At 50.7% G+C, this 72,089-nt stretch overlaps 1 pseudogene; it reads left to right on the top strand.

The window, feature by feature from the left end:
* The first annotated feature begins 52,976 nt into the window (after window positions 1-52,976).
* LOC123101583 (uncharacterized) lies at window positions 52,977-54,063 on the top strand (annotated as a pseudogene).
* Window positions 54,064-72,089: the final 18,026 nt, after the last annotated feature.

Genomic DNA, 72,089 nt, shown 5'->3' with positions numbered 1-72,089 from the left:
GATCACATCCGGAACTCCGAACAACCTTCGGTACATCAAAATGCATAAACTCATAATATAACTGTCATCGTAACCTTAAGCGTGCGGACCCTACGGGTTCGAGAACAATGTAGACATGACCGAGACACGTCTCCGGTCAATAACCAATAGCGGAACCTGGATGCTCATATTGGCTCCTACATATTCTACGAAGATCTTTTATCGGTCAGACCGCATAACAACATACGTTGTTCCCTTTGTCATCGGTATGTTACTTGCCCGAGATTCGATCGTCGGTATCCCATACCTAGTTCAATCTCGTTACCGGCAAGTCTCTTTACTCGTTCTGTAATACATCATCCCGCAACTAACTCATTAGTTGCAATGCCTGCAAGGCTTAAGTGATGTGCATTACCGAGAGGGCCCAGAGATACCTCTCCGACAATCGGAGTGACAAATCCTAATCTCGAAATACGCCAACCCAACATGTACCTTTGGAGACACCTGTAGAGCTCCTTTATAATCACCCAGTTACGTTGTGACGTTTGGTAGCACACAAAGTGTTCCTCTGGCAAACGGGAGTTGCATAATTTCATAGTCATAGGAACATGTATAAGTCATGAAGAAAGCAATAGCAACATACTAAACGATTAGGTGCTAAGCTAATGGAATGGGTCATGTCAATCAGATCATTCAACTAATGATGTGATCCCGTTAATCAAATAACAACTCTTTATCCATGGTTAGGAAACATAACCATCTTTGATTAACGAGCTAGTCAAGTAGAGGCATACTAGTGACACTCTGTTTGTCTATGTATTCACACATGTATTATGTTTCCGGTTAATACAATTCTAGCATGAATAATAAACTTTTACCATGATATAAGGAAATAAATAATAACTTTATTATTGCCTCTAGGGCATATTTCCTTCGATAAGGCCGAACTCGCGACGCCTAACACTCCCTAAGGTATTCGGTCTTTATGGTATAAACCGGGCCAAAATAGTGCCGCTTGTAAGAAGCCCCTTGTGTCCAGGTACGTGCGCTATTATGACGTGGCCACATGCCAAGACGTCAGCATCCTTCTCAATTGTGCTGAGAATTCGGTGGATATGTATCAACAAGAGACAGTAAAAAAGGTTTACGCAGGGTCTTAATCTAAAAAGAATCTTTGGAGCGGGTCCCTGCTGCACGTCTGCGCCTGTGTCTCCGTTGTGCCGTATTCTGGACGGGTGTAGCACGATGATTATCTGTAAAAGAGAGGAGCTTAGGTAAAAAAGCTGTCATGCAAAAGGATAGTTTTTTAAATAAACCATGTAGAATTCAAGGTGAGTAAGAATTGCCACTTGTCTGCGCACGTTGAGCCCCTTGTATTGTAATAGGGGACCTGCTAATTAGTTGGTGAGGCTATTTTAGTGTACAGCTGTTAAGGCAGCCGCACACTCTTCGGCGCGCAAAAATCGCTTAATATTTCCATTCACTGTAATGATGCCACATGGACCAGGCATCTTGAGTGTGAGGGAAGCGTAGTGTGGTATTGCATTAAAGCGAGCGAAAGCTTTGCGTCAGAGTAGTGCTTGATAGCCACTTTGGAACGGAGCGATGTGGAAGGTTAGATATTCGCTACGGAAGTTATCGGGGTAGCCGAATATAACATTTAGTAGCAGGGAGCCCGTGCAACGAGCCCCTGGGCCTGGCGTTACTCCTTTAAAGGTAATATTGCTATGGCTAATTTTTGTTGGGTCTATCCCCATTTCGCGGATTGTATCCTGGTATATCAGGTTTAGACTACTGCCACCGTCCATCAGGACTCGTGCGAGGCGGTATCCATCAATTATTGGGTATAATACCAGGGCAGCCCATCCTGCATGCCGGATACTTGCTGAGTAATCACGATGGTCGAAAGTGATCGGTTGAGACGACCAGTGGCAGGACTCCGCGGTGATAGGCCTTCAGGCGTATTTTTCTGGGAGTGCCGTTTTGTTTCTTCCATTGATCACGTGCAACACGTTTACTATTTTGACCTTTGGTGGAAATTTCTTTTGTTCACCAGCGTATCCCTTGAGAGGCTCATCCTCATCTTCGCTTGGTGTATCCTCCCCCTTGTGTACGGCGTTGAGCTTGCCGGACTGCTTGAAGACCCAACATTCTCTGTGGGTATGATTGGCTGGTTTGCTAGGGGTGCTATGGACCTGACATATTTGGTCCAGAATTTTATTCAGGCTGGACAGTTCGTCTCTGGCGCCTTTAGAGGGTGGCTTCTGACTTGGCCGAGAGCTTTTGAATCCGGTGTTTACTGTCGTGCTCTTCGTGCCGTCTCCTTTGTTCTGGCGTTTGTTATTGTTGTCGCGCCGTGATTTCCCGTTTCCATCTCTAACTTCGGATGTACTAGGGTCGCTGGTGCTGCATCGGGCTAGCCAGCTGTCCTCACCCGTGCAAAAGCGGGTCATGAGGCTTGTTAATGCTGCCATTGTTCTCGGCTTTTCTTGGCCGAGGTGTCTGGCGAGCCATTCGTCACGGACGCTATGTTTAAAGGCAGCCAATGCTTCGGCGTCCGGACAGTCGACAATTTGGTTCTTTTTAGTAAGAAACATGTTCCAAAGTTTTCGGGCTGATTCCCCGGGCTGTTGAGTTATATGGCTCAAATCATCCGCGTCCGGAGGCCGGACATAAGTTCCTTGGAAATTTGCCTGAAAAGCGTCTTCAAGCTCTTGCCAACTTCCAATGGAGTTTTCGGGGAGGCTTTTAAGCCAGTGGCGGGCTGGCCCTTTGAGCTTGAGGGGTAAGTACTTGATGGCGTGGAGATCATCTCCTCGAGCCATATGGATGTGGAGGATATAGTCCTCGATCCAGACCCCAGGGTTTGTTGTTCCGTCATATGCCTCTATGTTTACATGTTTGAATCCCTCTAGAAATTCATGATCCAACACCTCATCGGTGAAACATAGGGGCTGTGCGGCACCCCTGTATCTGGGTGTACCGCGTTGTTTAGATGTTATATCGTATGCTGGGGCGTGCTTGCGTGGTCCATAGATGGATCTGGTTGCGCTATCTTTTTGGTGCAAGCCCCCGCGTGAATCGCGTATTGTCTTGTGAGTAGCATTATTTGCCACTCTATGTTGGCCGTGAGGTCGTCTATCCGGCCAGGTGGTTGTTTTGATTTTTGGTTGTGAGGGGTCTGAGGCCTCCTCATCGAATTCAGGTAGCAACTTCCGCTTCGGGTAGCTCTTGGTGGGGCGATTGTCGCCGTACTTCGCTGCTGTGTTGAGTATTTTACTCCATCTGACTTGGAGTGTGTCCTGCGCAGCCTTGAGCCTTTGCTTATACTTTTTTAGGCTCCTCATGGTGGCAACAAGCCTTTGACAGGTATTCTGTTGCTCCGGGTGCTTGTTCGGCGTTGTGTCGTCCGGACTATTATCTTTGACGGAATTGGTTTGTTCGGTTTGATTTTTCGTATTGCCATGGTCCGGCAGTGATTTGCCCTGCTCCAATGCTGGGTCGGTGTGGTTGTTATTTATGGCGAGGCGGGATTTGGGGTGGCTCTTGCGCCGCCGCTTTGACTGCTTCTCGAGGGAACAAGCCTTCGGTGCGTCATTTCGTTCCTCGTCGTCATTTTCTTTTGGTGTGTCCACCATGTATACGTCATATGATGAAGTGGACGTCCGATGCACTGTGGGTGGTGGTTCATCTTCGCCTCCCGCATTGTTGTCCATACCGTCGATGTCTGTGGAGTCGAAGTCGAGCATGTCGGTTAAGTCCTCGACAGTGGCTACAAAGTGGGTGGTGGGTGGGCGTCGAAATTCTTCATCGTCCGCATCCCAATCCTGTTGGCCACAATCCGGCCAGGGCTCTCCTGACAAGGAGAGAGACCTTAGTGAATTCAGAATGTCGCCGAAGGGCGAGTGCTGAAAGATATCCGCGGCGGTGAATTCCATGATCGGCGCCCACTCGGATTCGATTGGCAGGGGCGCGGATGGTTCGGGGTCCGGAGGAGAGTCCGGCACTTTGGAGTCACGGGCTGCGCAGAGGATGATGTTGGTGTTCGGCTCGATCACCGTTGAGACTGCAGCCCCTGAGGTGGTGTCTAGCCACCCGTCCTTAATTAGCGCAGCTGGCTCCGAGCTAAGGGTCGGAGCTGGTGTGGGCGCGGCCTCTGGAGTACCGTCTGGTGGCAGAGCTACGTCATGCCCATCGAGACAGTGCGGCGCGCCCGGCTGTGGCTCGAATCCGTCGAAGATCAAGTCTCCGTGGATGTCGGCTGTGTTGTTCAAACTTCCAAATCTGACCTGATGGCCAGGGGCATAGCTTTCAATCTGCTCTAGATGGCCAAGCGAATTAGCCCGCAGTGCAAAGCCGCCAAATACGAAGATCTGTCCGGGGAGGAAAGTCTCACCCTGGACCACATTGCTACCGATGATAGTAGGAGCCACCAAGCCTAACGGCGGTGACACAGAGGAACTCTCAATGAAAGCACCAATGTCGGTGTCAAAACCGGCGGATCTCGGGTAGGGGGTCCCGAACTGTGCGTCTAGGCCGGATGGTAACAGGAGGTAAGGGACACGAAGTTTTACCCAGGTTCGGGCCCTCTTGATGGAGGTAAAACCCTACATCCTACTTGATTAATATTGAAGATATGGGTGTTACAAGAGTAGATCTACGACGAGATCAGAGAGGCTAAACCCTAGAAGCTAGCCTACGGTATGATTGTATGTTGTGATTGTTGTCCTACGGACTAAAACCCTCCGGTTTATATAGACACCGGAGAGGGTTAGGGTTACACAAGGTCAGTTACAAAGGAGGAGATATCCATATACGTATTGCCTAGCTTGCCTTCCACGCCAAGTAGAGTCCCATCCGGACACGAGACAAAGTCTTCAATCTTGTATCTTCATAGTCTAACAGTCCGGCCAATGGAGATAGTCCTGCTGTCCGGAGACCCCCTAATCCAGGACTCCCACAGGGAGGATTGCTCTCCACTCGGTAGGATTTTTCAAACTTAGGCGAGTACCAGACTGCAGCTAAGTCTCCGAGTGAGAGAACTTAGGCAAGTACTGGACTGCAGCTAAGCCCCCGAGTAGGAGGATTGCTCTCCACTCGGTAGGATTTTCTTTCGAACTTAGGCAAAACGGATTCGCTACTAAGCCCACCCACTGGGGAATTTCAGAAGTAAATAAGAAGAAAAACAATCGTATGAGAGGACTATAAGCTCTTGTCTTTGATAAACAAATTACAAAGGTGTTTCTTATTACATTTTATTCGAATGAGTGCTTAAGTATAAAAGGGGCGGAGCATCTCCGCGTTCCAAGCCCATGGCTCGTCTTTCTGATGCTCAACACTATAAAGATGGTATGCTCCGTTGTGGAGAATTTTGGTGATGATGAAGGGGCCTTCCCAAGTCGGGGCGAGCTTGTGTGGTTTCTATTGATCCACTCGAAGAACCAGGTCTCCTTCTTGAAAGGCTCGACCCCTCACATTTCTGGCGTGGAATTGACGCAAGTCTTGCTGATAAATGGTCGACCGGATCAAGGCCATCTCTCTTTCCTCCTCTAAGAGATCAACTGAATCTTGCCGGGCCTGCTCTACTTCCTCTTCGGAGAAGAGCTCGACTCGGGGTGCGTTGTGCAGCAGGTCACTTAGCAGAACAGCTTCGGCTCCATAGACTAAGAAGAAAGGAGTTCGTCTGGTTGACCGATTAGGAGTTGTCCTTAAACCCCACAGAACTGACGGAAGTTCATCAACCCAAGCACCTGCTGCGTGTTTGAGATCACGCATCAGTCGGGGTTTCAGTCCTTTGAGAATTAGGCCATTGGCTCTTTCTGCTTGTCCGTTCGACTGCGGGTGAGCGACTGAAGCATAGTCGACTCGTGTGCCTTGAGAAGCGCAGAAAGCTCTAAACTCATCAGAATCGAAGTTCGACCCGTTATCCGTGATGATGCTGTGTGGAACTCCATATCTGAATGTCAATTCTCTGATAAAACTGACAGCGGTGCTGGCCTCAAGGTTCTTGATAGGTTTAGCTTCGATCCATTTGGTAAACTTGTCGACTGCAATGAGCACATGAGTGAAGCCGCTCGTGCCAGTTCTCAATGGTCTAACCATATCCAGTCCCCAAACAACAAATGGCCAGATGAGGGGGATGGTCTTCAGGGCTGACGCTGGCTTGTGAGACATGTCGGAGTAAAACTGGCATCCTTCACATCTGTCGACTATATCTTTCGCCATTTCATTTGCTCGTGGCCAATAGAATCCAACTCGGTATGCTTTAGCCACGATGGCCCGAGAGGACACATGGTGACCACAGGTCCCCGAGTGGATGTCATTGAGGATCATTCGACCTTCTTTTGGTGTTATGCATTTCTGACCGACTCCAGTCACGCTTTCTCTGAACAGTTGCCCTCTTATCATAGTAAAGGCCTTGGATCAACGGACGATCTGTCGAGCCTCTTCCTCATCCTCTGGGAGTTCTTTCCTGAGGATGTACGCAATGTAGGGCACTGTCTAGTTGGGAGTAATGGCCAGAACCTCCATGATCAGGTCGACCACGGCTGGGACCTCGACTTCAGTCGGGTTTGTGGCGCTCTTAGGCTGCGGGGGCTCTTCAGTAAAAGGATCTTCCTAAACTGTCGGCGTGTGAATATGCTCCAAAAACACATTGTTGGGAATGGCTTACCTATTGGAACCTATCTTTGCCAAGTCATCAGCTGCTTGATTTTTCGGTCGAGGTATGTGATGGAGCTCTAACCCCTCGAACTTCTTTTCCAGCTTCCTCACCGTGTTGCAGTAACCAGTCATGGCTAGGCTTCTGACGTCCCACTCTTTCATCACTTGATTGACTACCAAATCTGAGTTGCCGTAGACCGTGAGGCGACGGACGCCGAGTGAGATGACCATGCGCAACCCATATAGGAGTGCTTCATATTCTGCTTCATTGTTGGAGGAATCAAAGTGAATCTAGAGGACATATCTGAGTCTGTCTCCTCGGGGGGATACCAGTACTACCCCAGCACCAGAACCATTCAGCATTTTGGATCCATCAAAGAACATGGTCCAGTGCTCCGAGTGAACTTGAGTCGGCAATTGCTGTTCGATCCACTCGGCAAGGAAATCTGCTATTGCTTGGGACTTGATAGCTTTCATTGCCTCAAACTTGATATCCAATGGAAGGAGTTCAATCACCCATTTTGCCACTTGACCAGTTGCATCTCTGTTGTGCAGAATCTCTGACAATGGAGCATCGCTGATGACTGTAACAGAGTGATCAGAGAAATAGTGTGTAACCTTCTTCGTGGTCATGTAAATCCCATAGACAAGCTTCTAATAGTGCGGATATCTTTGCTTTGACGGAGTCAGGACTTCAGAAATATAATAAACTGGGCGCTGAACTTTATAAGCTTCTCCTTCTTCTTCCCGCTCGACCGTAAGTACTGTACTGACGACTTGTCTAATGGCTTCTATATAAAGCAGTAGAGGCTCTTTGCCAATTGGATCAACAAGCACCGACTGGGTGGAAAGCAGGGCTTTTAGCTCTGCAAATGCTGCATCAGCTTCTGGGGTCCACTCGAACTTATCTCACTTCTTCATCAGTCGGTAAAGACGCAGCGCCTTTTCACTGTGGCGAGAAATGAATCGACTTAGGGCGGCCAAGCAACCAGTAGGCTTCTAGACATCATGCACACGCACAGGGCATTTCATTCGGAGTATAGCACCCACTTTCTCCGGGTTAGCATCGATTCCTCGTTTGGAAACGAGGAAACCGAGTAATTTTCTGCCCGGAACTCCAAATATGCACTTTGATGGATTGAGCTTGATATCATACCTTCTGAGGTTGGCAAAGGTTTCAGCAAGGTCAGTCAGTAGGTCGGAACCTTTACGTGACTTGACCACAATGGCATCCATGTACGCTTCCACATTCCGACTGATCTGAGTGAGCAGGCACTTCTGAATCATCCGCATGAATGTGGCTCCAGCGTTCTTCAAACCGAATGGCATTGTGACATAACAGAAGCACCCAAACGGGGTGATAAAAGCTGTCTTTATCTCGTCGGGTCCGTACAGACGGATCTGGTGGTACCCGGAGTAGGCGTCCAAAAAGGACAAACGCTCGCACCCTTCAGTCGAGTCGACTATCTGGTCGATGCGAGGGAGAGGAAAGTGATCTTTCGGGCAGGCCCGATTGATATGCTTGAAATCAATGCACATGTGAAGTGAGTCGTCCTTCTTTGGGACCATGCCAACATTGGCTAACCACTCGGAGTGGTAAATCTCTCAGATAAACTCAGCTGCCAAAAGCCTAGCCACCTCTTCACCGATTGCCTTTCTCTTCTGTACGGCAGACCATCGAAGATGTTCTTTGACTGGTTTCACTTTTGGGTCCCCTGGGAACACCTAGCATGTCATAAGGCTTCCATGCAAAGATGTCCCAGTTCTCACGGAGGAACTGGATGAGCGCTTCTTCCTATTTGGAGTCGAGTGTGGTTGAAATGTGAGTCGGAGCAGCATTGGGATCTGTCGAGTGAATGTGAATCGACTTTGTTTCCCCGGACGACTGGAATGCTGAATCTGTGGCTGGCTTCTTGGCTCGCAACAAATCACTCGGATCTACATTTTTTTGGTATTCTTGCAATTCTACCATGGCCATCTGAGCATTGGTAATCTTTGAGCCCTTCTGGAAGCACTCTTCTGCCTTCTTCCGATTACCAGAGATAGTGATCACCCCTTTGCGACCAGGCATCTTCAATTTGAGATACACGTAACATGGTCGAGCCATAAAACGTGCATAAGCTGGCCTGCCAAGAATGGCATGATAAGCACTCTGGAAATCAACAACTTCAAATGTCAACTTTTCTTTGCGGTAATTCTTGGAATCACCGAAAACTACGTCGAGAGCAATCTGGCCGAGTGATGCAGCCTTCTTGCCTGGAATGACCCATGGAAACTCATATTGCTCTCGCTGAGTCTGGACATCGGAATGCCCATTCCCTTTAACGCCTCTGCATACAGTATGTTCAGGCCACTGCCACCGTCCATTAGGACTTTTGTCAGTCGAGTGCCTTCGACCACCGGGTCGACCACCAGTGCTTGCCTCCCAGGGGTGGCTATCTGCGTTGGATGATCAGACTGGTCAAATGTAATGGCAGTCTTTGACCACTTCAAGTAACTGGGTGTCACCGGAGCGACCATGTTCACTTCTCTATTAATGACTTTCAATCGACTTTTGCTCTCAACGTCAGCAAAAATCATCAGAGTGGAATTCACGTGGGGATAACCATCATCATCCTCTTCCTCATCCTCAACCTTGTCTGCTTCCTTCTCCTTTTCCTTGGGTTGTTTCTCTCGGAATTGCTGGATTAGGAGCCGACACTACCGAGTGGTGTGCTTCGGGTAAATGAAATTACCCTCTTCATCTTTTTTGGTGTGAATGTGGCACGGCAGATCCAACACGTCATTTCCATCTTGATCTTTTACTTTCTTGGGGTTCCACAGCCCTTTGGGCTTCCCCTTGAACTTTCCTTGAACCACAGCCAAGGCTTCACCAGGAGCAGCTGGCTCGACCTTGCGCTTCTGTTTCCGACCGGATTTTCCTCCTCCGGCTTCATGGGCGACTGCTTTGTGCTTGCCACTCCGGAGTCGTTCTTCTTCTTCGCCATTGGCATACTTGGTGGCAATCTCCATCATCCGAGCCAGAGTCATATTTCCTGTCCGGCCGAATTTCATATTCAACTCCCGATACCTGACACCTTCCTTAAAGGCACAAATTGCCTGATGATCTGACACATCCTATACCGTGTGATGCAGGGTGATCCATCTCTGGATATAATACCTCAAAATTTCATTCGGTTTTTGGACACAACACTGTAATTCTGTCAAACCTGCCGGCCGTTTGCAAGTGCCCTCGAATGTTCTGACAAACACTCAGGCAAGATCTTCCCAAGTATAAATACTGCCAGGTGTCAACTGATTCAGCCATGCTCGAGCCGAGCCCTCCAACATCAGAGCAAGGTGTTTCCTGGCCACTTCATCATTGCCGCCACCAATCTGGACAGCCACTCGGTAGTCTTCGAGCCAAGTGTCAGGTTTGGACTCACCAGTGAACTTACTGACTCCAGTCGCCAACCTGAAGTTGGGGGGAATCACTGCAGCTCGGATAGCTCTGCTGAAGCACTCTGGACCTGAGACATGCGCTTTGTTGCTGGTTTGCGGACCTCTGTCATGGCCTTCTCGGTGAGCTCTGTTTCTGTCGACCAAACCTTGTACGAGAATAGATCTCACATCAAAGTCAGGCTCCCTAGGGTCGACTGGAATACCTCGCCCAACACTGTGAGGGCGTCTGTCTTCATGTTGCCGAGGCACATACGACCCACTCCTTGGGGAGGAGTGGGCACTCGACGACGATCATCACGATCGACTCGTTTATCATACTGCTCATGGTTCCTGTACTGATCTCGTCGATCTCCACGTCCCTCACGCCTCGGGGGCGATCTTGGGCTATGGGCCGACCGAACTGTGTTTGCAACCATGGACCTGCTATGGATCCTATCCTGCGACTGGGATACAACCGTATTCTGTTCTCCCGCCGCCCGGAGCAAGGCTCGGATCTGCACCAGACCTCGGCCCGCTTCTGACTGGGAGGGTTGGATCGACTCCGCTATCCAGGCGGCAGCTGCTAGATTCTGGATCGGGGTTCGGTATACCTGAGTCAAAGGAGGAAAAAGTTGGCGTCGATTGGATTCAGGAGCGCGCTGTCGAGCACGATCGTCGAGTGCGCGTTGGAGGTTCTCCAGTCGAGTGTGCTCAGCCAAGTTGGCCAAGCGCGTCTGCTCCAAGGCCTGGGCCTCAGGGGTTTCTCCAACTATAGGAGTATGCAGTGCATCCATGTTCCGGCGGCGAAGTTCCTCCCTCTGCTGCGAAGAGAGGGGTTCGGGGCGGTACTCTTCATGAACACGCGACGGATCGCCGTTCCCGTCGCCTCCGTCTTCACGGGTGAAGCCAGGAGGGCTGCACGGACCATTTACCATCAGAACTTCAGTCGCTGGGTCGCTGCTGTCGCACTCGGATGCGGTCTCTACGGAGCCAGTCGACAGATCGAACAGGCCATAGAGAGTTTCGTCGGGCTCGATCGCCGCGACTTGAGGGGTGGCCGACTAGCGGGCCACTGTTGGGGAACGTAGCAGAATTTTAAAATTTTCTACGCATCACCAAGATCAATCGATGGAGTCATCTAGCAACGAGGGAAAGGGGAGTGCATCTACATACCCTTGTAGATCGCGAGCGGAAGCGTTCAAGAGAACGGGGTTGATGGTGTCGTACTCGTTGTGATCCAAATCACCGATGACCAAGTGCCAAACGTACGGCACCTCCGCGTTCAACACATGTACGATTGGGAAAACGTCTCCTCCTTCTTGATCCAGCAAGGGGAAGGAGAGGTTGATGGAGATCCAGCAGCACGACGGGGTGGTGGTGGAAGCAGCGGTGATCTCGGCAGGGCTTCGCCAAGCTCCAACGAGAGAGAGAGAGGTGTTACGAGGGGAGAGGGACGCGCCAAGGGCTTGGGTACGGCTGCCCTCCCTCCCCCACTATATATAGGGCCCCAAGGGGGGGCGTCGGCCCTAGGAGATGGGATCTCCAAGGGGGGGCGGCCAAGGGGGACTTGCCCCCCAAGCCAAGTGGGGCGCCCCCCACCCCTAGGGTTTCCAACCCTAGGCGCAGGGGGGGCCCATGGGGGGCACACGAGCCCACTAGGGGCTGGTTCCCCTCCCACTTCAGCCCATGGGGCCCTCCGGGATAGGTGGGCCCACCCGGTGGACCCCCGGGACCCTTCCGGTGGTCCCGGTACAATACCGATTACCCCCGAAACTTTCCCGATGGCCGAAACTGGACTTCCTATATATAAATCTTCACCTCCGGACCATTTTGGAACTCCTCGTGACGTCCGGGATCTCATACGGGACTCCAAAAACTTTCGGGTTACCGCATACTAATATCTCTACAACCCTAGCATCACCAAACCTTAAGTGTGTAGACCCTACGGGTTCGGAAGACACGCAGACATGACCAAGACGACTCTCCGGTCAATAACCAACAGTGGGATCTAGATACCCATGTTGGCTCCCACATGTTCCACGATGATCTCATCGGATGAACCACGATGTCGAGGATTCAATCAATCCCGTATTCAATTCCCTTTGTCAATCGGTACGTTACTTGCCCGAGATTCGATAGTCGGTATCCCAATACCTCGTTCAATCTCGTTATCGGCAAGTCACTTTACTCGTACCGTAATGCATGATCCCGTGACCAAACACTTGGTCACATTGAGCTCATTGTGATGATGCATTACCGAGTGGGCCCAGAGATACCTCTCTGTCATATGGAGTGACAAATCCCAGTCTCGAGCCGTGTCAACCCAACAGATACTTTCGAGGATACCTGTAGTACACCTTTATAGTCACCCAGTTACGTTGTGACGTTTGGTACACCCAAAGCACTCCTACGGCATCCGGGAGTTACACGATCTCATGGTCTAAGGAAATGATACTTGACATTGGAAAAGCTCTAGCAAACGAACTACACGATCTTGTGCTATGCTTAGGATTGGGTCTTGTCTATCACATCATTCTCCTAATGATGTGATCCCGTTATCAATGACATCCAATGTCCATAGTCAGGAAACCATGACTATCTGTTGATCAACAAGCTAGTTAACTAGAGGCTCACTAGGGTAATGTTATGGTCTATGTATTCACACATGTATTATGATTTCCGGATAACACAATTATAGCATGAATAACAGAAAATTATCATGAACAAGGAAATATAATAATATTCATTTTATTATTGCCTCTAGGGCATATTTCCAACAGTCTCCCACTTGCACTAGAGTCAATAATCTAGTTACATTGTGATGAATCGAACACCCATAGAGCTCTGGTGTTGATCATGTTTCACTCGCGGAAGTGGTTTAGTCAACGGATCTGTGACATTCAGATCCGTATGTACTTTGCAAATATCTATGTCTCCATCTTGAACATTTTCACGAATGGAGTTAAAGCGACGCTTGATGTGCCTGGTCTTCTTGTGAAACCTGGGCTCCTTGGCAAGGGCAATAGCTCCAGTGTTGTCACAGAAGAGAGTGATCGGCCCCAACGCATTGGGTATGACTCCTAGGTCGGTGATGAACTCCTTCATCCAAATTGCTTCATGCACTGCCTCCGAGGCTGCCATGTACTTTGCTTCACATGTAGATCCACCACGACGCTTTGCTTGCAACTGCACCAGCTTACTACCCCACCATTCAAAATATACACGTTTCCGGTTTGTGACTTAGAGTCATCCAGATCTGTGTCGAAGCTAGCGTCGACGTAACCCTTTACGGCGAGCTCCTCGTCACCTCCATATATGAGAAACATATCCTTAGTCCTTTTCAGGTACTTCAGGATGTTCTTGACCGCTGTCCAGTGTTCCATGCCAGGGTTACTTTGGTACCTTCCTACCAAACTCACGGCAAGGTTTACATCAGGTCTGGTACACAGCATGGTATACGTGATAGACCCTATGGCTGAGGCATAGGGGACGACACTCATCTTTTCTCTATCTTCTGCCGTGGTCGGACATTGAGTTGAGCTCAATTTCACACCTTGCAACACAGGCAAGAACCTCTTCTTGGACTGATCCATATTGAACTTCTGCAATATCTTATCAAGGTATGTGCTTTGTGAAAGACCTATGAGGCGTCTCGATCTATCTCTATAGATCTTGATGCCTAATATGTAAGCAGCTTCTCCAAGGTCCTTCATTGAAAAACACTTATTCAAGTAGGCCTTAATACTGTCCAAAAGTTCTATATCATTTCCCATCAAAAGTATTTCATCCACATATAATATGAGAAATGCTACAGAGCTCCCACTCACTTTCTTGTAAACGCAGGCTTCTCCATAAGTCTGCATAAACCCAAACGTTTTGATCATTTCATTAAAGCGAATGTTCCAACTCCGAGATGCTTGCACCAGCCCATAGATGGAGCGCTGGAGCTTGCATGCCTTGTTAGCATTCTTAGGATCGACAAAACCTTCCGGCTGCATCATATGCAATTCTTCCTTAAGAAAGCCGTTAAGGAATGCCATTTTGACGTCCATTTGCCATATCTCATAATCATAGTATGCGACAATTGCTAACATGATTCAGACGGACTTCAGCTTCGCTACGGGTGAGAAGGTCTCATCGTAGTCAACCCCTTGAACTTGTCGATAACCCTTAGCGACAAGTCGAGCCTTATAGATGGTAACATTACCATCCGTGTCCGTCTTCTTCTTAAAGATCCATTTATTCTCTATCGCTCTCCGATCATCGGGCTAGTCTGTCAAAGTCCATACTTTGTTTTCATACATGGATCCTATCTCGGATTGCATGGCTTCAAGCCATTTGTTGGAATCTGGGCCCGCCATTGCTTCTTCATAGTTCGAAGGTTCACCGTTGTCTAACAACATGATTTCCAGGACAGGGTTGCCATACCATTCTGGTGTGGAACGTGTCCTTGTGGACCTTCGAAGTTCAGTAGCAACTTGATCCAAAGTACCTTGATCATCATCATTAACTTCCTCTCTAGTCGGTGCAGGCACCACAGGAACATCTTCCTGAGCTGCGCTACATTCCGGTTCAAGAGGCAGTACTTCATCGAGTTCTACTTTCCTCCCACTTACTTCTCTCGAGAGAAACTCTTTCTCCAGAAAGGACCTGTTCTTGGCAACAAAGATCTTGCCTTCGGATCTGAGGTAGAAGGTATACCCAATGGTTTCCTTAGGGTATCCTATGAAGACACATTTTTCCGACTTGGGTTCGAGCTTTTCAGGTTGAAGTTTCTTAACATAAGCATCGCATCCCCAAACTTTTAGAAACGACAGCTTAGGTTTCTTCCCAAACCATAATTCATACGGTGTCGTCTCAATGGATTTAGACGGTGCCCTATTTAAAGTGAATGTAGCTGTCTCTCGAGCGTATCCCCAAAAAGATAGCGGTAAATCAGTGAGTGACATCATAGATCACACCATATCCAATAGAGTGCGATTAGGACGTTCGGACACACCGTTACGCTGAGGTGTTCCAGGCGGCGTGAGTTGTGAAACGATTCCACATTTCCTTAAGTGTGTACCAAATTCGTGACCTAAATATTCTCCCCCACGATCTGATCGTAAGAATTTTATCTTTCGGTCATGTTGATTCTCTACCTCATTCTGAAATTCCTTGAACTTTTCAAAGGTCTCAGACTTGTGTTTCATCAAATAGACATACCCATATCTACTTAAATCATCAATGAGAGTGAGAACATAACGATAGCCACCGCGAGCCTCAACGCTCATTGGACCGCACACATCAGTATGTATAATTTCTAATAAGTTGGTTGTTCGCTCCATTGTTCCAGAGAACGGAGTCATGGTCATTTTACCCATGAGGCATGGTTCGCACATGTCAAATGATTCGAAATCAAGAGACTCCAAAATTCCATCTGTATGGAGCTTCTTCATGCGTTTGACACTGATGTGACCAAGGCGGTAGTGCCACAGATATGTGAGACTATCATTATCAACCTTACATCTTTTGGTATTCACACTATGAATATGTGTAACATCACGTTCGAGATTCATTAAGAATAAACCATTAACCAGCGGGGCATGACCATAAAACATATCTCTCATATAAATAGAACAACCATTATTCTCGGATTTAAATGAGTAGCCATCTCGTATTAAACGAGATCCAGATACAATGTTCATGCTCAAAGCTGGCACTAAATAACAATTATTGAGGTTTAAAACTAATCCCGTAGGTAAATGTAGAGGTAGCGTGCCGACGGCGATCACATCGACCTTGGAACCATTCCCGACGCGCATCATCACCTCGTCCTTCGCCAGTCTCCGCTTATTCCGCAGCTCCTGTTTTGAGTTACAAATATGAGCAACCGCACCGGTATCAAATACCCAGGATCTACTACGAGTACAGGTAAGGTACACATTAATTACATGTGTATCACATATACTTTTAGTGTTGCTGGCCTTCTTGTCTGCTAAGTATTTGGGGCAGTTCTGCTTCCAATGTCCCTTTCCCTTGCAATAAAAGCACTCAGTCTCAGGTTTGGGTCCATTATTTGACTTCTTCCCGGCAACTGGTTTACCGGGCGCGGCAATTCCCTTGTCGTCCTTCTTGAAGTTCTTCTTACCCTTGCATTTCTTGAAACTAGTGGTTTTATTGACCATCAACACTTGATGTTCCTTTTTGATTTCCACCTCCGCTGATTTCAGCATTGAAAATACTTTAGGAATAGTTTTCACCATCCCCTGCATATTGTAGTTCATCACAGAGCTCTTGTAGCTAGGTGGGAGTGACTGAAGGATTCTGTCAATGACCGCCTCGTCCGGGAGGTTAATGTCCAGCTGGGACAAGCGGTTGTGCAACCCAGACATTTTGAGTATGTGCTCACTGATAGAACTATTTTCCTCCATCTTACAACTGTAGAACTTGTCGGAGACTTCATATCTCTCGACCCGGGCATGAGCTTGGAAAACCATTTTCAGCTCTTCGAACATCTCATATGCTTTGTGTCGCTCAAAACGCTTTTGGAGCCCTGGTTCTAAGCTGTAAAGCATGCCGCACTGAACGAGGGAGTAATCATCAGCACGTCACTGCCAAGCATTCATAACGTCTTGTTTCTCTGGGATGGGTGCATCACCTAGCGGTGCTTCTAGGACATATGCTTTCCTGGCAGCTATGAGGATGATCCTCAGGTTCCGGACCCAGCCCGTATAGTTGCTGCCATCATCTTTTAGCTTGGTTTTCTCTAGGAACGCGTTGAAGTTGAGCGTTGGTCATTTGATCTACAAGACATTTTGCAAAGGTTTTTAGACTAAGTTCATGATAATTAAGTTCATCTAATCAAATTATTTAATGAACTCCCACTCAGATTAGACATCTCTCTAGTCATCTAAGTGATACATGATCTGACTCAACTAGACCGTGTCTGATCATCACGTGAGACGGACTAGTCATCATCGGTGAACATCTCCATGTTGATCGTATCTTCCATACGACTCATGTTCGACATTTCGGTCTCTTGTGTTCCGAGGCCATGTCTGTACATGCTAGGCTCGTCAAGTCAACCTAAGTGTTTTGCATGTGTAAATCTGGCTTACACCCGTTGTATGTGAATGTTAGAATCTATCACACCCGATCATCACGTGGTACTTCGAGACAACGAACTTTCGCAACGGCGCACAGTTAGGGGGAACACTTTCTTGAAATTATTGTGAGGGGTCATCTTATTTACTACCGTCGTTCTAAACAAATAAGAAGCAAAAACATGATAAACATCACATGCAATCAAATAGTGACATGATATGGCCAATATCATTTGCTTCTTTTGATCTCCATCTTCGGGGCGCCATGATCATCATCGTCACCGGCATGACACCATGATCTCCATCATCGTGTCTTCATGAAGTTGTCTCATCATCTATTACTTCTACTACTATGGCTAACGGTTTAGCAATAAAGTAAAGTAATTACATGACGTTTATATTGACACACAGGTCATAAATAAATTAAGACAACTCCTATGGCTCCTGCCGGTTGTCATACTCATCGACATCCAAGTCGTGATTCCTATTACAAGAACATGATCAATCTCATACATCACATATATCATTCATCACATCCTTTTGGCCATATCACATCACATGGCATATGCTACAAAAACAAGTTAGACGTCCTCTAATTGTTGTTGCATGTTTTTACGTGGCTGCTATAGGTTTCTAGCAAGAACGTTTCTTACCTACGTCAAAACCATGTGATATGCCAACTTCTATTTACCCTTCATAAGGACACTTTTCATCGAACCTGATCCGACTAAAGTGGGAGAGACAGACACCCGCTAGCCACCTTATGCAACTAGTGCATGTCAGTCGGTGGAACCAGTTTCACGTAAGCGTACATGTAAGGTCGTCCGGTCCGCTTCATCCCACGATGCCACCAAATCAAGATAAGACTAGTAACGACAAGTAAATTGACAAAATCAACGCCCACAACAACTTGTGTTCTACTCGTGCATAGAAACTACGCATAGACCTATCTCATGATGCCACTGTTGGGGAACGTAGCAGAATTTTAAAATTTTCTACGCATCACCAAGATCAATCTATGGAGTCATCTAGCAACGAGGGAAAGGGGAGTGCATCTACATACCCTTGTAGATCGCGAGCGGAAGCATTCAAGAGAACGGGGTTGATGGAGTCGTACTCGTCGTGATCTAAATCACCAATGACCAAGTGCCGAACGGACGGCACCTCCGCGTTCAACACACGTACGGTTGGGAAAACGTCTCCTCCTTCTTGATCCAGCAAGGGGAAGGAGAGGTTGATGGAGATCCAGCAGCACGACGGCGTGGTGGTGGAAGCAGCGGTGATCTCGGCAGGGCTTCGCCAAGCTCCAACGAGAGAGAGAGAGAGAGAGAGAGAGGAGAGGGAAGAGGAGGTGTTACGAGGGGAGAGGGAGGCGCCAAGGGCTTGGGTACGGCTGCCCTCCCTCCCCTACTATATATAGGGCCCCAAGGGGGGGAGGCGCCGGCCCTAGGAGATGGGATCTCCAAGGAGGGGCGGTGGCCAAGGGGGACTTGCCCCCCAAGCCAAGTGGGGCGCCCCCCACCCCTAGGGTTTCAAACCCTAGGCGCAGGGGGAGGCCCATGGGGGGCGCACCAGCCCACCAGGGGCTGGTTCCCCTCCCACTTTAGCCCATGGGGCCCTCCGGGGTAGGTGGACCCCCGGGACCCTTCTGGTGGTCCCGGGACAATACCGATTACCCCCGAAACTTTCCCAATGGCCGAAACTGGACTTCCTATATATAAATCTTCACCTCCGGACCATTCCGGAACTCCTCGTGACATCTGGGATCTCATCCGGGACTCCAAACAACTTTCGGGTTACCGCATACTAATATCTCTACAACCCTAGCGTCACCAAACCTTAAGTGTGTAGACCCTACGGGTTCGGGAGACACGCAGACATGACCGAGATGACTCTCTGGTCAATAACAAACAGCGGGATCTGGATACCCATGTTGGCTCCCACATGTTCCACGATGATCTCATCGGATGAACCACGATGTCGAGGATTCAATCAATTCCGTATTCAATTCCCTTTGTCAATCGGTACGTTACTTGCCCGAGATTCGATTGTCGGTATCCCAATACCTCGTTCAATCTCGTTATCAGCAAGTCACTTTACTCGTACCATAATGCATGATCCCGTGACCAAACACTTGGTCACATTGAGCTCCTTGTGATGATGCATTACCGAGTGGGCCCAGAGATACCTCTCCGTTATATGGAGTGACAAATCCCAGTCTCGATCCGTGTCAACCCAAAAGATACCTTCGGGGATACCTGTAGTACACCTTCATAGTCATCCAGTTACGTTGTGACGTTTGGTACACCCAAAGCACTCCTACGGCATCCGGGAGTTACATGATCTCATGGTCTAAGGAAATGATACTTGACATTGGAAAAGCTCTAGCAAACGAACTACACGATCTTGTGCTATGCTTAGGATTGGGTCTTGTCCATCACATCGTTCTCCTAATGATGTGATTCCGTTATCAATGACATCCAATGTCCATAGTCAGGAAACCATGACTATCTGTTGATCAACGAGCTAGTTAACTAGAGGCTCACTAGGGACATGTTATGGTCTATGTATTCACACATGTATTATGATTTCTGGATAACACAATTATAGCATGAATAACAGACAATTACCATGAACAAGGAAATATAATACTAATCATTTTATTATTGCCTCTAGGGCATATTTCCAACAGCCACCGCATGCCTCACCCACCGCTGAAGCCTCGACCGACCAGAGCATTTGCTCCGGCGGGCCGCAGGGAGGGGGAAAGCTGCTGGAGTTGACTGATACTGGGTTGATGGCTGCCGCGGGAGGACACTGCGGACGCACGCGTGAAAGTGCGTCGCCCCGCGGGCGGGGAGCGCGTCGACGTCGAGTGGAGCCTCCTGAAGCCAAGCGGAGTCGTCGGCGACAAACACGAGCGCGCCGAGACAGATCTCGCGGCCCTCAGCCAAACCTCCGCCTGAAACCATGATGAAGGGGATCAGAAAAATTGCAACTTCTCCAACAAGTCGCTAGGACACCTGCCCCACGGTGGGCGCCAACTGTTGTGGTTCTAAGCCTGACAGTAGAATAGGGGGGGTAGGAATGTAGAGGCAAGATCCTAGCTATGGAGGAGTTGTACACACGAGTTTTATGAGTTCAGGCCCTTCTCGGAGGAAGTAACAGCCCTACGTCTCGGAGCCCGGAGGCGGTCGACTGGATATATGCGTGTGAATTACAGAAAGTGCGAACCCTTGTCTTAGAGGAGGGGGTGGCTTATATAGAGTGCGCTAGGACCCCCTCTCCCCTCTGTTACACAGGGTTCAATGTTCATAAAGGGGGAGCGTTACTGGTAACGTCCGAAGTAAAGTGCTATCAATGTCCATAAATCTATGGTTTAAACCCCGACCGTTGCGGAGTGAAGGGCTTCTCATCTTCTGGTGGTCGAGTGCCTCCAAGGTGGTCGAGTGAACACATCTTCATAGTCGAGTGGATGATGGTTTCTCTTTGACTGCTTCTGATTCTTTGTAGAGATGTCCTTGGGGAGGGTATGTTGGACAGATCCATGACCCTACCCTAGGTACATAGCTTCATCAGGCACCTCAGGAACATTTTCTTGAGCTGCGCCACTCTTCGGTTCAAGAGGCAATACTTCATCAAGTTCTACTTTCCTCCAACTTACTTCTTTCGAGAGAAACTCTTTCTCTAGAAAGGATCCATTCTTGGCAACAAAGATCTTGCCTTCGGATCTGAGGTAGAAGGTATACCCAATAGTTTCTTTAGGGTATCCTATGAAGACACATTTTCCGATTTGGGTTCGAGCTTTTCAGGTTGAAGTTTCTTGACATAAGCATCGCATCCCCAAACTTTCAGAAACGACAGCTTAGGTTTCTTACCAAACCACAATTCATACGGTGTTGTCTCAACGGATTTTGATGGAGCCCTGTTTAAAGTGAATGTGGCAGTCTCTATAGCATAACCCCAAAATGACAGCGGTAGATCGGTAAGAGACATCATAGATCGTACCATATCCAATAGAGTGCGATTACGACATTCGGACACACCATTACGCTGGGGTGTTCCAGGCGGCGTGAGTTGTGAAACAATTCCGCATTTCCTTAAGTGTGTGCCAAATTCGTGACTCAAATATTCTCCCCCACGATCTGATCGTAAGAACTTGATTTTCCTGTCACGTTGATTCTCAACCTCACTCTGAAATTCCTTGAACTTTTCAAAGGTCTCAGACTTGTGTTTCATTAAGTAGACATACCCATATCTACTCAAGTCATCAGTGAGGGTGAGAACATAACGATAGCCACCGCGAGCCTCAACACTCATTGGACCGCACACATCAGTATGTATGATTTCCAATAAGTTGGTTGCTCGTTCCATTGTTCCGGAGAACGGAGTCTTGGTCATTTTTCCCATGAGGCATGGTTCACACGTGTCAAATGATTCATAATCAAGAGGCTCCAAAACTCCATCTGCATGGAGTTTCTTCATGCGTTTGACACCAATGTGACCAAGGCGGCAGTGCCACAAGTATGTGGGACTATCATTATCAACCTTACATCTTTTGGCATTCACACTATGCATATGTGTAACATCACGTTCGAGATTGAATAAGAATAAACCATTAACCAGCGGGGCATGACCATAAAACATGTCTCTCATATAAATAGAACAACCATTATTCTCAGATTTAAATGAGTAGCCATCTCACATTAAACGAGATCCAGATACAATGTTCATGCTCAAAGCTGGTACTAAATAACAATTATTGAGGTTTAAAACTAATCCCGTAGGTAAATGTAGAGGTAGCGTGCCGACGGCGATCACATCGACCTTGGAACCATTCCCGACGCGCATCATCACCTCGTCCTTCGCCAGTCTCCGTTTATTCCGTAGTTCCTGTTTTGAGTTATAAATATGAGCAACTGCACCGGTATCAAATACCCAGGAGCTACTACGAGCGCTGGTTAGGTACACATCAATAACATGTATATCACATATACCTTTGGCATTGCCGGCCTTCTTATCCGCTAAGTACTTGGGGCAGTTCCGCTTCCAGTGACCATTTCCCTTGCAATAAAAGCACTCAGTCTCAGGCTTGGGTCCATTCTTTGGCTTCTTCCCGGCAGCTTGCTTACCGGGCGCGGCAACTCCCTTGCCGTCCTTCTTGAAGTTCTTTTTACCCTTGCCTTTCTAGAACTTAGTGGTTTTATTCACCATCAACACTTCATGTTCCTTGTTGATTTCCACCTCCGCTGATTTCAGCATTGAATATACCTCAGGAATGGTCTTTTCCATCCCCTGCATATTGAAGTTCATCACAAAGCTCTTGTAGCTAGGTGGGAGCGACTGAAGGATTCTGTCAACGACCGCATCATCCGGGAGATTAACTCCCAGCTGAGACAAGCGGTTGTGCAACCCAGACATTTTGAGTATGTGCTCGCTGACGGAACTATTCTCCTCCATCTTACAACTGTAGAACTTGTCGGAGACTTCATATCTCTCGACCCGGGCATGAGCTTGGAAAACCATTTTCAGCTCTTGGAACATCTCATATGCTCCGTGTTGCTCAAAACGCTTTTGGAGCCCCGGTTCTAAGCTGTAAAGCATGCCGCACTGAACGAGGGAGTAATCATCACTGCACGTCTGTCAGGCGTTCATAACGTCTTGTTCTGCTCGGAAAATAGGTGCTTCACCTAGCGGTGCATCAAGGACATATGCTTTCCTGGCAGCTATGAGGATAATCCTCAGGTTACAGACCTAGTCCGTGTAGTTGCTGCCATCGTCTTTCATGGTTTTCTCTAGGAACGCATTGAAGTTGAGGGCAACATTAGCATGGGCCATTTGATCTACAAGACATATTGCAAAGATTTTTAGACTATGTTCATGATAATTAAGTTCATCTAATCAAATTATTTAACGAACTCCCACTCAGATAGACATCCCTCTAGTCATCTAAGTGATACATGATCTGAGTCAACTAGGCCGTGTCCGATCATCACGTGAGATGGACTAGTCATCATCGGTGAACATCTTCATGTTGATCGTATCTTCTATATGACTCATGTTCGACCTTTCGGTCTTCCGTGTTCCGAGGCCATGTCTGTACATGCTAGGCTCGTCAAGTCAACCTAAGTGTATTGCGTGTGTAAATCTGGCTTACACCCGTTGTATGCGAACGTTATAACCTATTACTCCCGATCATCACGTGGTGCTTTGGAACAACGAAACTTAGCAACAGTGCACGGTTAGGGGAACACTTTCTTGAAATTATTGCGAGGGGTCATCTTATTTATGCTACCGTCGTTCTAAGCAAATAAGATGTAAAACATGATAAACATCACATGCAATCAAATAGTGACATGATATGGCCAATATCATTTTGCTCCTTTTAATCTCCATCTTCGGGGCGCCATGATCATCATTGTCACCGGCATGACACCATGACCTCCATCATCATGATCTCCATCATTGTGTCTTCATGAAGTTGTCTCGCCAACTATTACTTCTACTACTATGGCTAACGGTTAGCAATAAAGTAAAGTAATTACATGACGTTTATGTTGACACGCAGGTCATAAATAAATTAAGACAACTCCTATGGCTCCTGTCGGTTGTCATGCTCATCGACATGCAAGTCGTGATTCCTATTATAAGAACATGATCAATCTCATACATCACATATATCATTCATCACATCCTTTTGGCCATATCACGTCACACGGCATATGCTGCAAGAACAAGTTAGACGTCCTCTAATTGTTGTTGCAAGTTTTTACGTGGTTGCTATAGGTTTCTAGCAAGAACGTTTCTTACCTACACCAAAACCACAACGTGATATGCCAATTTCTATTTACCCTTCATACGGACCCTTTTCATCGAATCCGATCCGACTAAAGTGGGAGAGATAGACACCCGCTAGCCACCTTATGCAACTAGTGCATGTCAATTGGTGGAACCAGTCTCACGTAAGCGTACGTGTAAGGTCGGTCCGGGCCGCTTCATCCCACGATGCCGCCGAATCAAGATAAGACTAGTAACGGCAAGTAAATTGACAAAATCGACGCCCACAACAACTTGTGTTCTACTCGTGCATAGAAACTACGCATAGACCTAGCTCATGATGCCACTGTTGGGGATCGTTGCAGAAATTAAAAAATTTCTACGCATCACCAAGATCAGTCTATGGAGTAACTAGCAACGAGAGGGGAGTGCATCTTCATACCCTTGAAGATCGCGAGCCGGAAGCGTCGCAAGAACGCGGTTGGAGGAGTCATACACGTAGCGATTCAGATCGCGGCCGAATCCGATCTAAGCACTGAACAACGGTGCCTCCGCGTTCAACACATGTGCAGCCCGGTGACGTCTCCCGCGCCTTGATCCAGCAAGGAGGAGGGAGAGGTTGAGGAAGAAGGCTCCAACAGCAGCACGACGGCGTGGTGGTGATGGAGTGGCAGTTCTCTGGCAGGGCTTCGCCAAGCTCACGCGGAGGAGGAGAGGTGTTGGGGAGGGGAGGGGCTGCGCCTTGGATGTGGTGTTGTAGCCCTCCCCTCGCCCCTCTATTTATAGGGAGAAGGGGGAAGGGGGCGGCCCCTCTAGATGAGATCTAGAGGAGGGCGGCGGCCAAGGGGGAGGGGGCTTGCCCCCCAAGCAAGGGGGGCGCCCCCCCCCCTTTAGGGTTGCCCCCAAACCCTAGGCGCATGGGCCCTAGGGGGAATGGCGCCCAGCCCACTAGGGGCTAATTCCCTTCCACCTACAGCCCATAAGGCCCTCTGGGGCAGGTGGACCCTCCCGGTGGACCCCCCGGAACCCCTCCGGTGGTCCCAGTACAATACCGGTATACCCCCGAATATTTCTGGTGACCGTATGATGACTTCCCATATATAAATCTTCACCTCCAGACTATTTCGGAACTCCTTGTGACATCTGGGATCTCATCCGGGACTCCGAACAACATTCGGTAATCACATACAAATCTTCCTAATAACCCTAGCGTCATCGAACCTTAAGTGTGTAGACCCTACGGGTTCGAGAACCATGCAAACATGACCGAGACAACTCTCCGGCCAATAACCAACAGCGGGATCTGGATACCCATGTTAGCTCCCACATGTTCCACGATGATCTCATCGGATGAACCATGATGTCGAGGATTCAAGCAATCCCGTATACAATTCCCTTTGTCAATCGGTACGTTACTTGCCTGAGATTCGATCGTCGGTATCGCAATACCTTGTTCAATCTCGTTACCGGCAAGTCACTTTACTCGTTGCGTAACACATCATCCCGTGACCAACCCTTAGTCACATTGAGCTCATTACGATGATGTCTTACCGAGTGGGCCTAGAGATACCTCTCCGTCATACGGAGTGACAAATCCCAGTCTCGATTCGTGCCAACCCAACAGACACTTTCAGAGATACCCGTAGTGCACCTTTATAGTCACCCAGTTACGTTGTGACGTTTGGCACAGCCAAAGTATTCCTACAGTATCCGGGAGTTGCACAATCTCATGGTCTAAGGAAAAGATACTTGACATTAGAAAAGATTTAGCAGACGAACTACACGATCTTGCGCTATGCTTAGGATTGGGTCTTGTCCATCACATCATTCTCCTAATGATGTGATCCCGTTATCAATGACATCCAATGTCCATGGTCAGGGAACCGTAACCATCTATTGATCAACGAGCTAGTCAACTAGAGGCTCATTAGGGACATGTTGTGGTCTATGTATTCACACATGTATTACGATTTCCGGATAACAAAATTATAGCATGAACAATAGACAATTATCATGAACAAGGAAATATAATAATAACCATTTTATTATTGCCTCTAGGGCATATTTCCAACAGACGGACCAAGGAGTGAGGGGCTACGTGACCAGTTAGGCTCCTGAGTCGCGATGCTCAGGAGTCCCCCTTGATGTGCAAACAACTTATAGGGAGAGTTCGCGAGGATAGACTGATGTTCTACGTCGGCAGGGCCCGGCCCCGCGCATACCTCAACCGCCATTGGGCCAACCGGAGACCAGGACGAACCAAGGAGTGAGGGGCTACGTGACCAGTTAGGCTCCTGAGTCGCGATGCTCAGGAGTCCCCCTTGACGCGCAAACAATTTCCATACATGCCCTCGCCAAGGCCTCGGGAGGGGCGCGCGACGCCCAAGTCCGGGGACCTGGTTGGGTGGCGTGTGCTTGGGTGTGGCCCAAGCACAGCCCCTGTGCCCAGCCCCCTCGCGCGGCTCTCCCGAGGGGAGGTGTTGCGGTGAGGCTGGACGCTGAGCTCTGGGCTCCCTGAGGTTGGTACGACCATGGGGCCGCCCTCAGTTGTTTATCACCAGCGCGGAGCATAGTGCTTCCGCTTGTGCACGGGCATAGCCGCTCCTCGGCAGTGTCGACGGCCAGCGCAGAGCATGGTTCTTCCACTTGTGTGTGGGATGGGGGGCCCTCTCTGGGAGGAGCCCCGAGGCGTGTACAGCCCCGCCCTGACATGTGGCTTGCGCGGCAGGGCTGCGAGGTGTATCTGGGCGCTCGTGAGCCAGCGCGGGACTCACGAGGCCCTACCTCAAGGCGGGTTGCGCCTGGTCTTGAGTCTTGGTGACTGTGTGTTCCCGCAAGGCGGTTAGGTGCAAGTACTCTATGTCCTCAAGTCCCGGCCCTCGAGCAAGCTCAGCCGCCGCTGGTATGCCAGGTCGCGATGTCGTGGTCAAGGCTAGGGGGTGAGGGCTGGAGAGCAAGTAAGAGCTTCTGAGTCGCGATGCTCAGGAGCCCCCCTTTTAACGCGCAAGCTAATTGCGCGGGGTGAATGTACCCGCGGCGGGTGGCAATCGAGCAGGCGATAACTGTAGGCGGGTTAAGCAGGGAAGGAAAATCAGCTTGGGTAAATGCAGGAAGATACATGCCACTGGGTCCGGCCCGAGCGGCTTGGGGATGATGCAGCCCAAGGGGCATCCCCATCAAGGTAAGCTAAAGACATGACCAAAAGGGATACATGCCGCAGGGACGGACCCAGACGGCCTGGGAATAATGCATCCCAAGGGGTGCTCCTAGCTTAAACGAGCTTGGAATATGTCACCTGGTTCTGTAGACGAAGCAGAGTTGGTGCAGCTGAAGGCGTGCATCGAAGAAATGACTCCTCATGAGCCACCAGAGCCCTGAGCCTCGGGAGGCTCTGGGGGCTCAGGAGGCTCCCTGAAGACCATCTCTGTTTCCTCCAGGATGGCGCGGTACCTGGCCTCTCGAGCCGCCAGGTCACGCCGCATGTTGCGCTGGTAGGCCGACGCCACGCTCGGCAAGCCGGGGGGCATGCGAACGTAGCTGTGTGGCGGGCCCTTGCAATGGCCCACATGCGAAGGACAGAAGCGCTTCTGAGACGCGGCCCTGTTGAGCCCTAGGATGTCGATGCAGACACGCAGCTCAGCACCCTCGCCTGGGTGGTGAGTTGCGCCCTGTGAGCGGTTGTCACCGCGCATGGCTCTTGCGTCTTGCAGTTCCTGTGTGGTCTTGGCGATGAACTCCTGAGTGGTGGGCACCCCTTGCCCTGTGTTCTCCTGAGGAAAACGTGTCGCGTAGCACGCCTCCAAGTCGTGCTCGAGCGCCTCCCTCGTGAGGTTGGCAAGGCCTGAGGCCCTCTAGAAGAGAGCCCCCGAGCCCTTCGTGAGGAGGGCGCTCGGCGCGCCTTCCTATGCGATGGAGGGCGGCGCCCCTGGGACGGACGCCGATCCTGATGAGGCTCCTGCCGCGAAGCCATCCTCCAGAGGTCCTGCGTGGCGCAGCTGCTTCTTTTTGGGGATGACCTCCGGAGGGCCCTCACTTCTGCTGTCAGGGTCGTCAATTGCTACAGCATGGAAGGCGCGTTCGAGGGAGCACACCGCATCCCTTTCTTCACATGGGACCGTGATGACCCCGCCGCTTCCAGGCATCTTGAGGACGTTGTAGCCGTGGTGGGTGACCGCCATGAACTTGGCCAGGGCCGGATACCCGAGGATGGCGTTGTACGGCAGGCGGATGTGCGCGATGTCAAAGTCGACGAGCTCGGTGCGGTAGTTGTCGCGCATGCCGAAGGTGACAGGCAGGCGGACCTGCCCTATTGGTGTGGTGGAGCCGTCGGTCACTCCTGAGAAAGGTTTGGTAGGCTGGAGCTGCTCATATGGCACTTGGAGGTTGTCGAATGTGTTGACGGACAAGACATTGAGCCCTGCACCGCCGTCGATGAGGGTCTTTGTAATCTGCACATTGCTGATGACTGGGGAACACAACATCGGGAGGACGCTGATGGTGGCCGCGCACTTGAGCTAATCTGCCGAGTTGAAAGTGATGGGGCACTGGGATCACTTGAGCGGGCGCGCGGCCTCAAGCTTGGGGAGCACCGCGTTCACCTCACGAGTGAACCGTTTGAAGATGCGCTGAGAGGCTGGGGCCTGGGCGCTGCCCAAGATGAAGGCGATTGCACGCGGCTCCTGAAAGCCCCTAGCCCCCTCGTCCTGATGATGATCGCCGTTCCTTCTTGGTGGCGGCAGCGGGGGAAGACCGGCGTTGCTTTGGGGGGGATCCTCACGAGGCTGATCCCTCCAGGCCCCCTCATGAGGATGGTCCTGCTAGCGGTCCTCACGAGGCCTGTCACGCCATTCCTGGCGCGGGCCACGGTCGTCCCAGCGTCCGCCTCCACATCCTCCTCCACGGTCGTAGCCCCGGTCGCTGCGCTCGGGGCGTCGACTATAGTGTCCTTCTCGTATGGCTCTGAGCTCTTGGCAGTCGCTGGTGTTGTGGGTGTTCAGGTTGTGGAAGGCGCAGAACAGTCGGCTATTCTTGGATGACTCGGGCTGATCTCTGCCCCGTTTGGTGTCGGGCTCCGCTGCTAGCACCGCTGCTTCCTTGTGCTTCACGTCCTTGGCCTTGGCTTTCTTCTCCTCTGTGCCCGCGGCTGGCAGCTAAAGGAGAGAGAGGCGCCCCTCCTTAGCTCTTGCGCACTTGGTCGCCAGGTTGAACAGTTCCTGAGATGTGCAGAGCTCCTCGTGGATACCGAGCTCTTCCTTCATCTTGACGTCACAGACACCGTCGGAGAACGCGGAGATGATGGCCTCATCCGTGACCTTGGGGATCTAGAGGCGGGTGTTGTTGAAGTGCTGGATGTATTTCTGGAGGGTCTCCCCTGCCTGTTGCTTGATGCGGCGCAGGTCGCCCGCGGCCGGCGGGCGGTCGCGAGTGCCCTGAAAGTTGGCGACGAAGCGGTCGCGCATCTCGTCTCAGGAGGAGATCGAGTCGTGCTGCAGATTCAGGAGTCAGGAGCGGGCCCCGTCCTTGAGAGCCATGGGAAACCAGTTTGCCATGACTTTCTCGTCGCCGTTGGCTGCTTCGATGCTCAGCTCGTAGAGCTGCAGGAACTCCGCGGGGTCGGCGGTGCCGTCGTAGCGAGCAGGCAGATCCGGCTTGAACTTGCCTGGCCAGGCGACGCTGCGCGGCTCAAGGGTGAAGGCACGGCAGCCGGCCGTGGTTATTGGGGCCCGCTTCGGAGGTGGATCTTGGTCTTGACGAGGTCCGCACGACGCTGCCACGAGCGGCGTGCGATCTTGATGAGGAGGCGCGGGAAGCGCGGGTGCAGCTCCTCGCGATCGAGGGATTTCTTGACAGCTTCTCTCTTCGCGCACGGGCGTCGGGCGTGGCGGATCACACCACGAGGCCGCGCGCCTTGGTGCCAAGGCACCGTCTTTGGGCTGGGGTGGTGGAGGCGCGCCTCGGGCCTCGTCGCCCATGACCGGCTGAGGGTGAGGCAGAGAGAGGGACGGCGCCGGGGAGCCCCCTGCGGCGCGGACGAGCTCGGCGAGGCGGTCGAGCCACTCCTCGTAGAGGTCATCGACTGGGCGGTAGCGCAGGAGTTCATTTGCGGCGAGGAGTGCGGCCCGTGCCTCCATGGGAGTGCGGCGCGCATGGGACGAAGAACAGGCCGGGGTCAGTGATGGAGTGGCGGTGCGGCCGTCCTGCCGTACCGAAGGATGCAGCGAAGACGCTTGCTGCTCGTTCCCCACCGGGTCGGTGGCAGCGTTGGCGGCGGGAGACGGAGAACGACGAGGTGGCCCGCTGATGGGGCCGTCTGAGCAACGCGGGCAATGAGGGCAGCCCGACGCTCAGCTCGAGCACGGCGAGCGTCCGCCATGGAGACGATGGAGCGACGGAGCAACAAACTAATCGAAGGGAAGCTACGGCGCACCCCTACCTGGCGCACCAAATGTCGGATGTGGGGTTCCAGCAAACCCTTAAGGTTCAAACACTGGGGTGCGCGCTAAGTCTTTTCCTCCCACCGATCTACGCCCTAACTCGCTAAGATCTCGCGGACGAACTCGACGAACTCGCAACACCGAAAGACACAAGATTTATACTGGTTCGGGCCACCGTTGTGGTGTAATACCCTACTCCAGTGTGGTGGTAGTGGATTGCCTCTTGGGCTGATGATGAACAATACAAGGGAAAGAACAACCTCCTCGTGTTGAGGTGTTCTTATGCTTGGCTAACTTATGTGGGTGAGTGCTGGATGAACTGCCCGATGCCCTACTGCGGTGGCTAGCTCTACTTATATATGTCCCGGTCCTCTCCCCAAATATTGAGTGGGAAGAGAGCCAACAACGGCGGGCAAATTTGAAGGAGGACAGCTAGTACAAGCCATCCTGACAAAGGTGGTCTCCGCCTGCAAAAGACTCTGGTGGTGACGCCGTCTTGAGAACCACGATGATCTCCGTCTTGCCGTCCTTCTGGTCTTGGTCTTGTTGCACCGATATGGCAGCCTTTGCCTGATGCCTCGGTACTCCTCGCCTGCGCTGGCCTCCTTAGCACCAAAGAGGAAATAAGGATGCTACGCGCGCTGGTGCTCGCCTGGCGCCCGCCTCGTGTCGATCGTCATGACTCATGTCACGAGAGTCTCGTGAGGTTTGCCTCGCCTTGATATCTCCGCTCCTCGTGAGCCTGCCTGTCGTGGAATTGTCACGGCAGATGTCCTTAGTGTCAGGACTTAGTCATGAGGCTAGCGCATCTATGTGGTAGCTTGAGAGGGGTTGAGTGGGACGAGAGACGCGAGGTTTTACCCAGGTTCGGCCCCTCACAGTGGAGGTAAAAGCCTACGTCCTGCTTCATTGATATTGATGATGATAATGATCACGGTTACAAGAGTGCTCTATCTTGAGAGCTATTGTCTAAACCTAACTTGTCCAACTCGTGGAACTTGTGAATCTTCTCCCTTTTGGGGAGCCCTGCCCCTCTTTATATATGTTGGAGGGGCGGGTTACATGTAGAGTCCTATTAGGATTAGGACTAGTCTATCTCTAATACAAACGGGATATAAGTCCAGGTCTTAACTCCTTGTAGGACAAATATTCCTCATGCCTTTCCTCTTAAACCGGCCCACCGTTAAACGTGAACCGGCCTTCTGGGCCTTGGGCCTTGTCATCCATCTGTCCTGCACGCCGGATCACCAGTGAGTCATAATGACCAGGTGGGTTGCTTGTAAACCGCCAGGTCAGGGCGGGTCGCCAGTAACTCGCCAAGTATCAGCGGGGTCTTCAGATAAACCGCCAAGTCCGGCCGGGTTAACTTCCGGCCGGTTTACACCGCGGGGTATATCCCCGACATTAGCCCCCAAGTTTAGCTTGGATTTATTCATGGTAAACTTATGCTGCAAAATAAACACAAGAACAAATTTGACAGGTTATGCTCCGGGTTAATAATTTTTGTAAACCGGCACCTGATCATCCTTAAGTCCTTGTTATTTCCTCCTTCTGGGAAGTCCGGGTTAACAGACCAGCTTCATAATCAATTTGCCGACATTGGCTTGTCACCGAGAAATATTGTGAAGAAATATGGGCCTGAAAATACTTATCTGATATTCAGCCGGTTTGAAGATGTAAAATTTGCCGGTTTAATATTACCAAAATGGCCGGTTTATAAATATTGATGGCGCCGGGTCATAATTGTTGTCGACACTGGGTCATGTAATTGATCTTCCTGATTTGCTCAAAACTAATAAAATGAAGATGTTCCTCCTTTATATGCATAATACCTGTAGCCCCCAAGTCTTAAGAGGAGAACATAATGATAACTTAAGACTTGCTCCAATAAGTGTTTCAACCTTGAAGAAATCCGTTTGTTCATCTCAATCATATAAACTGAATACTCCATATATGTAGCCCCCAAGTACCGGGTTGTCATGCTTGCAGCAACCTGGAACTTGCAATTGCTTATAAAAACTTCAATCGGTGTAGCCCCCAAGGGCCGGGTCATTATGCAATAATGAGCAGGGACTTTGTAAGTATAATCTTGTAAACTTTGAACAGCAAAGTGTAGCCCCCAAGGGCCGGCTTAGTAAGATAATACTGAACCGGGACTTGATATATATACTTTAATGAAAATAACATATTATAATGTAGCTTCCATTGTAGGGCTTGAACCCACGTCCACAAGGTTAAGAACTTTGTGCTTTACCAACTGAGCAATGGATTCTTCAATATTATGGACTAAAACTTGTGTACCTTGAATTGTTGATAGGAGCAATTGGTAGCCCCCAAGGGCCGGCTCATTATAATATGATGAGTCGGGTCTTCAATAAGACTAGTAAAATGACTTTGCATTAGCCCCCAAGTGTCATGGTGCATGCTTGCAGCGACATGAGACTTGCATGTAATCTCAATTTGAATAATGTAGCCCCAAAGTGCCGGGTTGTAAGCCTGCAGCGACTCGGAACTATTCCTTCCATTGTAGAATAAATCATATCCTTTGATAAAAGAGTAGACATTGCACTATAGCGACTTTGAAAACCTTAATAATAAAAATCCAGCCATGTTGGCTATTCAAGATAATATAATCCGGTATGAAAACCTTATTCATTCAACATCATAATGAAATTTCAGCCAAGTTTGGCTATTTGAATAATATAACCCAATGATTTATAAGCGCATGATTCCAATGGCGCAATCCAAATATATACTGGTGACTTGTTGTCCAAAGCCAGGCCGGTTTAACAAACCTGCTTCTGCATACAACAAGTTTAAAGTGTCCTGGCGGTTTACCGCCGGACGGGTCATAATACCCAATATATAACCCGGGTTTATAACCAAGGCTGCACTTAAGAATAATCAAATATGAAATATATCATACCTGTGACATTGAATCACATCGTTGGTTTTACCAACTTTTCGTAGTAAGGGTGATAACTCAAATCTTGAGTACTGATAACTCCTTCCATATTGTGCCGATTTATAATAAAACCGTGCCGGGTTGTGATAAACACCGTGTTACTCCATAAGAGGATGTTAACAACAAGGATCAAATCGGGCAAATAGTCTCCGGATTGACGTGAACTATGTTCCGTCAATTGATTGGTTAAAAAACTTTGTCGGTTTAAAAAACACAATGAAAAGCAAAAAAAACCTTCAAAGAAAAGTGTGAAGCAAAAGCAACGACAAAAACGTTTGCCAAAAAAGGTTTATTTAAGCTGATCAAATGGCGTTACCATGGCCAAACACGACCAAGCTCCCATTAGGTGTAACTATGGTTCTAGTCAGCCAGGTCCCCAAGTGATTCTATGGCATTTATGCTGACCAAATGGCGTGGTCATGGTTCGGGTTCGACCAAGCCCCCAAGTGATTCTGTGGCCTTAGGCCGACCAAGAGGCATGACTGGTTCAGACATGACCAAGTCCCCAAGTGATCTGGTGGCTCTCGCCTATCAAGAGGCATGGTATTGGTTCGGACACGACCAATCCTCCAAGTGATATAACACGATGCTTTTAGCAAAGCGAACTCAAGGGGTAAACTGGAGGCCGCTTTAGAGCAACTCCGTGTAACCTCACATGATGTAAAAGACCAGAGACCCCGCTTTATGAAGCAGAAGCCCCCATGTGATCAATAATATGTCAGGCCAGTAAGGCGGAATATCCATGTTTGAACCGCGCATCATGGCAGCAGGTCCTCTTCGGCAATTTTTAACTTTTTGCAAGAGATAAATTCTTCTTTGAACCGGGATCTTGAACCGGATATTGAGATCTTCAAAGCTTTGTGGGAGACATCTTTCCCTTGAACCGGATTTCAAACCAGAATCCTTATTTTTAGCCGGAAATTTTTTGACGGCCTTTAAACTCGAACTTGCGAGAAGTTAATTCCCTTTTGAACCGGACATTGTTAAACCGGATTTGAGTGCTTCAGAGCTTTGTAGGAGAATAGATTTTTCTTGAACCGGATTGTAAACCGGAGTCATTTATGATGACCCGGAACTTCTTCGAGCCGGGATTGTATAACTGTCATATACTTTTAAGCCAGAAATTTTCTGACGGTCTTTAAACTTTCATCAATATAACAGTAGCCTCCGGGACCGGGTTATCCTTCCCTCCATCGTCCTGGGGTTCTTAAATTTTCTGAAACTGGCAAGATTCGCTGAGTCATGTCATCGTAGCCCCCGAGTCTCAAAGGTGACTCGAGGAGTTGGCTTGAGACTCTCCATATTTGACCGTGATATAAACCGGCATAACTTGTATATCATTGGCGTTAATAGTACGATGTGAATCCATAGAAGGTTGAGGTGACTGCGGCGGGTTGTAAATGATCCCATATGAGCCGTGTCAGCAACTCGGCCAATGGTTCCTTCCAACTGGCAATTTGAAGTTAATCAAAACTGTAGTGGCGGCGATTTGTGCGCCCAATAACCAGCTCATGCAGACAGGTGCGGCCCGGTATGTTGATGTAGACCAGGCCGCAAGAAACGGACGACAAAGACGGCCGCAGCTTCAGAGACGGCACAGCCAGATGAGTCGGCCGCGGCGTAGTAAGTCGGCGCGGACGGGAAAGTCGGCCGCGGGAGTTGTAACCCGGCGCGGACGGAGAGCCGCCTGCGGGTATTGTGAACCGGCGCGGACGGGGAGTCGCCTGCGGGCATTGTAAGCCGGCATAGATGGAGAACCGGCCGCGTGTTGATATAAACCGGACCACACGCGGTTTGCGCGCGTCCGTTGAGCAGTGCTGAATGGTCAAAAGCCAGTATATAATGATGCCAGTGCGCGCTCCATATGCATGGTGTAACACCAATGTTGTGGCGAATAATTATCCTGCATATAAAAATATGCAAAACCAACGTAATTGTTCTTTTTACAAAAACAATATATGTCAAAAATAGACTTAGATAGATGTCACTTGATTTGTTCGGACGACGGATGATCCGTTTATCGCGACCGAGGCGGCTGAGGCAAACCAGCGACTCAACATAGTTCCGTCGACTCAGGCAGTCCGGCGACTTAATATACCCCCGGCGGCTCAAAGCGGCAAGGGCGGCTCAGACAGATGAACAAGCCGCGGCGTTGTAAACCGGCGCGGACGAGCGAGTCAATCTCAGTCATGGTAAGTCAGTGCAGACGCACGAATCAACCGCAGGTACGGACGGATGTAATCCGAACCACGGGGTAACGATTTGCACGTGTATTCGTCAAGCATCATGGCACGGACAAGCACTGGTGCAAAAGTGATGTTTACGCGCATCCCTTATGCGACTCCTTTTTGTAAGGTTTAATGGTCCTGTGGAAAAGGATAATAAACCAGAGTAGTTGTTCTTAAACAATTTAATATGTATTGATGAAATATAAAGAAAGGATAGCACCTGATATTATTTGTCAGATGAACGTGGATAATAGGGATCAAAAACATAATCTGATATCGCCCTAGCACCGTAACCCATGTTCCTTTACCCACTGCCGCGTTGATTTTCACGTGCAGATACGGCAGTGCAGATACGACAGTCGGTTTAAGATGAGGGGCAGCCGCAAGGGCGCACCAGCGGGTCAACGTCCAAGGCAAACCTGGCGGGTCAGGGCGCAGTTGCAGCTGCAGCGGAGGCAAAGACCGCGGCGGAGACTAACCCGAGTTCCTGTCTCCGGGTCGTACTAGTTGCTTTGACCAATCCTTTTTTTTGACTGGGTATATGATGATTGACTTTTCCATGGTTGCCCTTCACGTGTAGAACAGCGGCCACAGCCAATGGATTTTTCTTCTCAGGAACTTGGTCATATAGTTGCTTGTAATGACAGTAGTAAGACGGTATCTCAGTAGATCACGTGGTGTGGAGTAGCAACTTTAGCTTGGAACAGCAGCACGGACGGCCGATGACATCAACCCGTGATTGATTGTCTTGAGATGGAATCAGTTTGGACTAGCACTTCCCTCTCGTCTTGATGGTTCAACCTTGTCTTCCCATAAAAAAATAACAACAACGAAACGCTTTCGGCTTTGCCTGCCATCGCTGCTGCAGAATTTCCTTGGGACTTGTAGCGACACAGTCGAAATTGCTTTTGACTCGGACTCGATGGATCTCTGGTGCGTGCGGTGGTCGCATAACACGTAACCCTAAAAAATCGCTTGCTCATAATTTTGTGCTGATTCTTTATGAACTTCTCGATCCCTGGGAGAGATCTCTTCAAGAACTCAACACCACCGTGCGCGAGTCCCACGGTGGGCGCCAACTGTCGTGGAATTGTCACGGCAGATGTTCTTAGTGTCAGGACTTAGTCGTGAGGCCAGCGCATCTATGTGGTAGCTTGAGAGGGGTTGAGTGGGACGAGAGACGCGAGGTTTTACCCAGGTTCGGCCCCTCACGGTGAAGGTAAAAGCCTACGTCCTGCTTCATTGATATTGATGATGATAATGATCACAGTTACAAGAGTGCTCTATCTTGAGAGCTATTATCTAAACCTAACTTGTCCAACTCGTGAAACTTGTGAATCTTCTCCCTTTTGGTGAGCCCTGCCCCTCTTTATATATGTTGGAGGGGCGGGTTACATGTAGAGTCCTATTACGATTAGGACTAGTCTATCTCTAATACAAACCGGATATAAGTTCAGGTCTTAACTCCTTGTAGGACAAATATTCCTCATGCCTTTCCTTTTAAACCGGCCCACCGTTAAACGTGAACCGGCCTTCTGGGCCTTGGGCCTTGTCATCCATCTGTCCCGCACGCCGGATCACTAGTGAGTCATAATGATCAGGTGGGTTGCTTGTAAACCGCCAGGTCAGGGCGGGTCGCCAGTAACTCGCCAAGTATCAGCGGGGTCTTCAGATAAACCGCCAAGTCCGGCCGGGTTAACTTCCGGCCGGTTTACACCGCGGGGTATATCCCCGACACTGCCCGACTAGACCACTCCAGAGGAGGTCTCGTGTCATCCGCCTCACGAGGCTTGGCCCCTTACGAGGGTCTTGGATGCCTTGTTGATGAAGATGGACGTACGGCCTGCTAGCTTAGCCACGCTGCGGACCACAGGCAGGCAAGTCTGGAGACCCCCGTTCTCAAAACGCCGACAGTACCTCTGAAGTGTTTGTACTCCCTCTGTCCCAAAATAAGTGACTCAATTTTATACTAGCTTTAGTACAAAATTAGTACAAAGTTGAGTCACTTAGGACCGAGGGAGTACTTTTTAGTGAGAACACATCCATCATGTATGCATATCTTTGTCAAGCATGTTCAATTTGTGTCAATATTTTTCACTTTTTACCCTCTAGTTTTGTGACATTGTGACATCTTTTACCCCACTTAGTAATCTTTGCCAACATTTGACCTCTTAGTTGTGGCATTGTGACCGTTTTTATACCACTTACTAATTTTCACAAATACAGTAGAAAACTAGGTCAATTGGTTAGGGTGACATGGCAGCTAACTGGGCAAACAAACAAGCTCAGACACATACCCATTAAGGCATACCAGATTACGTCAAATTTCATCAAATTATGTTTAGATTATGTCAATTTTGCCAAACAGCTGAGGTAACCAAAATAACGGCGGGAGTTGACAAAAAAAGATTATATGAGATCTGATCTAACTCTTAATCAAGTTAGACCCACTCCATCTCAGGACCGATGAGCATCACCAATCTGAAAGCACTCACCCCCCTGACTACCCATTAGCGCAGAATCAAGCTCAATCCCAATTCCAAGCCTCTTGTTCATCTTCGCTCCGCCTGTTCTTCAACAGTATAACTCGGCTAAGATTTTTCTTCTTCTCATAGGATTTTTCTCCAGAATTAACCACCTAGTCAGCGCCACATCTGACACATAGGTTCTTCTTATCATGATGGGAAGATAATAAAAGGGGTAAAAGCAGCCACAAGTTCACAACTAAACACTAAAATGTGAAAATACTTTAATTGAGTAAAAGTTGTCAAAATGTCCTAACTAGGGGGTAAAAGATGTAATTTATGGGGATGAGATATGAAGCCCCAACATTACACCATGCTTGAATCTCAGTCATCCAAAGACTCACACAAAGAGAAAGTGCAGCTAGACCGATAGGTGATTCGTATTAATATATTCTCTTTATTGAAAAAAGGTCGATAGGTGATTGAATACTCGGTTATTCTACTCTTTCAACATTTGCAACGTAGTATGAAACAAATGATCAATGTTATCTTTAAGCATGTTGAATTTGTTCGGGAAGAAGGTTGGGAGCATAAAAAATAGTGAAAAAAACAAAGAACCATTAACCAAAATACACTTGGCACCACTATAGCAAAAGCATCAAAACGGGGGCCAACACGACACCAAAACACCATAAGCTCCCTGATGTCGACTGCGTCGGCCATGACAACCATATCAGGATAGAGGTAGAGTCTTAGAATCTTATTACAACTTTGTTCAATCAGCGAGACAAGGGTGGTTTCTGTTCTTCCCACTTCTTTTTAATTTCCTCTCACTGGTTTGAGATGATCCTGTCCTAATGTCATAACATGAGCCAAAGGCAAGTTCCATCGGCCCATTTGCTTGGCAACCAGCCCAACCATAAATGTTCTCGCGTAAGGGACAAGGCGGACCCGCAAAGTGTCTGTGTCCGTCCAGATTACGCATATGGCACGACCGCTGATTCATGGGACGAGTACCTACGGATGCCTGACAGCACATGCGAAGATGCCATGATTAGGTTGCAACTGCCGTGGTCGAGGTGTTCGGACCTTAGTACTTGAGAGAACCAATTGTGGCAGACATCGAGAGACTCTTGGCAATCTCAGAAGTAAGAGGGTGGCCAGATTTGATTGGGTCTCTTGACTGTATGCATTGGAAATGAAAAAACTGCCCGAAGACTTTACAAGGGCAATATCAGGGTCATCTTAAGAAGCCCATCATAATTCTTGAAGCAGTTGCATCACAAGATCTTTAGATTTGGCACGCTTTCTTTGACATGCCCGAGTTTCACAATGAAATCAATGTGCTGCAGCGATCATCGTTGTTTGCGAGGCTGACTGGAGAAAAAGCTCCTCCTTGCCACTATACTATCAACGGGCATGAGTACAACATGGGCTACTATCTGGTTGACAGTATTCTATCCTCCGTGGGCTACCTTTGTCAACACCATCTCTAACCCAGTTGGCCAGAAAAAGGCTCACTTTGCCCAAAGACAAGAATCAGCTAGAAAGGATGTCAAGAGGCCATTTGAAGTTTTGTAGGCCCGTTTTGCAGTTGTTCGTGGACCTGGCAAACAATGAAATCCGAAGACCTTGTGGGAGGTGATGACATATTGTGTGATCATGCACAACATGATCATCGATGATGAGGGTGACGATGCTACCACAGCTCTAGAATTTGAGAACATGGATGATCCTATCCAACTTTCATACCAGAATCCAGCCACATTTGAAGAGTTTATTCAAATGCATCAACAAATTCGGCATTGACCAACTCACGAGCAGCTGAAGGAAGATCTGATTGAGCATTAGTGGACGGTTAAAGGGGACAACAATGTTGGGATGTAATATTCGAATTTTTTAAAATTTGAACTAGTGCCGCACGCAGCTATTTGAATGTCCGCACTCTATGTATGTGACTATTTGGTCATGTGGACTTAAAAAAAGAGGGAGGCTGGATGTATGCTGCTACGGTTGGATGACGATCTCCTGCGTCCGTGTCCATGGACTGCCCCCTGTCCGCGGGAGGAAATTTGCGGGTTGCCATTGGACCCTAACAGCATACTCCTTGTTGCCTAAAAAACAGCATACTCCTTGAAGGAAGTATAGTACTCCTTCGGTAAACTAATATAAGAGCGTTTAGATTACTAAAGTAGTGATTTAAACGCTCTTATATTAGTTTACGGGGGGAGTATCATCTAAAAAAGAAAAATAAATGAAGGAGGTATAGTATCTCTAAGAAAAAAAAAATACTTTTTGGACACTTGCAAGTAAAGGTATGTAAAGGTACACTTCTTCTTTCTTATATAAAAAAACGCAAGATATTTTCTTAGCTCGCAATCGCAAACCAATCAAACTCTAGTCGCAAAGGAACCGGAGCCAATTGCTTCGGCGGGAAGGCGACGAGCACGGTAGACAATCCATCTTGGCCACCATCCGTCCGTTCGTCCATCCTGCTCCATGGAAAAAATTCTATGAGACCAGGTCTCACGGATTAGCATCCTGATGGATGACACGTGGCATTCGCAAATCACAAAGCATATGAGACCTGGTCTCATATAATTTATTTCCATGAACCATCAAGGCGGGTCTCACCTGATTTAGATGAGACCTGGTCTCATATAATTTTTTTTCATGAACCATGGTTATAAGCAAAAAAATCACGGAAAAGGAGGTAAAGCCTGTCGCGTACCACGTGCGATATTATTATTATATCTAACCAAGGAACCAAACACGCTGGCGGAACGGAAGCCCTCACACCCCCTTTATAAAAGACCTCCTCTTTCCATTCCATCAACCCTCCCAAATCTCAGCTCACGCCTAATCGCACGACTTAGTAGAGTATTAAACGCCGCCCGAGCCATCAATCTCTTTCGCTCGCATCGCGCCCGCCGTCTCCGGCCAGCCATCCGGAGGGGAACCGGAGGTGGCGGTAAAACGCAGGAGCTCGGCCGGCCATGGAAGCCACGCGGGACGGTGGCATCAGGGGCGCGCCGCGGGCGTTGTGGGGCGAGATGGAGACGGACTGCCTGGTGCACGTCTTCCGCCGGCTCGCGCTCGAGGACGTGGCCGCCGCGGCGCCGCTCGTGTGCCGCGGCTGGCGCCGCGCCGCGGCCGACCCGTCCCTGTGGCGCGCGCTCGACCTGCGCCACGACCACGTCGCGCGCTTCATGCCCTGGGGCCCCCTCGCCGCCGCCTTCGCGCGCCGCTACGGCGTCTCCCGCTTCGCCTTCGCGGGCTTCCTCACGCTCTGCCTCTCCCGCGCGGCGGGCTCCTTGTCCGACCTCGCGCTCCCGCCGCTCCTCTCCTCGCCGGCCGCCGAGCTCGACCGCGTCGCCGCAGGCTGCCCGAGGCTGCGCCGGCTCGCGCTCCCGCCGCTGCTCTCCGCCGCCGACGAGGCCCGCCTGCCGGAGCTCGTCCCGCGGTGGCCCCTCCTCCAGCGCCTGGAGCTCGAGTCCAAGCCGTCGTCCTTCCCGGCCGTCGCCGCGCAGCTCGCGCTGCACTGCCCGGACCTCTCCTCCCTCAAGACCTCCGGGGCCATCAAACCGGAGGACGCCGCGGCCATGCCGGCCTCGCTGCCCAGGCTCCGGTCGCTGTGCCTCGACTCGTCCTACCTGCCCAAGCAGGAGCTGCTCGCCATTCTCGCCGGCTGCACGCAGCTGGAGGAATTCAGCGCCAGGAACTGTGTCGGGTTCAACGAGAAGGACGAGGAGGTGGTCCGACGGGGCGCCAGGATCGAGCGGTTCGAGATCGGAGGGTCCAGGTTCGTCGACGTGCTTGACGACGAGATGATGGCCGACGACGAGTTCTGCGGCTCTTCCTACGTCGACGTCATGTGATCTCCTCTTTCAAGACCTCGTTGATGCAGTCTCATCTTGGTGTCGCGTAGCACAAATCTTGATGCGTATTTGAAACACTTGCTTTTTTTTTTGCCGGGCACTTGCCGTTTTATTTGAAGAGAATAATGACGTATTCGATTGCGATTTTGTGTGTGGACTGTCATGGGCGATGGGTCTTTTCTTTTTTGCGAATCATGAGCGATGGGTCTTCGCTCAGGAAGGAATTTACGTGTGTACATTTGTTTGTCTCGGTACGTAATAGATACTTCCTCCGTTCAAAAAAAATGTCCTAAGTTTTTTTTCTGAATTAAACGTATATAAACATATTTATTTGTTTACTCATTTCAGTCTTATATAATCCATGTCGAAATACTCAAAACATATTTATATTTGTGAACGGAGGGGGTATTTTTTGCATGGTAATACAAGTCTAATTAATAAAATAAAGATTTAATTACAAGCCACGTAAACACAGTCACTACAGGACTGAAAAGATAGGATAATCCTACGCAAAAAACAGAGCATGTCCCTCTCGACGAAGAAAAACGAGACAGATCACCTCTTCACCCGAACTCGACACGGCTCCATGGTTGATCAGCAGCTATACGGACCGACAAGGTAGTTTTCTTAAAACAAAATCATTGTTGTTGAAAGAATCAGACCGAGGCAACATGTCCCCGGACACACCATTGAACTTCAGAACTGACACCCATGCACGACTATGACGTCGAAGGAGGAACCGGAAATGCCAGCCTCCAACCACCAACCCAACACATGATGCACCTTCTTCCAGCTGTCACCCGCGTAGACAATTGTCTGCGTGTACTCCCGGGCGAAGAAACCTCGCTGCTCCATTGTGGCATCGGAGACAGTGCCGCAACAATGGGGACATAGCAGAAGGAGAGACCCGCCGCCGCCTCACCGACGCCATCCATGAACACTAACGTCGCCGATCTGAAGTATCAGCAAACACGCGATGCCATCAAGTCCGAGACGCCGCCATGAAGGACACCGCCAATGTGGGAGTGGAGTTGAGACAGATTTATTCATCCGTGCGCCACTCCCACCACCCAACGATGCACCACGACCTATAAAACCAAACCAACCGGGTCCTTCGACGGCACGAGGGGAAGGGGACCTGCCCTGGGGTAGAGGATCGCCTTCCTTGTCACCTTCACAAGGCAGCGGCTAGGTTAGGGAAAAACTGGTAATCAATGGATACGACCGGGGACGAGGTATTTTCTTGCGTTGCATTGCATCCCATAATTTGCATGGTGTACGCCACATGGAAGTGATTTCATGTGCAACTCCTTCTGATGGTGGTGGTGATCGTTTGATGGTCTGGAAATCACTACTATTTTTATTATGTTTAAGATACTTTGTATTTTCAATGAACTTTTTATAATGTATCATGTCTTTTCGCAAAAAAAAAATACAAGTGATTCGTCGAGCTGGATTGGTGCGTCTAAAAGTGGGATTAGGGTCCCAAACAACCTGCAAATCCAGCAAGCACCTGCATCATTCTCCAACTCCAGCCTTAAACATTTCACGGTTACGAGGACAAAGAAAGGAAAGCCTTTCGTATCCACTAGTGTGTGTCGCATTCGTATTGGTGGCCATGTTAATCAACTTTTGGTGTCGGCCTAAAAGAGAAACGCATTGCGTTTTTTTTCACTTCTGACCGGGCCAAAGAACATGTCTTAAATTGCTTCCAATGCCCACAAAAGGCAAAGATAATGTCCCCTCATGGGGTTTGCATCCGACTTCGACGCCATATATACTGGCATCCCTATCATATCGCTATGATTGCTGCTCCCACTTCCATTCTGTAACACGTTAATGAAGCCAATTAGATTACTCGGTCATTTCTTACGTCTTGGGTATAGTAAATTTTGTGATAAAATGATCAATTATAACCTTGCCGACCTATCTTAATATGAGATGGCGTGTGGTGGGGTGGAGGATTGCGTAGGTTCTCCATTTTTCATTTACTTAGCTTATTAGTTTTTTTGGTTTACTCCGCATATTAGCTTTAACTGAAGTCAATTTTTATAAAATTTGACCAAGTTTTTAGAAATAATTTAAACAATCACAACAAAAAACCTATATGATGTGAAAATATATTCAATGATAATCTAATGGCATTGATTTGGTGGTGTATGTATTGATATTCTTTTCTACAAATTTGATAAAAGTTCATAAAGCTTGACTTTACACAAAGCTAATATGCAGAGTAAATATGAACGGAGGGAGTATATCATGGGCAAATTGACGACAACTTGAGTTGATATTGGCTATGCTATAAAAGGTCATTTGCCGGCTTGAGGATTTCTGCTACATGTTAGACCAAGCCCGTCATTTCCTTTTAAAAACAAATTGTGTGTTCCTTGATAAAACTTTAGATATTTTCATGAGCAACTAGCCATAATCAAATCAAAATGGTTACAGAAGTTTGACCCTAAATTGCATCGCATAATTTGCATGGTGTTCACCAGATGCAAGTGATTCATTCAGCTGGATTGGCACGCTCATTATGTCACTGGTATTAGTCGTTCGATGATCCAGGAATCTCGATATGATTTTTATTATGTTTAAGGTGTTTGTATTTCTGATGAACTTTTATAATACATCCATATCTTCCTGCCAAAAAAAAAAGAAATGCAAGTGACCCATCGAGCTGGATTGGCGCGTCTAAAAGTGGAATTATGGTCCCAAACAGGCTTCAAATCCCACAAACACTCGCATCATTCTCTAACTCCAACCTTAAACATTTCACGTGTGCGAGAAGAAAGAAAGAAAGCCTTTCATATCCACTAGTGTGTGTCGCATTCGAATTGGTGGCCATGTTAATCAACTTTGGGTGTCGGCCTAGAAGACAAATGCATTGCGTTTTTTTCACTTCTGGCCGGGCTAAAGAACAAGTCTTAAATTGCTTCCAGTGCCCAGAAGGGAAAACTGAAATAATGTCCCCTCGTGGGGTTTGCATCCGAATTGGACGCCCAACTTATTGGGCATGTCATATCGGCATGATTGCTGCTCCCACTTCCATTTCTGTAACACGTTTAATGAAGCCAAATCAGATTACTCGGTCATTTGTTACGTCTTGGAGTAGTACAAGTTTTGTGATAAAATGACCAACTATGACCATGTCGACGTACCCTCTTACCAAAAGATAAGATGGCGTGTGGTGGGGGGATTTGTGTAGATTCTCCATTTCATCCCTCCACTTAGTTGTGCAACATCTTGGTTTTGCTATTCTTCACTAATCCTTCTTCCCATGTCAAATTAGGGTGAATAACCCAAAGGACTCGGAGTCTTTCTATCCCTGTAGAGATAGACTTCCTCTCATTTCCCCCCCTAACCCTAGGGGCTAGGGAAAACTCTTTCCTTCAGACTTCTCACCGGCAAGCGCGTGGATACTCTGCATGCCTCTCCGGCGGCCGGTGACGCGGAGGGGAATCCTAGTGCCTTCGCTCCGGTTACTTGTTTAGTTTAGGATTTTTAGTCCTCGTAGGTACGACGCTTGGACGGATGGCGACGCTTCTTCTTCGAGTTTGTCTTTTGGGTTTCGATCCTCCTAGAATCCGTCTGTCTAGAACGAATCTTCGATGTAGATTCCCGCCGTCTCCTTGGGGCGGTGATGTTAGAGTTTCTTGTTATGTGGCGAGATTTGGTGTCAGATGCTTCAGATTTGCAAGGGTTCAACAACAACGATTGCGCCTCCAGGGCATTGGTCCTTAGGGGCACAGGCATGAAGACTTCCCGACTGTCATCGACAAGGTCAAGTCAGCTCCAGTAGAGGAGTGGCAACAGCGGCGCGTCGGCGGCTCGTCCTGACGGCAATAGTGGGCGTTCAGTGGTCTCAGAATCATGATGTAATTTTTATTATATGTTTATATTATGATGCTTTGTAGTTTCCATGGACCTTTATAATAGATTTGATCATTTTCACAAAAGAAAACAGAGGACCGACACGCCAAACCACGAGGGGCAGGGGGGCTTCAGGTTCACGTGACTGTCGTGTGGGGTAAGTCCGTACAAGTGAATTATACTACCTTCCTCTGGTGATTTTAAGCTTAAATTTGACTAAAACTTTGATTAAAAATACAATAGTAATTTACATCTCACAGAAAGCAGATCATCGGCAAATTGACGACAACTTAAAATGATATCGGCTATGTTATCAAAGTTCATTTCCCGGCATATGTTAGACCATGAGCTCGAATCTCTATGTAACCTTAAAAAAAACTGTGTGTTCCTCAATAGAACTTCTAATATTTTCACAAACAACTAGACATAATCAAGTCAAAGTGGTTACGGAAGTTTGACCCACACAAACGACTTGAAGTCATGGATAATGTATTGTAGATGTTCAAACGTGCTTCGAGCTATGTTCCTCTCCAAGAACTTCATGAAAAATGCCAACCACATAGAAGACCTAAAACACTCTATGGAAAACAGTTTTGGCATGAAAACAAGAAGGAAAAAACCGATACAAACACCCATGTCACAACTTAACCGGTATGTTGCATCATGGGCCGTATATCTTCTACGCGACGCTCAATTAAGCAAGGGAAACCAGCGCCGACTTCAACTCACGATGCTTCGCGCTCGTCTTCCGTCAACTGGTAGCGTCCGTGGGAGATCCAACAACTGAAGTTCAAATTACCGTTTCTAAGCCACTGTTCTCCTCCCAACAATGCTACTTTTGACCGCATCATTTTCAACCTTTACTACTTTTGCCATACTTTAGCATTATATATATAAAACGAGTAATCCGATGCCGTAAGGCGTCGTTTTCTTTATCAGCGTTAAACCCTAGCCGCCAATGTTCTTGCCTGGTTCCAAACCATCCTCTTAAACTGAGTAGTAAATTGGAGCCCCTCTGCGGCCAAAGCGTAAACCTTCCTCTTCATACATATTTGTTGTCAAAAAAGAAATTGCGCAGATTATGAACCTGAGGAGGCTGAGCTTTATAAGCCAGCGCCCTCAGCCGGGGGTGCCCCCAGTTAGGCGCTGACAGTGCTGATTAGTACTCCCTCTTAAAAGTCCTATATTAGTTCAGGAAGATAATATGTATTACTCCCTCCGTTCGAAATTATTTGTCTTGGATATGGATGTATTTAAAACTAAAATACGTATAGATACATCCATTTTTGTGACAAGTAATTCCGAACAGAGAAAGTACTTGATTAGTATATACGCAGGTTTCGCTTTCAGATGTGGTGGCTGACGAGGAACGCCTGGGCAGGCGGATCCCACGCTGCTCCGCTGTCGCTGGGGAAGTGTCTTCTGGTACTCAAGTAGTAGTACATTTTAGCTCATGTTAGTTCAGAAATTAATGGCGTCACTGCTCACCTGCTAAAGTCAATCTAAGAGATCTCGTCCGAGATAACCTGCATCCAACCACATACGTCCGGGACAAATGTGATTGCCACCATGGAATTGGAATGGATGACGGCGAAAGCAAGTTGTAGTAATCTAGCAGTATGACCGACGTCGTCCACATTTTAACCTTTTCGGAGATGCTTTAACGCGGTCGCCGCATTGGGAAGCGGATCCTCTAACATCCTTAACGGATGTCACCAAGCTACAGTGACATGCGTGTGTAAAATGAAGAAGGGATGTCAGGGTTATTGTAGCAACTACTGTGCGGATTTACTGTAGCATGTATAAAAAATCAAAAGATAATTTATTGCATCATAATTTTGTTTGCACGTAATTCTTGTAAGTGTATACGGTAGATTTGTAATTTGCAAATTAAATATAATCATTTTAGGCTTAACCATATAGATGTGAAAAAGGGATGTCACGATTACTATAACTTACGTGGCATCCCTTGAAGATGTTAGAGGATCCGGTTTCGCCGCATTGGTGCGCGAGTGGTCCTGCCCTGCCTCAAACCAGGACTCTATAGGACTGCGCGGATGGGAGCGGCGCTCAAAGCTTATTCTTCTCTACAGTACCTGCACTACTATCCTGGTGATCTCCACGGAAGGAGAAACATCAGGTACACGTTCAGAACCGGCTTACGAGCTGGGTTTGGGTGCTGCATGGCATTATTAGCGTTGGAACGTTGTTCCCACCGCTCGCTACTGAGAGCATGGAAGTCTGAACACAGCAGCCCCCGACCCACCGAGAGAAGAGAAGGCTGGAAGGCTAGGCGTGGACCATGTATTGCATGCCGTGCGATGCGATGGGGCAAAGATAGATAGATACTCGCCTGACGGGTACGTGCACTACGGGTGGACGCCGTAGGCGCACGCCTCCCGCCATCTCATCCATCCACACAATGACGATGCATGCATGCCGCGCTCCTTCTTGGCGGGAGTGTTTTCCTCTCAAGAACCACCAAGGGCCAAGGGCCGTCACCTCACTTCTCCCAGAGCAGGAGCAGGAGTAAGAGTAGGAGTAGGGCGTGGCAAGCTATCCCAAAGCATGACGATGATGTATGGACGACGGGACAAGGAAATGTGGCGACTAGGACGGACGGCGCCCAGTCCAATCGCACCACCTCAGCTATGCTGTGATTTCCTTGGCTTTGCGCAAAGAGCTCCACATTCCAGTCTAGTCTCTAGTAGTGTACCACCAAACAGATGAGCCGCACGCTTGCGCCGTCTATCTTTAGGCTTTAGGAGGAACCATCATGCCCTAGCTTTTTTGGTTGTGCAGACCTCATCTCCCAGTCACAACATGATGGCGCCACCCACGGCCCCACCGAATGGTGTTTCACCATCGGCTTTAGTTTTAGGCGGCAAAAGGCGTGCGCAGGCTGCTATCACTCACATGATCGCAACCACTATACCCTTTCTGCAGAGCAAAGTACTCTTTCCGTTTCTAAATATTTATCTTTCTAGAGATTTCAAAAACTGATTACGTACGAAGTAAAATAAGTGAATCTACACTCTAAAATATGTTTATATATTACATATATATGTGATAGTCCATTTAAAATTTCTAAAAAGGCAAATATTTACGAACGGAGGTAGTAGTAAAAGACATTAGACACTGATCCTATCATCCGGCTTCCAATTACTTTAATTTTTACTACGTGTAAACAACATCAGAATCAGCATCATTCCTTTTTCTTTCTTCCCTTTTTCCCCAAATAAAGATTCCAGGCAATGTCATTGCTTGCTACGGTAATAATCCAGCTCAGCTGGCGTCACATTCATTTGAGAAAACTGAAATCTCGAGAGCAGAGCAACCAGCACCAACTTGTCTCAAAATCACCTGAAGTACTGAACCAGTGAATGGTCGATAAGCAGTACCACAAATGCTCGACACAAGTATATTTATGCACTTTATTGTAGTACTTATGTCGAGTTGGGTATATATAATATACACCACGGGAAAGGTTTCAAAACATGATGCGGTATCCAAGACGTACCGCCGCCAAATGATCGCACGAAGGCAGGCGGGCGGGCCCACGCGCCTTTTTGATTCAGCTGATGCCCCTAGCCTCCCCCCCTTCGGTGTGCTGGGTTCCGTTTGGGTTCGCCGGTTGTAATTTCGGCCCAATCCGATGAAAAACGAAGGTCTGAGGGCGCGGCTGGACTGTTTTTTCGGTGCCGGCGCTAAAAAAGACGTCCTGGGAGGCCTGTTGAGGAGGGGGGGGGGGTTGCTTAGGCCAACTCCATCGCGCGACCCCAAACGGACATCCGTTTTGTCCGGATTCTCTCCGTTTGGGTAGGGCAATGGGGTCGTGTCCGGGCATGTCCTGGGATGCGGTGGTCATGCGCCCAGCGCGCGGCCCCATCCCTTTGCCCCATCCTGTCCGTCAGGGCCAAAAATGCCTATATTCTCATCAAAACTAGTTTTACAACCCAAATATTTGTCTTAAAATTATAATAGTTTTACAACCAAATCGAAATTGTCTTGACCGAACATAAAATGGACCAATACATCTATTGGTTGCCAATGTGATCCCACACGTGCTCAGCCAAGTCATTTTGAAGATTCAAATGAGTGTGCCAATCACGCATCTCATGGTGGAATTGGGCAAACAGTTCAAATGTGGCCGGGTCTTGGTGCAGATGCTCAATATTTTCACCTCGATAATCAAATCCTTGGTCGAAGATACTCTCATCACGCTCCTTCTCGACGATCATGTTGTGCATGATCACACAAGCAGTCATCACCTCCCAAAGCTTCCTTTCATCCTATGACAGTGCAGGGTTTCGAACGATACCCCACCGGGATTGAAGCACACCAAAAGCACGTTCCACATCCTTTCTAACGCTGTCTTGCATTTGGGCAAATCTCTTTCTCTTCTCACCTTGGGGTTTCGAGATTGTTTTCACAAAAGTTAACCACTGAGGATATACATACCATCTGCTAGATAGTATCCCTTGTTGTACTGATGGCCGTTGATCTCAAAGTTGACAGGTGGGGAGTGGCCTTCTGCAAGCCTCGCGAAGAATGGAGAACGCCGCAGCACGTTGATATCATTGTGAGAACCTGCCATGCCGAAGAAAGAATGTCATATCCAAAGATCCTGCGATGCCACCGCTTCTAATATGACAGTGCACCCGTTGACATGCCCCTTGTACTGGCCCTGCCAAGCAAATGGACAGTTCTTCCACTCCCAGTGCATACAATCTATGCTGCCAAGCATGCCTGGAAAGCCTCTAGCTGCATTGGTCGTCAACAATCTCTCTGTATCAGCAGTAGTTGGCTGCCTCAAATACTCTGGGCCAAACACCTCGATTACAACCTGGCAAAACTTGTACATTGACATCAGACATGTTGTCTCACTCATACGCACATACTCATCCACCAGATCGCCTGGAATTCCATATGCAAGCGTGCAGATGGCATTTCTGGTAAGAGGATAATCCAAGCTTGCCAAGGGCATCCGTCTTGCACTCGAAGTATGGGTCATGAGCAACCACTCCCTCTCGGATACGATTGAACACATGCCTTGCCATTCGAAAACGGCGACGGATTTTATCCGGCTTGAAGAGCGGGGTGTTGGCAAAGTAATCGGCATAGAGCAGGACGTGGCCTCTCTCCCAGTTGCGGTACAGGTTGGGAGCACGGCCAGGGACTAACCCCCTGTACCAAGGAAGCTGTCGTTGAATGTGGTCGTGAACGACCAGTGCAGCCACCACAAGATCTTCATCATCCGACGACGAATCATCCGATGAACAAATGAAGTGATGAAAGAAAAACTCGTCTCCACTGTCCATACCTTTGTGGGCAAAATGCCGAACACCTTGCGGTCGTGGTGGCAAAGAGGCCACGATGATCACCTTGACGCAGCAGGGGTGGTTGCCGGCCGGCTACTGGCCGCTCTGGAGCTCTCATCGGAACCTGCCGAGGCCGCCGTCGGTCGTCTCCCCTCTACGGCCGGTAAAGACGGCGACGGCCAAAACTATGGCCAAAGCGCGGGCGTGGTGACGGCCATGTCGAGACGTGGTTTGGTAGGGACGGCCGGAGGCTGCGCGATGAGGAGGCGGCCGGAGAATAGCGGCGGCGCCGGTGGTGGGGTGGGGTGGGAGAGAGAGGGTGGGAGTGTTAGGAGTGGAGGGACTGCTAGTGTCCCCGACAGGCGGGCCACAGGAGAGACAAAGTCGTGCGTCCAGGCCGTCTGCGCGCGTCCGTTTCACCCCAAACCGAGCGCAAGTTTGGATCGGATCTGTGTCAAAAACTGACGGAATCTGGACATTTATCCGTTTAAGACCGCACGCTAGGCCGCGCTATTCTTCCGTTTTACCCAAAACGAACGCGCGCGGACAGGATGGGGTCGTGCGGTGGAGTTGGCCTTATCGACTGGTCCTGCCTTGCCTCAAACCGGGAATGCGGCTGCCCTGGGTGGGTGTGGTGCGGCCGGCGCTCAAAGTTTATTCTTGCGCACAGTAGCTGTGATGGGGGTCCGTGTTGGAGTTTTTCAGCTCCTCTGCCGCGCCCCTCTCCTCTGCCCGCGCCGCTGGTCGCTCCGGCCGTGGCGGCCACCAAAATCCCGGCCCTTATGGCTGCCAGCTGCGCTTCCTGCCCCCTCGCGCCGGCCCGTCGGAGCCCCTCCCCGCCCGCTGGGGTCGCGCTTCAATCTGGTGGACCATCCCAGCTCTCCTCCCCTCGATCTGCGGCCTCAACGGCAGCTGCGTCAGATCTGGCCTCGACGTCGTGAATCCTGCGGCGCGGCCAGCCTTCCGGGGCCGGGGTGCGGCTCGAACCGTCGGATCTGGGGGCCTCTCCCATTGGGGGCCAGGCGCGCCTTAAATCCGTTGTGGTTCGCCCCTCCTCGCCGGCCTCTCTTTCCTCTTCGGGCCAGGCCAGCATGGTGGGGGGGGGGGGATGGACGGAGGTCAAGTCCCGGAAGAAGGGGAGGGCCGGCTCCCGCTCGGCGGATCGAGGCGGGCGCGCTCCGATCCAGCGCTCGGATTGCCGCAGATCATTCAATGTGGACGCAGGGAGGGAGGCCTTTTTAAGCAAGTTCAAAGGTAAATGTTTCCGTTGCCTCAGTAAGCGTCACTGTCGTGTAGATTGCCGGGATCCCCTCCGCTGCATCATCTGCAAGCGGGCGGGCCATTTCGGCAAGGAGTGCCCACAAAACCCAAGAAACGGTGGCCCGGGAGGGGCTGCCCGTGCTCGCTTGGTTTTCCCGGCTGCGCCAAGGGCCCCGGTCCGCGACCGCGTCGTCTTCCCGCCAGCGCCACCCCCGCCCCGCCCTTCCGCCCCCATGGCAAGCCTCGCTCTTTGCGACCCAACCAGGAGGCCGCGGGAGAGCAACAAGATCATCATGGCCTCCCCGGCGTTGGAGATCGAGGAGCACGTGCTGCGCCAGCACGCGGTCACCCTCACCGTCGCGGACCGCTCGCACTCCACCACCCCCGCCGCGGTGGGCAGGGTCATCCTCGAGCAGCTCTCCACCCTCCCGCACCTGCTTCACGTCACCGCCCACCAGCAGAAGCATTCCTAGTCCACTTCTATCTCCCTGCGCACCGGGACAACGCCACGCACCGGGGCGTCATCAAGGTGGAGGGATGCAAGTACTTCATCAGGGCCTGGAATGAAGACGACCACGCCGCGCTGCTCAAGTTCCATCACCACATTCGCGTCATCGTCGAAGACCTGTCCATGCAGTTCTGGTCGCTACTGGGTGCGGAGGAGGCCCTCGGCGACGTCGGCCGCGTCGACCGGCTCGACTCGCGCACCTTGGAGAGAGGACACACCAAGACGTTCGCGTTCTGGCTCTGGGTGTGGGATGTTGCCCACATCCCCACCAAGCACGCGCTCTGGGTGCTCAAGCGGGGCGCGGGCCAGGCGGATGAGATCATCGGCCTCGCCCCCGCTGATCGCCGCATTCCCCCGCCGCTAGGCGTTCGGTGCTATGATCTCCTGATTCACGTAGACCTGTTGGAGGACTGGACCCCCCTCTTGCCGCGCTCTTCGCACTCCGGCCAGAGCGGCCTGTCATCCTTGGATGAAGATGAAGACCGCCCCTTCCCGCGCTTCGAGCCTGGCACATGGGTGGCGCACGTCGAAGATGGGCAGGGCAAGCCCCGCAGCAGGGCGCCGCGCGTCGGGGCTGCGGTCTGCGGCCCGGTGCTCGGTGGTGGTGCCCGTGACCGCGAGGAGGACGGAGGATGTGGCGGCGCTGGGGCATCTCGCTCCTGGAAGGATCGCCTACTTGGCGGTGGCTGCCACGCCAGGGGCTGCAGCGAAGACGTCGTCAGGGAAGCGCATCGGCACCGCAACAGATCCCCTGCCGGGCGTCGCCACGGGACGGACCGGCGTGGCCGTCATGCGGGCGGCAGGGCCACGGGTACTCAAGCCCTGCGCGCAACACCACCGCTCCCCCTGCGCTCTGCGTCTCCTCCGCCCCCAGTGGCGGAGGCGGACCCGGTGGCCCAGTTCTTCTCCTTCTCCGATGATGGGCGCGACCTGCCTCCACCCCCATGCACGGACTGCATGCAACTGGAGCTTGAGAGCGCCATGCAGGAAGCCCTGGTCACCCCGCTGGCCTTCGAAGACGGTGGCCGCTCCCCTCCCCCCCAAGCCCCAACCCCCCCCCCCCCCCCGAGCTGGAGAGCCCGGAGATGCTCCCATGCCTTCTGCCCTGCATCGCCTCCCCTGCTGCGGCGACGGTGGGTTTCCAGATGGAGGCGGTCACACACCAGGTGGGAGCCATGCGCATCGACAACGGGAAGGCGCAGGTGGATGAGCTGTTCGCCCTGGTGCCACCTGATGAAGCTATGTACCTAGGGTAGGGTCATGGACCTGTCCAAACTGCCCTACCCAAGGACATCTCTAGAAGAAATCACCTTTCAATCGACTTGGAAGTGTCCCACTCGACAGACTCGGAGACACTCGACCAAGAAGCGATCACTCGACCAAGACCAAATCACTCGACGGCCAGGAGACCTAAAGGCACTCCGCACGCTAACGGTCGGTTATTAAGTAGCTTTTATGATAAACATATCACTTTATTGAGGGCGTTACCAGTAACGCCCGACCTTAATGTATTTAAAACCCTGCATAACTGAGGGCCGGAGGGGTCCGGCGAACTCTATATAAGCCACCCCCTCCTCAGTGTAAAGGGTTCGCACCCCTGTAATTCATACACGCATAATCCAGTCGACCACCTCCGGGCTCCGAGACGTAGGGCTATTACTTCCTCCGAGAAGGGTCTGAACTCGTAAACCTCGCGTGCTTACAACTTCTCCATAGCTAAGATCTTGCCTCTCCATACCTACCCCCCTACATTACTGTCAGACTTAGAACCACGACAGTTGGCGCCCACCATGGGGCAAGTGTTTTAGCGATTTGTTGGAGGAGTTGCGATCTTTTCCGATCCGAATCATCATGGTTTCCGGCGGAGTTTTGGTGGAGGGCCGCGAGATCCGTCTCGGCGCGCTCACGTTCATCGTTGACGACTCCGCTTGGCTTCAGGAGGCTTCGCTCGACGTGGACGCGCTCCCTGTCCCCGGGGCGACGCACTTTCGCGTGTGCGTCCGCGGCATCCTTTTGTGGCAACCGTCGACCCACTATCGGTCGGCTCCTGTGCTGTCCTCCTTCCCTGTTTCCCACCGGCGCAAGCGCTCCGGTCGGTCGAAACTTTAGCGGTGGGTGAGACACGCGGTGGCACGCCAGTCGGCCACCCCTCAAGTCGCGGCGATCGAGCCCGACGAATCCCTCTACGGCCTGTTCAATCTGTCGACTGGCTCTATAGAGACCGCCTCCGAGTGCGACAATAGTGATCCGGCGGCGGAGGTTCTGATGGTCGATGGACCGCCCAGTCCTCCCGGTTTTCCCCGCACCGACGGAGGCGCGGGTGGAGGCGACCCGTCGCGTCTTCATGAGGAATATCTCCCCGAGACTCTCACGTCGTTGCAGAGAGAAGAACTTTGTCGCCAGAACATGAATGTGCTGCACAGTCCTATCGTCGGAGAAACCCCCGAGGCTCATGCCTTGGAGGACGCGCGCCTGGCAAACTTGGCCGAGCGCACTCGACTGGAGAACCTCCCGCGAGCACTCGATGAGCGTGCACAACAACGGATTCCCGAATCCAGTCGATGTCAGCTCTTCCCGCCCCCGCAGGTATATCGAACTCCGATTCAGAATTTAGCAGCTGCAGCCCGTATAGCAGAGTCGATTCAGCCTTCCCAGTCGGAGGCTGGCAGAGGCTTGCTGCAGATCAGAGCGTTACTCCGGGTAGCAGGAGACCAGAATTCTGCTGTTTCTCAGTCGCGAAACAGGATTCACAGCAGATCCGTTGCTGCAGACACAGTCCAATTGGCTCATAACCCAAGATCGCCCCCGAGGCGTGAGGTACGTGGGGACTGGCGTAATCAGTTCGGGAACCGTGAGCAATATGATCACCGATTCGATCGTGATGATCGACGTCGAGTGCCCACCCCTCCCTCAAGGAGCGGGTCGTATGCGCCTCGACAGCAGGATGACAGGCGTCCTCGTAGTGTTGGGCAAAGGATTCCAGTCGACTCCAGGGAGCCAAGCTTTGATGTGAGATCCATTCTCGTTCAAGGTTTGGTCGACAGGAACAGAGCTCACCGAGAAGGTCACGACAGAGATGTACCTACCATCAGCAGAGCACATGTTTCGGGGCCAGAGTGCTTTAGTAGAGCCATCAGGGCCGCTGTGATTCCTCCCAACTTCAGGTTGGCGACTGGAGTCAGCAAGTTCACTGGTGAGTCCAAGCCCGATACTTGGCTTGAAGACTACCGAGTAGCCGTCCAGATTGGCGGCGGCAATGATGAAGTGGCCATGAAGCACATGCCTCTCATGTTGGAGGGCTCGGCCAGAGCGTGGCTGAACCAGTTAGCACCCAACAACATTTACACTTGGGAAGATCTCGCCCGAGTGTTTGTCACCACATTTGAAGGAACATGCAAGCGACCGGCAGGGCTGACCGAACTGCGGTCTTGCGTGCAGAAGCCGAATGAAACTTTGAGGGATTACATCCAAAGATGGATCACGTTACATCACACGGTAGAGAATGTGCCTGACCACCAAGCAGTCTGTGCCTTCAAAGAAGGCGTCAAGTACAGAGAACTGGATCTAAAATTCAGTCGGACCGGAGATATGTCTCTGAATCGGATGATGGAGATTGCCACCAAGTACGCTAATGGTGAAGATGAGGATCGACTCAGGAGTGGCAAGCTCAAGTCAGTCGCTCAAGAAACCGGAGGAAATTCCAATCGGAAACAGAAGCGGAAAGCCGAGCCAGCTGCTCCTGGGGAAGCCTTGGCTGTAACCCAAGGAAAGTTTAAAGGGAAACCCAAAGGACCTTGGAACCCCAAGAAAGTTAAAGACCAGGACGGAAATGATGTGTTGGATATGCCATGTCTCATCCACACCAAGAAAGATGAAGAGGGTAATTTCATTTACCCAAAACATACCACTCGACAGTGCCGACTCTTGATCCAGCAGTTCCAGGGCAAGCATCCCAAAGATAAGGAAAAGGAGTCGGACAAAGTTGAGGACAAGGAAGATAGTGACAATGGATACCCTCAGGTCAATTCCACCCTGATGATTTTTGCTGATGTTGAAAGCAAAAGTCGACTGAAAGTTATCAACCGAGAGGTGAATATGGTTGCTCCGGCAACACCCGGTTATCTGAAGTGGTCTCAGACTGCCATAACATTCGACTGGTCCGATCACCCAACGCACATCGCCACCCCTGGGAGGCAAGCTTTGGTGGTTGAGGGAGTCCTGGATTAGGGGGTGTTCGGGTAGCCGGACTATACCTTTAGCCGGACTCCAGGACTATGAAGATACAAGATTGAAGACTTCGTCCCGTGTCCGGATGGGACTTTCCTTGGCGTGGAAGGCAAGCTTGGCGATGCGGATATTCAAGATCTCCAACCATTGTAACCGACTTTGTGTAACCCTAACCCTCTCCGGTGTCTATATAAACCGGAGGGTTTTAGTCCGTAGGACAACTTCATCATACAACAATCATACCATAGGCTAGCTTTTAGGGTTTAGCCTCCTTGATCTCGTGGTAGATCTACTCTTGTACTACCCATATCATCAATATTAATCAAGCAGGACGTAGGGTTTTACCTCCATCAAGAGGGCCCGAACCTGGGTAAAACATCGTGTTCCTTGCCTCCTGTTACCATCCGGCCTAGACGCACAGTTCGAGACCCCCTACCCGAGATCCGCCGGTTTTGACACCGACATTGGTGCTTTCATTGAGAGTTCCTCTGTGTCGCCGCTTTCAGGCCCGATGGCTCCTTCGATCATCAACAACAATGCAGTCTAGGGTGAGACTTTTCTCCCCGGACAAATCTTCGTCTTCGGCGGCTTCACACTCCGGGCCAATTCGCTTGGCCACCTTGAGCAGATCGAAAGCTACGCCCCTGGCCATCAGGTCAGGTTTGGAAGCCTAAACTACACGGCTGACATCCGCGGGGACTTGATCTTCTACGGATTCGAGCCACAGCCAAGCGTGCCGCACTATCTCGATGGGCACGATATAGCTCTATCGCCGAACAGCGCCTTGGAGGCCGCACACACATCGGTTCCGACCATTGATTCGGAGCCTAGTGCGTCGATCGAGGATCAGCGGTTGGATGCTGCCTCAGGGGCTGCGATCTCAGAGGCGATCGAGCCGAACTCCAGCCCCGCACTCCGCATGGCCCGTGACTCCGAGGAGCCGGATTCCTCTCCGAACTCCGAGCCCCCCGCGCCCCTGCCGATCGAATCCGTTTGGGCGTCGATAATGGAGTTCACCGCCGCGGACATCTTTCAGCACTCGCCCTTCAGCGACATCCTGAATTCTCTAAAGTCTCTCTCTTTATCAGGAGAGCCCTGGCTGGACTACGGTCAGCAAGGTTGGGATACGGACGATGAAGAAATTCAAAACCCACCCACCACCCACTTCGTAGCCACTGTCGACGACTTAACTGACATGCTTGACTTTGACTCCGAAGACATCGACGGCATGGACGACGATGCAGGAGACGAACAAGAACCAGCACCTGTAGGGCACTGGAAGGCCACCTCGTCATATGGCATATATATGGTGGACACTCCAAAGGATGGAGATGGCGATGGAACAGCGGGGGACGATACCTCTAAGAAACAGCCCAAGCGCCGGCGTCAGCGGCGCCACTCTAAATCCCGCCAAAGCAAAAACGGTGATTCCAGCACGGGAGATAATACTACTCCAGATAGCGCCGAAAAACACCCCCTCCAGCAAGATTCAGCATAGGAGGACAGAGAAGCCAGCCCTCACGAGAGGGCGGTGGACCAAGAGGTTGAGGACAATAATTATACGCCTCCCTCCGAAGACGAGGCAAGCCTCGACGACAACGAGTTCGTCGTGCCAGAGGATCTCGCCGAACAAGAGCATTTTAAATGCAGGCTTATGGCCACGGCAGGCAGCCTCAAGAAAAAGCAGCAACAGCTTAGAGCTGATCAGGATTTGCTAGCTGACAGATGGACTGAAGTCCTTGCGGCCAAAGAGTATGAACTCGAACGCCCCTCCAAGAGTTACCCAAAGCGCAGGCTGCCACCCCGACTAGAGGAGGAAGCACCTACATCACCAGCGCATGACATGGCCGACCGGCCACCTCGTGGCCGCGACAGAGAGGCCTCTTGGCCTTCCGCTCAAGCCATGCCCCGACGCCGCATCAAGCATACTAAGGCACGGGAAAATACGCCCGACCTGCGCGACATACTGGAGAACAAGGCAAGGCAAACAAGATCGACCTACGGATCGCGCAGGTGCCCCACGGCACGTGATGGTGATCGTCACTCCGGACGCAATAAATCCGGCTCGGCCGAACTCAACAGACAAAGCTCCTTTGAGCTGCGTCGTGATATAGCCCAATACAGAGGCGCCGCACACCCACTATGCTTCATAGATGAAGTAATGGATCATAAAATCCCCGAGGGCTTCAAACCCGTAAACATCGAATCGTACGATGGCACAACAGATCCTGCGGTATGGATCGAGGATTATCTCCTTCATATCCACATATCCCGCGGTGATGATCTACACGCCATCAAATACCTCCCACTCAAACTTAAGGGACCGGCCCGGCATTGGCTTAACAGCTTGCCAGCAGACTTAATCGGTTCTTGGGAGGACCTGGAAGCCGCATTCCTTGACAACTTCTAGGGAACTTATGTGCGACCATCGGAATTGGCCAGGCAATTCTGGACACGGTTCCTAACAAAGAAAAACCAGATAGTCGACTGTCCGGACGCAGAGGCCTTAGCGGCCTTCAAGCATAATATCCGCGACGAGTGGCTTGCCCGACACCTGGGACAGGAAAAGCCAAAATCTATGGCAGCCCTCACGACACTCATGACCCGCTTTTGCGCGGGAGAAGACAGCTGGCTAGCTTGCAGCAACAATTTAACCAAGAACCCTTGTAATTCGAATACCAAGGACAAAAGCGACAGGTCGCGTCGGAACAAACAAAAGCGTCGCGTTAACAGCGACAGCAACGAGGATACGGCAATTAATGTCAGATTCTGAGGCTACAAATCTGGTCAACGGAAAAAGCCATTCAAAAGAAATACTCAGGGCCCGTCCAGTTTGGACCGAATACTCGACCGCTTGTGCCAGATACATGGCACCCCCGAAAAGCCAGCCAATCACACCAACAGGGGCTGTTGGGTGTTTAAGCAGGCAGGCAAGTTAAGAGCCGAAAACAAAGACAAGGGGCTGCATAGCGACGATGAGGAGGAGCCCAGGCCGCCGAACAAGAGTGGACAGAAGGGATTTCCCCTGCAAGTGCGAACGGTGCACATGATATACGCAACCCACATCCCCAAGAGGGAGTGGAAGCGTGCGTTACGGGATGTATATGTGATAGAGCCAGTCGCCCCAAAGTTCAACCCATGGTCCTCCTGCCCGATCACCTTTGATCGAAGGGACCACCCCACTAGCATCCGCCACGGCGGCTTCGCCGCATTGGTTCTAGACCCAATCATTGATGGATTTCATCTCATAAGAGTCCTCATGGACGGCGGCAGCATCCTGAACCTGCTTTACCAGGATACAGTGCGAAAAATGGGCATAGATCCCTCGAGGATCGAGCCCACCAAAACGACCTTTAAAGGCGTCATACCAGGTGTAGAAGCCAACTGTACAGGCTCAGTCACACTAGAAGTGGTCTTCGGATCTCTGGATAACTTCCGAAGCGAGGAGTTAATCTTCGACATAGTCTCGTTCCGCAGTGGCTATAACGCACTGCTCGGGCGAACCGCATTCGCAAAATTCAACGCGGTACTGCACCATGCATACCTCAAGCTCAAGATGCCAGGCCCTAGAGGAGTAATCACGGTCAATGGGAACACCGAACGCTCCCTCCGAACGGAGGAGCACACGGCAGCGCTCGCAACAGAAGTACAAAGCAGCCTCTCTAGGCAGTTCTCCAGTTCGGCCTTCAAAAAGCCGGACACTGTCAAGCGCGCCCGAAGTACCCTACAACAAGACCGCCTGGCACGTTCTGAGCTAGCGTAGCAATGCGGCCCCAACCCTAGCCCTCGCGATATAGCGAAACCAGTGCTTCGCGTGCATAACTATGCTCTTGAACTACCATGGGCACAGGGGAAGGGGCACTATCACGGCACGCCCGAAATACGGCTTAAACCGCACCAGGGGCTGCCGGATTCCTTTTTTTTCTTTTTTTTCCATACTCTCAGGACTCCATACTTCGGATGACCCGTTCAGCAATTCAAATGCCGCACAAACGATGCAAGATCTAGGAAAGCAGACAAGCCACGCCGCATTATGGAACTCCCAGGTGGTCTCTATTGCGAGCAGTATACCTATTTTTTAATACAATTCTGTGGCCTGCCCCTGGCCAGGACATGTTAAATAGTCCAATTTCCTTTGCTTATCGCACTATTTGTATCGTTCCGCTTTCATAGCAGCCTTTCTATAAACAATGCATAGCTTTTTGTCTATTTTTTGCATTATCCTCTTTTTATATATATGTTTATCAATAACATGTTGCATCCGTACACTGTGGTATGGCAAAAATACGCCAGGGGCTTTAGTACCCATCAATATGGCGTGAGAACCCGAACTTATAGCACTATATGCATTGGCTCCGAATCATGATTTGGGTCAATAGTTGGGTTTGCCCGGCTCCTATGTTTTGGTGCCTTACGTTCCGCTATATCGGCTAAGGTAGCACTAGGAGAACTACTGCGATTGTGCCCCAGTTGAGCTGGGCTGAGCACCTCAGTAGAGAAAGCTAAAACTGACTGTCATGATGAGGTGAGAGACCGGTCGCTGTTCGAGAGGTTTTTCGAGTCCTTAAAGACTTATGCCGCTTCGAGCGAGGAACCGGCTTTGTCCGGCCAAGGCGTGGATAGCGCCCTGAACTCGGTCTTCCGAATACTAGGGGCTTCGCCGAAATTTAAAATTATAGAGTTCTATGGCTAAGTGAGAGTGTTCAAGCATTATAGTACGATTGCCTTGTTCGTTGTGCTGAGCACCTCCCTCGATGGACCCAATCATGAGAAAAAGAGCGCTCAGGTTTATCCCGAACACCCCAGCACTAGTGGCATGGGGGCAGAAGTCGACGACTGGCCATCTCTCAATTTTTTGATAAACGTCCACACAGAAAGTAATATTTTAAATTCAAGCATTGCTTAGCGCATATGAACAAGTTTTCAGCGCACAGGATAACACGAGCGAGTTCATTCAAAAATTACATCCTTGGTGCATTCATCCACCATAAGGCGGGCACCGGCCAGAACATCCTTGTAATAGTTCTCGGGCTTGCGATGCTCCTTCCCCGGCGGCGGCCCATCCCTCACAAGCTTCTCACCGTCCAGCTTACCCCAGTGCACCTTTGCGCGGGCAAGGGCCCTACGGGCACCTTCGATGCAGACGGAGCGCTTGATAAACTCGAGCCCTGGACAAGCCTCCACCAGCCGCCGCACCAGTCCGAAGTAGCTCCCAGGCAGGGCCTCTCTAGGCCACAGCCGAACTATGAATCCCTTCAGGGCCTGTTCGGCCGCCTTGTGGAGCTCGACCAGCTGCTAGCTGGTCGCTCAAGGGCACAGGGTGTTCGGCCTCAGCGTACTGAGACCAGAACACCTTCTCCATCGAGCTGCCTTCCTCGGCTTGGTAGAATGCGGCGGCATCGGATACGCTGTGGGAAAGATCTGCGAATGCCCCTGGAGAGCTCCGGATTCGGGTAAGTAACAAGTAGTTTACTTTTATATGTCTGCTTTGCATAGAGAATGCCTTACCCGACGCTATCTTTTTCACCGCATCCAATTCCTGGAGGGCCTTCTGGGCTTCGGCCTTGGCAGATTTGGCAGTTTTAATTGCCGCAGCAAGCTCGGACGCTCGTGTCTTCGAGTCGAGCTCCAAACTCTCATGTTTTTTCATGAGATCCTGAAGCTCTTGCTGCACCTCGTCGACCTGCGCCTCAAATTTCTCCCGCTCGGTGCGCTCCAGCGGCCGCTCTCTTCTTGGCCTCGGACAACGCCTGCTTGAGGGTCGCCACCTCAGTTGTGGCCCCTACAATAAGCAGTATACTCCTGTCATTTTTTGCAATTGCGTCTTCTTATAGGCATTTTTTCTATAAGGTATCTCTTACCTTCTTTGTCCTCGAGCTGCCGTTTGGCAAGGCCGAGCTCTTGCTCGGTCCGCTCGAGGCCCTGCTTCAGGGCACCCACCTCCGCAGTCAGTGTGGCGGTGGCCAGCAGCGAAGCCTGCATACGTATATTGACTCCTTTTTAGTTAGACTCCTGCGATATTTATTAGATCCTCTATTCGGCTTTTCTTTCCGAACGCCAAACAGAGCATCACGGGCTACTGTATATGCAGTAATATTTTTGCATATTTTTACTTACCTCAAAGCCTGTTAGAAGGCTAGCACAAGCTTCAGTAAGTCCGCTTTTGGCGGACTGAACCTTCTGGACCACCGTACTCATGATGGTACGGTGCTCCTCGTCGATGGAGGCACCCTTAAGCACCTCCAACAGATTGTCCGGCGCCTCCGGTTGGACGGAGGACGCCGGCTCAATAGGCTTGCTCCTCTTGGCAGGAGTTCGCCTGCCGCGGTCCGGAACCGTTGATGATTCCGGCGCGGTGTCCGGCTTAAAGCCGGACTTGGAGCCCTGGGGGGTCTTGTCCCCTTTACTCATGGAGTCCGGGTGGTCGCCTCGCGGCTCCTCCTGGACCGCCTCCTCTTGCCCCGGAGCTTGTCGCGACGCCACTTCGGCGTCATCCGTAGCACAGGGGGAGGCAACGGGCGGAACTGAATTCACGTCCGATGAATCCAGGGAGCCGCTCGACGACTCGTCGAGCCCGTCCTTGGGCGGGCTGCATGATTACATTCGACATTAGGGAAAGCTGTGCAACAAAAGGAATATCATGAGTTACTCTGGTATCCGAACACTTACGATTTCGCCGGACGCTTGGCCCTATCCGGCCACTCCTCTTCGTCCTCGTCGGCGTCGGGGGCGTAGTCCGGTGGAGGGGTTTTCCTCTTCTTGGACCCTTCGGCCTCCCCTACTAAGGCAGCCTTCCTCTTCTTTCCTCCCCCCGCTGGAGGGGGAGAGGTCTCTTCTTCCTCCTCCTCGTCTTCACGGGAGGAGTGCGTCTCGGACTCGTCGGACAACGAGTCCGACACCACCATATGCCGGGAACTCTTTCGAGTCCCCGTGGCCTTCTTCTTCTTGGCCTTCTTCTCCGGCACCACATAAGGTGCCGGAACCAGCAGCTTCACTAGGAGAGCAGGGGCTGGGTCTTCGGGCAAGGGAGCCAGACAGTTAATCAGTCCGGACTTCGCCTGCCAATCCCGTCAAAGGTGAGGGAGTTTAGATCCCGCATAGAGTCAAACTATGAAGAAAACTTAACATCCTGTAAAAGATGAAAATATTTTACCTCGCCAGTAGGATGCTGCGAGCTGAATCCGCGGTCTTCGGAGGCGGATGTGGGAGCCTCGGCGCCTTTGGTTAGCCCCTTCCAGACATCTTCGTACGTCGTGTCGAAGAGCCTGCTCAGAGTTCGGTGCTACGCCGGGTTGAACTCCCACAAATTGAAGTCCCGTTCTTGGCACGGAAGGATCCGGCGGACGAGCATGACCTGGACTATGTTGACAAGCTTGAGCTGCATGTTCACCAGGGACTGGATGCATTTTTGCAGCCCGGTCACCTCTTCTTCGTCGCCCCACGACAAGTCCGTCTCCTTCCAGGACGTGAGCCGCGTAGGGGGTCCGGATCGGAATTCAGGGGTTGCGATCCACTTCGGATCGCGTGGCTCGGTGATGTAAAACCACCCTGACTGCCACCCTTCAAGGTCTCCACAAAGGAGCCCTCGAGCCATAGGACGTTGGCTATTTTGCCCGCCATGGCACCTCCGCACTCCGCCTGGTTGCCACGCACCACCTTTGGCTTGACGTTGAAGGTCTTGAGCCAGAGGCCAAAATGGGGGCGGATGCAGAGGAAAGCCTCGCACACGACGATAAACACTGATATATTGAGGATAAAGTTCAGGGCCAGATCGTGGAAATCTAGGCCATAGTAGAACATGAGCCCGCGGACAAATGGGTGGAGAGGAAAACCCAGTCCGCGGAGGAAGTGGGGAAGAAATACTACCCTCTCATGGGGCCTTGGGGTGGGGAGAAGCTGCCCCTCCTCAGGAAGCCGGTGCGCGATGTCTTTGGACAGGTATCCGGCCTTCCTTAGCCTTTTGACATGGCCCTCCGTGACGGAGGAGACCATCCACTTCCCTCCCGCTCCGGACATTGTTGGAGAAGGTTGAGGTAGGAAGTGCGGGCTTGGGCACTGGAGCTCGGATGCGCAGAAGATGGATAGGCAAAGGAGGAAGAAGGCGTAGGTAAAAAGGTGGATCCTTATCCCCTTATATGGGCGGATGCGACCATGTGTCCCCACCATCCTAGTAAAACTCGCTTGCCTCCCAAGCGCCGTGATAAATGGCGTGGTTGGGTTACCCACGTCCGTATTGATCAGAATCCCGTAAATGGAGGACACGATCTCTCCTTTGACAAGATGTGCCAAGGAAACCGCCTCGCAAGACACGCTGAGGTGGAAAAGTGAAAATGATTCGAATAAAGGCTTGGCCGTAGTGTGATATCACGCTGCGGAATACGTCAGCAGATTAGATTTGTGTTAATATTATTCTCTCTGTGGCAATACGTGGGAACTTATTTTGCAGAGCCGGACACTACTCTTGGTGTTTACAAACTTTTATGAAGAATTTGGAGGAGGAACCCGCCTTGCAATGCCGAAGACAATCTACGCACCGGACTCGTCGTCATTGAAGCCTGGTTCAGGGGCTACTGAGGGAGTCCTGGCTTAGGGGGTGTTCGGGTAGCCGGACTATACCTTCAGCCGGACTCCAGGTGAGGGAGTCCTGGATTAGGGGGTGTTCGGGTAGCCGGACTATACCTTCAGCCGGACTCCTGGACTATGAAGATACAGGATTGAAGACTTCGTCCCGTGTCCGGATGGGACTTTCCTTGGCGTGGAAGGCAAGCTTGGCGATGCGGATATTCAAGATCTCCTACCATCGTAACCGAGTCTATGTAACCCTAACCATATCCGGTGTCTATATAAACTGGAGGGTTGTAGTCCGTAGACAATCAACTCCATATACAACAATCATACCATAGGCTAGCTTCTAGGGTTTAGCCTCCTTGATCTCGTAGTAGATCTACTCTTGTACTACCCATGTCATCAATATTAATCAAGCAGGACGTAGGGTTTTACCTCCATCAAGAGGGCCCGAACCTGGGTAAAACATCGTGTTCCCTGCCTCCTGTTACCATCCGGCCTAGACGCACAGTTCGGGACCCCCTACCCGAGATCCGCCGGTTTTGACACTGACTTTGGTGCTTTCATTGAGAGTTCCTCTGTGTCGTCGCCTTTAGGCCCGATGGCTCCTTTGATCATCAACAACGATGCGGTCTAGGGTGAGACTTTTCTCCCCGGATAGATCTTCGTCTTCGGCGACTTCGCTCTGCGGGCCAATTCGCTCGGCCACCTGGAGCAGATCAAAAGCTACGCCCCTGGCCATCAAGTCAGGTTTGGAAGCTTAAACTACACGGCTGACATCTGCAGAGACTTGATCTTCGACGGGCTCGAGCCACAGCCAAGCGCGCCGCACTATCTCGAGGGGCATGATCTAGCTCTGCCCCCAGACAGTGTCCTGGAGGCTGCACACGCATCGGTTCCGACCCCTAAATCGGAGCCTATTGCACTAATCGAGGATGAGCGGTCGGACGTCACCTCGGGGGCTGCGATCCCGAAAGCGATCGAGCCGAACGCTAGCCCCGCACTCTGCACGACCCGTGACTCCGAGGATCCGGATTTCTTCCCGGACTCCAAACCCCCCGCGCCCCTGCCAACCGAATCCGATTGGGCGCCGATAATGGAGTTCACCGCCACAGACATCTTTCAGCATTCGCCTTTTGGCGACATCCTGAATTCTCTTAAGTCTCTCTCTTTATCAGGAGAGCCTTGGCCGGACTACGGTCAACGAGGGTGGGATACGGACGGTGAGGAAATTCAAAGCCCACCCACCACCCACTTTGTAGCCACTATCGACGATCTAACCGACATGCTTGACTTCAGCTCCGAAGATATCGACGGCATGGACGACGATGTAGGAGACGAACAGGAACCAGCACCTGTAGGGCGTTGGAAGGCCACCTCGTCATATGCCATATATATGGTGGATACTCCAAAAGATGGAGATGGTGATGGAACAGTAGGGGATGACGCCCCCAAGAAACAGCCAAAGCGCCGGCGTCAGCGGCGCCGCTCTAAATCCCGCCAAAGCAAAAAATGGTGATTCCGGCACGGGAGATAATACTACCCCGGATAGCGCCGAAGAACACCCGCCTCAGCAAGATTCGGCACAGGAAGATGAAGAAGCTAGCCCACATGAGAGAGCGGCAGACCGAGAGGTCGAGGATGATAACTATACGCCTCCCTCCGAAGACGAGGCAAGCCTCGATGACGACGAATTCGTCATACCATCAGACCCCGCCGAACAAGAGCGTTTTAAACGCAGGCTTTTAGCCACGGCAAGCAGCCTCAAGAAAAAGCAGCAACAGCTTAGAGCTGCCCAAGATCTGTTAGCTGACAGATGGACTGAAGTCCTTGCGGCCGAAGAGTATGAACTCGAACGCCCCTCCAAGAGTTACCCGAAGCGCAGGCCGCTACCCCGATCAGAGGAGGAAGCACCTACATCACCAGCACATGACATGGCAGACCGGCCACCTCGCGGCCGCGACAGAGAGGCCTCTCGGCCCTCCACCCAAGCCATGCCCCGACGCCACTCAACTAAGGCACGGGAAAATGCGCCCGACCTGCGAGACATACTGGAGGATAAGGCAAGACAAACAAGATCGATCTACGGATCGCGCAGGCGCCCTACGGCATGTGACAATGATCTTCACTCCGGATACAACAAATCTAGCCAGGCCGAACACAACAAACATAGCTCTTCCGAGCTACGTCGTGATATAGACCAGTACAGAGGCGCCGCACACCCGCTATGCTTCACGAATGAAGTAATGGATCATAAAATCCCAGAGGGGTTCAAACCCGTAAACATCGAATCATACGATGGCACAACAGATCCGGCGGTATGGATCGAGGATTATCTCCTTCACATCCACATGGCACGCGGCGATGATCTACACGCCATCAAATACCTCCCGCTCAAACTTAAAGGACCGGCCCGGCATTGGCTTAACAGCTTGCCAGCAGACTCAATCGGTTCTTGGGAGGACCTGGAAGCCGCATTCCTCGACAACTTCCAGGGCACTTACGTGCGACCACCGGATGCCGACGACTTAAGCCACATAATTCAGCAGCCAGAGGAATCAGCCAGACAATTCTGGACACGGTTCCTAACAAAGAAAAACCAAATTGTCGGCTTTCCGGACGCAGAGGCCCTAGTAGCCTTCAAGCATAACATCCGCGACGAGTGGCTTGCCCAGCACCTGGGACAGGAAAAGCCGAAATCCATGGCGGCCCTCACGACACTCATGACCCGCTTTTGCGCGGGAGAAGACAGCTGGCTAGCTCGCAGTAACAACTTATCAAGGAACCCTGGTAATTCGGATACCAAGGACAAAAGTGGCAGGACACGTCGGAATAAGCAAAAACGCTGCGTTAACAGCGACAGCAATGAAGACACGGCAGTCAATGCCGGATTCAAAGGCTATAAATCCGGTCAGCGGAAAAAGCCATTCAAAAAGAACACTCAGGGCCCGTCCAGTTTGGACCGAATACTCGATCGCTTGTGCCAGATACATGGCACCCCGAAAGGCCAGCCAATCACACTAACAGGGATTGTTGGGTGTTCAAGCAGGCAGGCAAGTTAAGGGCCGAAAACAGAGACAAGGGGCTGCACAGCGACGACGAGGAGCCCAAGCCGCCGAACAACAATGGACAGAAGGGCTTTCCCCCACAAGTGCGGACGGTGAACATGATATACGCAACCCACATTCCCAAGCGGGAGCGGAAGCGTGCGCTACGGGACGTATACGCGATGGAGCCAGTCGCCCCAAAGTTCAACCCATGGTCCTCCTGCCCGATCACTTTTGATCGAAGGGACCATCCCACTAGCATCCGTCATGGAGGCTTCGCCGCATTGGTTCTCGACCCAATCATCGACGGATTTCATCTCACAAGAGTCCTCATGGACGGCGGCAGTAGCCTGAACCTGCTTTATCAGGATACAGTGCGGAAAATGGGCATAGATCCCTCAAGGACTAAGACCACAAGAACGACCTTTAAAGGCGTTATACCAGGTGTAGAAGCCAACTATACAGGCTCAGTAACACTTGACGTGGTCTTCGGATCCCCGGAAAATTTCCGATGCGAAGAGTTAATCTTCGATATAGTCCCGTTTCGTAGTGGCTATCATGCCCTGCTCGGACGAACCGCATTCGCAAAGTTCAATGCGGTGCCGCACTACGCATATCTCAAGCTCAAGATGCCAGGCCCTCGAGGAGTTATTACGGTCAATGGAAACACCGAACGCTCCCTCCGTACGGAGGAGCATACGGCGGCTCTCGCAGCGGAGGTACAAAGTAGCCTTCTCAGGCAATTCTCCAGTCCGGCCATTAAAAAGCCAGACACTGCCAAGCGCGCCCGGAGTAACCCACAGCAGGACCGCCTGGCACACTCTGAGCAAGCGTAGCAATGCGGCCCCAACCCCAGCTTTCGCGACATAGCGAAACCAGTACCTCGTGTACATAACTACGCCCTTGAAATACCATGGGCACAGGGGAAGGGGCACAATAACGGCACGCCTAAAATACGGCTTAAAACATACTAGGGGCTACCAGATTCTTTTTTTAATTTTTTCTTACTTTTAGGACTCCATACTTCGGACGACCTGTTCGGCAATTCGACTGCCGCACAAACGATGCAAGATCCAGGGAGGCAGACAAGCCATGCCGCATTATGGAACTCCCAGGTGGTCTCTGTTACGAGCGGTATACCTATTTTAAATACAATTCCGCGGCCTGCCCCTGGTCAGGACATACTGAATAGTCTAATATCTTTTGCTTACCACACTATTTGTATCGTTCGGCTTTGATAAATAGCCTCTCTATAAACAATGCTTAGCTTCTTGTCTATTTTTTGCATTGTCTTCTTTTCACATTTATGTTTATTAAATGACATGATTGCACCCGTACACCATGGTACGGCAAACACGCCAGGGGCTTCAGTACCCCTCATAATGGTGTGAGAAGTCCGTACACTTTCACAAGTGCGGCACCCCGAACTTATAGCACTATATGCATCGGCTCCGAATCATGATTTGGGTCAATAGTTGGGTTTGCCCGGCTCCTATGTTTTGGTGCCTTACGTTCTGCTCTATCGGCTAAGGTAGCACTAGGAGAACCACTGCGATTGTGCCCCGGTTCAGCTGGGTTAAGCACCTCAGTGGAGAAAGCTAAAACTGACTGTCATGATGTGGCGAGAGACCGGTCGCTGTTCGAGAGGTTTTTCGAGTCCCTAAAGGCTTATGTCGCTTCGAGCGAGGAGCTGGCTTTGTCCGGCCAAGGCGTGGATAGCGCCCCGAACTCGGTCTTCCGAACTAGGGGCTTCGCCGAAATTTAAAATTATAGAGTTCTATGGCTAAGTGAGAGTGTTCAAGCATTATAGTCCGATTGCCTGGTTCGTTGTGCTGAGCGCCTCCCTCGAAGGACCCAACTATGGGAAAAAGAGCGCTCAGGTTTATCCCGAACACCCCAGCACTAGTGGCACGGGGGCAGAAGCCGACGACTGGCCATGTCTTAATTTTTGATAAACGGACGCATAGAAAGTAATATTTTAAATTCAATAAGCATTGCTTAGCGCATATGAACAAGTTTTCAGCGCATAGGATAAACACGAGCGAGTTCATTCAAATATCACATCCTTGGTACATTCATCCGCCACAAGGCGGGCACCTGCAAGAACATCCTTGTAGTAGTTCTCGGGCTTGCGATGCTCCTTCCCCGGCGGCGGCCCGTCCTTCACAAGCTTCTCACCGTCCAGCTTACCCCAGTGCACCTTTGCACGGGCAAGGGCCCGATGGGCACCTTCGATGCAGACGGAGCGCTTGATGACCTCAAGCCTCGGACAGGCCTCCACCAGCCGCCGCACCAGCCCGAAATAGCTCCCAGGCAGGGCCTCCCCAGGCCACAGCCGAACTATGAAGCCCTTCATGGCCTGCTCGGCCGCCTTGTGGAGCTTGACCAGCTGTTTCAGCTGGTCGCTCAAGGGCACAGGGTGTTCGACCTCTGAATACTGAGACCAGAACACCTTCTTCGTCGAGCTACCCTCTTCAGCTCGGTAGAATGCGGCGGTGTCGGATACGCTATGGGGAAGATCTGCGAATGCCCCTGGAGAGCTCTGGATTCGGGTAAGTAACAGGTAGTTCACTTTTATATTTCTGTTTTGCATAAAGAATGCCTTACCCGCTGCTATCTTCGTCATCTCCTCCAACTCTCGGAGGGCCTTTTGGGCTTCGGCCTTGGCAGACTTGGCAGCCTCTAGGGCCGTTGCAAGCTCGGATGCTTGCGCCTTCGACTCCAGCTCCAAACTCTCATGTTTTTTCATGAGAGCCTGAAGCTCTTGCTGCACCTCGCTGACCTGAGCCCCAAGTCTGTCTCGCTCGGTGCGCTCCGTGGCCGTTTTCTTTTCGGCCTCAGACATCGCCTGCTTAAGGGTCGCCACCTCAGTCGTGGCCCCTACAATAAGCAGTACAATCCTGTTACTCTTTTTGCAATCAAGCCTTTTTATAGGCACTTTTTCTGTAAGGTATTTCTTACCTTCTTCCTCCTCGAGCCGCCGCTTGGCAAGGTCGAGCTCTTGCTCGGTCCGCTCGAGGTCCTGCTTCAGGACACCCACCTCTGCAGTCAGTGCGGCGATGGATAGTAGCGAAGCCTGCATACGCATATTGACTCTTTTTTTAGACTCCTGTGAAATTTAATAGATCCTCTATTCGGCTTTTCTTTCCGAACGCCAAACAGAGCATCAGGGGCTACTGTCTATGCGGTAATATTTTTACATATTTTTACTTACCTCGAAGCCTGTTAGAAGGCTAGCGCAAGCTTCAGTCAGTCCGCCCTTGGCGGACTGAACCTTCTGGATCACCGTACTCATAATAGTACGGTGCCCCTCGTCGATGGAGGCATCGTCAAGCACCTCCAGCAGATTGTCCGGCACCTCCGGTTGGACGGAGGCCGCCGGCTCAGAAGGCTTGCT

This window comes from Triticum aestivum, chromosome 5A (genome assembly GCF_018294505.1).
Source record: "Triticum aestivum cultivar Chinese Spring chromosome 5A, IWGSC CS RefSeq v2.1, whole genome shotgun sequence".
NCBI lineage: Eukaryota > Viridiplantae > Streptophyta > Magnoliopsida > Poales > Poaceae > Triticum > Triticum aestivum.
This window is presented reverse-complemented; position numbering and strand designations above follow the sequence as displayed.